We start from the raw sequence: 60,462 nt of genomic DNA, 5'->3' as shown, positions 1-60,462 counted from the left end.
CACATTAAGAAAAAAGTATTTTAATGAAATAAAGACACAGGGTGTTGAAATACTTTATTATACGCTCAATCCAATTGAAGACCCTTGTCACCTGAAACAAAGTTAAAATAAAAAAACAACAATATCCCATACCTTTCCGCCGTTACAGTCATGTCCCACGCTGTAAATCCATCTGATGGGGTTAAATAATTTTACAAGCAGGAGCTCTGCTAATGCAGCTGTGGTCCTGCCTGTAAAAAGTGGGGAATGAATAGAAAGCAGGGTGACATAGCTACCTAGACTTGCGGTGCTGCGCCCCCTGCTGGCATAACCTCATATGAACTCTAGCGTGGGAATTTTTCTGAATATTTGCTCAGGCTACAGTTCATAAGAGTTTATGCCATTCATTCCCCAGTTTTTACAGGCAGGGGCGGCTGCATTAGCAGGCTCCTGCTTGTAAAATTATTTAACCCCTTCAGATGGATTTACAGCGTGGGACAAGACTGGTCGCCGGACAGGTATGGGATAGTGTTGCTTTTTTATATTAACTTTTTTTCAGGTGACAAGGGTCATCATTTGGATAGAGTGTATGATAAACTATTACAACACCATGTGTTTTTATTTCATTAACATACTTTTTTCCTAATGTGTGTATTATTAACCCTTTATTACTATTGGATTAATAATGGATAGGTGTCTTATTGACACCTCTCCATTATTAACCAGGCTTAATGTCACCTTACAGTAGCAAGGTGACATTAACTCTTTATTACCCCATATCCCACCGCTACAGGGGAGTGGGAAGAGAGGGGCTTTTAGCCGGGGGGGGGGCAATAACCATGGACCCTCTCTAGGCTATTAATATCTGCCCTCAGTCACTGGCTTTCCCACTCTGGCGGAGAAAATTGCGTGGGAGCCCACGCCAGTTTTTTCCGTGAATTAACCCTTTAATTTAACACCTAGAGCCCCCAAATTTTACATACAGACACTTCTTACATTAGTAATTAGGGATATGTAAAAAAACAAGGGATATGAAAAGGTTTACTGTATGTAAACCATGTCTCATATCCTGTCGGGTTTGATAAGGAGATAGCAAAAGCCGGCAATTCATTTACTGGCTTTTCTGCTATCTAGCTCTGTATTATATATATATATATATATATATATATATATATATATATATATATATATATGTCTCACTGACATATATACCTATTCTATGTGTAGACATTTATTCTATCTATTCTGACCGGTCAGTGTGATTTTACTGTACACCGCGCTGAATTACTGGCTTTTCAAAGGACACCGGTGCGTAAAAATCGGTGCGAGTGCTGTGCGATTTATTTTTCGCAGCCATTGACTTACATTGGCGAGTCTCGTCCCAGAATCGCAGCAATATGCAGCATGCTGAGATTTTTTTCTCAGTCCGATTTCAGCTGAGAAAAAAATCGCAGATTAGATGTCACCCATTGAATAACATTGGTCCGAGTGCACTCTGATTTTTTATCAGATCGCACTCGTCCGTTTTTCTCGCAAGTGGAAATGAGCCCTTACATCGCAGTCTGTAACATGGGAAGCTGGAAATGATTGATAGCCGCTGTATAACCGGACTGGGCCATTTCTATCCGCCCGGGTGACCTGACCCACAGTGGGGCCTTGTTCTCCACCGTCCATGTAGGGGGCGACCTAGGGCTCAGCAGAAACCGCCGCCCACACATCTGTGACAGCAGTGTGAACACGGCCGCACCGCCTCAAGCCCTGACACATTCACCAATCTGCCTGAGAATTGGGCCACAATCCTGTCAGAATCAGCGGCCATCCCACCAGCGACACACGGGAATACTGCACGCCCTATAGCGGAGGGTCTGCGGGCTAATAATTGTCCACCCGCGGCCCCGCCACCACACACAGCCTTCTATGTGCTCCTATGACCAGGGTGCGGGCAGCTCTCGCCATTACGGACCCCGCAGCTCCTCCAGCACTTCCTGCTGCCCGCAATCACAAGAGCACACTATAACTAATATTACGTAAAGGGACACGTTATTTTACGACAATGACGCCTGCACGCCTACTCCTGCTGTACAGAGCACGTTTCCATAGGAGACAGAAGAGTTCAAGAGGCCGCACCGCCAGTCACGTGATACGCCACCAATTCCACTGTCCTATCAGTACATAGAGGGCTCGTCATCAGTATCGCGCATGCGTAACTCACTCTTTTGCCAGGCTTCAAGATGGCGGGCACCAGTCTTGTGGCAGGAGACGTGGTTGTGGACGCGTTACCGTATTTTGACCAAGGATACGATGCTGCGGGAGTGCGGGAGGCGGTGAGTGGCGGCCGATATTCTGTTACCTGAACGGAATATGTTCGGCTCTCTGCTCTCAAGCTCCAGTAGTAATGCCCACACTGCCCCCTGCAGGCAGCAGCCTATACCCCTGTGTAGTGACCACCATCTAGACACACTGCTGGGGAACATTTCTGAAAACCATATACTGTACAAGAAAAACTGTCTCCGTTGTTCTTAGTAGCCAATCACAGTGCTGCTATCATTTTACTAGAACTGTTTACAAATTGTTAGCTAAGTGCTGATTGGTTGCCAGCAGTTTTTCTATTGGCAGCTATGATATATAAGGCCCAAAGCTTGTTTGTCATGCAGCTGCTGCAGCTCCTCTTTGGTAACTAGGGTTGGGGTGAGTTGATCAGTTGTGACCTGCGGCTGCTGGATGGGAGTGTGGAGAATGGCTCTTGATCGTTCGTCCTGGCGTAACGACGTCTTCATTGTGATGTGACGCATCTGGCCAGCTCGGAAGGGGGTCTCTTGTTCTCTGGTAACATATAGGCCCGGATCTTCAGGACATGGTCGGCCAATAGCTCCTCTAAGACTTTGCATGGTGTCCCCTCACCATCAGTTTGGTTGTCTGTGACCTTTGTAGTTGGAATCAGAATCTAATGTCCTGTGCAGATTACTGGATCAGCGCTTTGACAGGTGATCCGCCGTCCACAGTGTGACCCATTACAGAGGTCCAGATGAGCTGGGTTTTCCTGAAATGAAGGGCAGCTATACATTTGGCATTACAGAGGTTTAAAAGGATTATTCCCAATGGAAACCTTCCCCATCTGAATGACTGCGTGATGGCCGCACACACAGGTCACTGCTCGGCTCATGGTCTATGAGATAGCCATGTGCAGAGCTCAGCTGTCCTGTGATGTCCCATGGACCATAAAGGGAGCGGTGGCGTGTCAGTGCTGACCCTGGAGACAAGGGAGGTTGTCAGGACCTGGGACAGAGCAGACTTTCACTCTGCGTTCAGTGGTCCCTTCAAAAAGAGATTCTGACATATTCGCCGACACGGCCATGGACTATAATAGTGCCAACAGAGCGAACGTACACTCTGCCGTAATTCATTTTTGGGAGTAACGCCCACTTCAGGTGGACACCCACCCAGGCACGGTGTACCACGTCTGCGTGTCTGTCTTGAGTTGGTGTGCACGCCCGAAAATGAAGCATGGCACACATTCACTCTGTCGGCACCATTTTAGTCTATAGCCTTGTTGGCGCTTACGTCCGAAAACTGAATGTGGCCTGAGGCTATGTGCACTCGTGGATTTTGATGCGGCTCCGCAGCGTTTTTGGACTCGTGGAATTGCATCAAATCCGCAGTGTAGTGCACAAGCCGTGTTAGTCAATGAGAAATCTAGAGTTGATGTGCACATGCTGTGGAAAAAAACGCGCTGACTTACAGCGTTTTGTTTACCGCAGCATGTCAATTCTTTTTACGGATCAGCAGCTTTTCTGCACACATTGACTTCCATTGTGTCAGGCAAATCTACAGCAAAACCGCAGGTTTAAAAAGATCTGCGGTTTTGCTGCAGAGTTGGGTGCGAGAAACGCAGATCGGGAGGAGGAAGAATGCGTGGGCGGAGACTGTGTGTGCAGGTCTTGTGTAGACAGGCATCGTCCGAAGGGACTACTAGTCCCATCCAGCTATGCCTGTTACAGTGTCAGCTAGCCGATGATGGGACAGCAGTAGTGCCGCCATCCGGCTACTGTGTAAAGAAAAAAAAAACAAAAAACACAGTATATACTCACCAATCACTTAGTCCCGACGCCCTCGATCACTTGTAACAAAAATAATAAACCAACAGTACACTCCCTGGTCCGATGTAATCCATTTAATAATGAGTGTCCCACGATGATCTCCCGTGGAGGCTGTCACATCGGCAGATGTGACCGCTCTCCAGGGGCTCTGGTGATACAATGATGGAAGGTATCATTCCGCACTGTATCCCTACGCCGCCGTGAGTTCAGCAGAGTTCATACTGTCACTTGGGGCACCGCTGCGTGGGAAAATTCTCACGCAGCAGTGCCATAAAGTGAGAACATGAACTCATTGAACCCTCAGTGATAACACTGCTGAAGCTATTGTCTCCTGTCAGTGTGTCACTGGAGGCCTATAGAGCAGTCACATCCCGTGATGTGACAGTTCTATAGGGGAGATCGTCGTGGGACATTCATTATTAAATGGACTACATCGGACCAGGGAGTATTTGTGTTGGTTTATTATTTTATCTTTTTTTGCAGGAGATCGAGGGTGTCGCATGGATTGGCAGAACAATAAAGATGGGAAAAATATGTAGTGTTTTATTTAACTAAAATACTTTATTCTGGCTGTGTGTTTATTTAACCCTTTAACATCTATAGGATTAGTAATGGATAGGTATCTTATTGACACCTCTCCATTACTAAGCCGGCTTGATGTCGCCTTACAATACAAAGGCGACCTTAACCCCCTATTACCCCATATGCCACCACTACAGGGCAGAGGGAAGAGAGAGGCTAAGTGCCGGAATTGGTGCATCTTACAGATGCGCCATTTCTGAGGTGGCTGGGAGCTGGTGTTTGTAGCCGGTTGGGGGCCAATATCCATGGCCCCTTCCTAGGTTTGGGGGGTGGGGGTCCCCCTATTTTAATAGCCAGTAAAGGCTAATTATACAGCTGCGGGCTGATATTCATAGCCTGGGAAGGTCCATGGGTACTAACCCCCTTCCTATGCTATAAACATCGGCCCCCAGTTGTTGGCTTTCCCTCTCTGGTGCAGAAAATTGCGCTGGAGCCTACACCTTCTTTTTTTTTTTTTTTTTTTAAAATTAAATATACTGCTTTAAGGCCAGGGTCACACTTGCGAGAAACTCGCACGAGTCTTGCACCTCAATACCTGGCACTGCCGCCTGCACTCGGGACTGGAGTGTGCAGCTGCATGTATTTCTATGTAGCTGAACGCTCCAGTCCCGAGTGCTGGCGGCAGTGCTGGGTATTGATACAAGACTCATGCGAGTTTCTCACATCAAGTGTGACCCCGGCCTAACACAGATTTTGTGTGTTTGTCTTTATGTAACTCTTTATGTACCATTTTATTATGTTTATTACTAAACATTGGGCTTGGTATTATCTATCTATTTATCTCTATCATCCATCTATATATCTGTGTGTGTAAACATTCTTCAGTGGAGTATGTAAATGAAGAGGTTGGACAAGAAATGACATTTTATTTATTTTTTGTTGTTGTTAAATAATAGATCTTTATTTAGCTGACAAAAACGCATACAAATCCGCATGAAAAAAACCGCTTGAAAATCCGCATAAAAAACGCGCATTTTTTTACCTGCGTTTTCTGCCATGAGATGCAGAGTCTGCGCAGAAAATCCCACAGGCAAATCTGCAACATGCGCACATCCTAATAGTTAGTGTTCATTGAATATCTATAACCGAATATTATTTTCTCCATGTTTAGGCTGCTGCACTGGTGGAGGAGGAAACCAGACGATATCGTCCAACCAAAAACTACCTGAGCTATTTACCTACTCCAGACTTTGCTGCATTTGAGGTATGGACCTAGATCAGTGCCAGCATCTCTGTAGCGTCGGTATATGGACTTCACTAGTTGCTACTGCTGAGGCAACCAGTGCTGGAGATTTATGAGAAGAAAACCAGTTTGCTTTATCAGCTAGATTACAGTGGGTGAAAAATGAAATAACTTATGTCATTAGTGTCTAGTTTTACTTAGCACCTCTTATGTGTATAGGAAAGGAAGTGGTGGATGCCCCCATATACATTAATTTAAAGGGAATCTGTCACCTCATATTGGTGGGATATGTAAATGCCTTTTTTCCGGTCCGATGGGCGGCTTTTCGTCTTCATTTCTCCATCATATCCGTTCCTGTTGTCCGCAATATGTTCGAGAATTAGAGTACTTGTCCTCCGTAGTTCGCGGGTGCGCAATGCAATCTTTGCTCGCGCAGTATGCTTTGCCCAACTGCGGGCTAAGCCAAATAGCATTACTGCGCATGCGCCCACGCACTATGACCCGGAAGTATTTCACTGTGTTGCGGGACATAGTGCGTGGGCGCATGCACAGTAATGCTTTTTGGCTTTGCCCGCAGTTGGGCAAAGCATACTACGCGAGCGAAGATTGCATTGCGCACCCGCGAACTACGGAGGACAAGTACTCTAATTCTCGAACATATTGCGGACAACAGGAACGGATATGGTGGAGAAATGAAGACGAAACGCCGCCCATCGGACCAGAAAAAAGGCATTTACATATCCAGCCAATTTGAGGTGACAGATTCCCTTTAAAGAGGTTGTCCACTACTTTTTCATCGATGACCTATCCATATGATATGTCATCAATGTCTGATTTTTGGGGGTCCGACACTCCCGCCGATCAGCTGTTTTCCGTGTGGGCGGTCGCTAGCCAAGACTGCTCAATTGTAGAGCTGCTCTGTCTTCTGGTAGTGGCCACAGCAGGGTACTACACAATCAACACCTATTCAAATCAATAGGAGGCGGATGTCTAGTACAATGCCTCCACCATTATCAGAAGAAGGAGCAGCTCTGCAATTGAGCAGTCTCGGCTAGCGGCCGCCCACACGGAAAACAGCTGATCGGCGGGGGTGTCGGACCCCCACAAATCAGACATTGATGACCTATCGTAATGATAGGTCATTGATAGTGATGAGTGAATATACTCGTTACTCGAGATTTCCCGAGCATGCTTGGGGGTCCTCCGAGTATTTTTTAGTGCTCGGAGATTTAGTTTTTCTTGCCGCAGCTGAATCATTTACATCTGTTAGCCAGCATAAGTACATGTGGGGATTCCCTAGCAACCAGGCAACCCCCACATGTACTTATGCTGACTAACGGATTGTAAATCATTCAGCTGCTGCAAGAAAAACTAAATCTCCGAGCACTAAAAAATACTCGGAGGACACCCGCGCATGCTCGAGAAATCTCGAGTAATTAGTATATTCACTCATCACTAGTAGAGATGTCAATTGCGCTTTCCTGAATTCGAACTGTTGATCTCATTGTTCTCCAGGAGAGAAGCCACTAGCCAGTGTGTCAGTCAGAGTCTTCCTCATAGAGCACACAGTAGCGCTTGGCTCAGTAAGCACTCCTGTGTATGGCTGTTGGCCAAAGCATTGTTTACCTAACAGTCATCTAATGTGTGTGGCCAGCCTTAAGGTACCGTCACACTCAGCGACGCTGCAGCGATATAGACAACGAGCTGATCGCTGCAGCGTCGCTGTTTAGGTCGCTGGGGAGCTGTCACACAGACAGCTCTCTCCAGCGACCAACGATCAGGGGAACGACTTCGGCATCGTTGAAACTGTCTTCAACGATGCCGAAGTCCCCCTGCAGCACCCGGGTAATCAGGGTAAACATCGGGTTACTAAGTGCAGGTCCGCGCTTAGTAACCCGATATTTACCCTGGTTACCATTGTAAAAGTTAAAAAAAAACAAAACAGTACATACTCACCTTCTGATGTCTGTCACGTCCCCCGGCGTCCACAGGTTACGCGCTGCTGCTCAGAGCTTCCTGCACTCACTGAATGTGTCAGCGCGGCCGGAAAGCAGAGCACAGCGGTGACGTCACAGCTGTGCTCTGCTTATGCCGGTGCTGGTTTTGTTTTTTTTTTTAAACTTTTACAATGGTAACCAGGGTAAATATCGGGTTACTAAGCGCGGCCCTGCGCTTAGTAACCCGATATTTACCCTGGTTACCATTGTAAAACATCGCTGGTATTGTTGCTTTTGCTGTCAAACACAACGATACACGCCGATCTGACGACCAAATAAAGTTCTGGACTTCTAGCTCCGACCAGCGATATCACAGCGGGATCCAGATAGCTGCTGCGTGTCAAACACAACGATATCGCTATCCAGGACACTGCAACGTCACGGATCGCTGTCGTTCTCGCTGCAAAGTCGCTCAGTGTGAAGGTACCTTTAGGGTAAGTTCACACAGGGCGTTTTTGCTGCTTTTTTTTCTGCAGCAAAACCTGATTCCTAGGCAGAAAAGAAGCTGCTGCAAAAACGCAGTTTTTGGTCCTTTTTTTTTTGTTGCGGTTTTGGTGCGTTTTTTTGGACTAACTTATGTCTCTTTTTAAGTTCAGTCCTCCATGACTCTTCTGCAGAAAAAAACGATGCAAATAATGATACCTGTTTTTTTGCTGCGTTTTTTTCAACACTCATTCAAGCCTGAAAGAAGTGACATGCTCTATGTCCAAAAAAGCAGCAAAGCACAAAATCCTGATGACAAAAAATCCAATGTGTGTGCATGAGATTTCTGAAATCTTATAGGCTTTGTTGCTACTGGAAAATGCAGCTGAAAATTAGCAGGTCAGTTTATATAGAGTGATAAAAGCACAGTGGGCTTGAACAGCCTGTATGTAAACTAACCTGTGGTGTGTGTTTTAAATCCACAGCATGTTAATTTCTCTTGTGGATATGTCTTCAATTTATTCCAGCCAAATTTACATTCCAAATACTAAATGTCGCTTCTTCCCTTCTGAGCCCTGCCGTGTGTCCAAACAGAATCTTCTGACTACACATGGTATTGATGGTCTCAGAAGAAAGTGGTTAACTAACTGTGGGATTCACTTTTTCGTGTTTCCTCTTGCAAAAGTGAAAAATTTGGTAATAAAGCAACATTTTCATGGAAAAAAAAAAATGAAAATTCTCAATATGTCTATTTAATGTTAGCAAATTTTGTGTAGCAGGTGTGGAATCAAAATGCTCACTATACCCCTGGATAAAATCCTTGAGGGGTGTAGTTTCCAAAATAGGGTCACTTATGGGGTTTTATGCTATTTAGGCAAATAAGGGACCCTGCAAATGCGACACAGTGCCCTCAAGCTATTTCAGCCAAATTTGTGTTCCAAAATTCAATTGTGCTCGTTCCGCTCCGAGTCCTGCTGATTATCCAAACAGAGGTTTGTGATTACATGTAGGGTATCGGTGCGCTCAGAAGAAACTGGGTAACAAATTTTACTGTCCACTTTCTTGTGCTTTTCCTTGTAAGGGTATGTGCACACGTTCAGGTTTTTTTGCGTTTTTTTTTTTTGCGATAAAAACGCTATAAAAACTCATTAAAAACGCATACATTATGCATCCTATAATTTAGAATGCATTCTGCATGTTTTGTGCACATGATGAGTTTTTTCCAAAAAAAACGCATTGCGGTAAAAAAAGCAGCATGTTCATTATTTTTGCGGATTTTCTGCGTTTTTCCCGCTATTCTATGCATTTGGAAAAAACGCACACAAAAACGCGGTAAAATCGCGGTTAAAACGCATGCGGATTTCTGGCAGAAATGTCCGGTTTTTGTCAGGAAAATTTCTGCAAGAAATCCTGACGTGTGCACATACCCTCAAAGTGAAAAGATTTGGGGCTAAAGCAACATTTTAGAGAAAAATTACGTTTTGTTTTTTTTTCATTTCACTTTGCATTAATTTCTGTATAGCACCTGAAGAGTTGAAACCTTTTCTGAGAGCAGTTTTGAAGTATTTGAGGGGTGCGTTTTTTAGATGGCATTTTGTTTGGTGAGTTTTCAATATATAGGTCCCTCAAACTCCATTTAAATCTGAATAGGTCCCTTAAAAACATGTTTTGTAAATTTCTTGAAAAAATGAGAATTAGCTGTTAACCCTTCAAAATCCTAACAAAATAAAATTACGTTTGAAAAATGATGCACATATAAAGTAGATGCAGTTGTTCTCAAAAGTTTACATACCCCAGCAGAATTGTTGTTTTCTTGGCCTTTTTCAGAGAATATGAATGATAACACCAAAACTTTCTTCACTCACTGGGTGAAGCCATTTGTCAAACTACTGTGTTTTCTCTTTTTAAATCATAATGACAACCCAAAACTTCCAAATGACCCTGATCAAAAGTTCACATATCCCATTTCTTAATACCTTTTATTGCACCCTCTAACATTAATTACAGCTTGAAGTCTTTTGTGGTAGTTGTGGATGAGGTTCTTTATTTTCTCAGATGGTAAAGCTGCCCACTCTTCTTGGCAAAAAGCCTCCTGTAAATTCCTGGGCTGTCTAGCATGAACTGCGGTCTTGAGATCTTTCCAGAGTGGCTCAATGATACTGAGGTCAGGAGACTGAGATGGCCATTACAGAACCTTCACTTTGTTCTGCTACAGCCAATGACAGGTCGACTTGGCCTTGTGTTTTGGATCTTTGTCATGTTGGCACGTCCAAGTACGTCCCATGCGCAGCTTCTGGGCTGATGAGTGCAAATTTGCCTCCAGCTTTTAACATGCTGCATTTGTTTTTCCTTCAACTTTGACCAAGATCCTGTGCCTTTGTAGCTCACACATCCTCAAAACATCAGCAATCCACCTCCACACCTCCGTGCTTTACAGTAAGAATGGTGTTCCTTTCATCATAGGCCTTGTTGACTTCGCTTCAAATGTAACATTTATAGTTTTGGCCCAAAGGTTCTATTTTAGTTTTATCACTCCAAATTACCTTGTTCCAGAAGTTTTGAGGCTTTTCTCTGTGCTATTTTGCATATTGTAGGAGAGATACTTTGTGGCATTTGCGCAGTACTGGCTTTCTTCTGGTGACTCGACCATGCAGCCCATTTTTCTTCAAGTGCATCCTCTTGAAACAGCCACACCGCTAGTTTTCAGAGAGTCCTGTATTTCAGCTGATGTTGTTTGTGGATTTTTCTTTGCATCAAAAACAATTTTCCTGACAGTTGTGGATGACATTTTTGTTGGTCTACCGGACCGTGGTTTTATTTTTAGAGCCCCTGATTTTCCATTTGTTAATCACCGTTTGAACGCTGCTGACTGGCATTATCAATTCCTTGGATATCTTTTTGTGTCCCTTTCCTGTTTTATACAGTTGACTACCTTTCCCGTAGATCCGTTGACAATCCTTTTGCTTTCCCTATGACTCACAATCCATAAATGTCAGTGGATCCCTGAAACTCACTCAGCCTTTATGCACATACACTGATTACAAGCAAGCAGGTCACAGGTGAGGATGTTACTTTTAGTAACCATTCAAACCCATTTGTGTCAACTTCTGTGCATGTTATCAGGCCAAAATCACCAGGGTATGTGAACTTTTGATTAGGGTCATTTGGATGCTTTGGGTTGTTATTATGATTTAAAAAGAGAAAACACAGTAGTTTGACAATAAATGGCTTCACCCAACCACTAACCATGAGTGGAGAAAAAGTTTTGGTGTTATCATTCATATTCTCTGAAAAAAGGCCAAGAAAGCAAACATTCTGCCAGGGTATGTAAACTTTTGAGCACAACTGTATATGGGAAATGTTATTTATTAATTATTTTTACAGCATGGCTAGCTGGTTTAACCCCTTAATGACCCCAGCTTTTTTCGGTTTTCGTTTTTGGCTCCCCTTCATCCAAAAGCCATAACTTTTTTCTATTTTTCTGTCAATATGGCCATGTGAGGGCTTATTTTTTGCAGGACGAGTTGTACTTTTGAATGACTTCGTTGGTTTTAGCATGTCATGTATTGGAAAACAGGAAACAAAATTCCAACTGCGGTGAAATAGCAAAAAAGTGCAATCCCACACTTGTTTTTTGTTTTGACTTTTTACTAGGTTCACTAAATGCTAAAACTGACCTGCCATTATGATTCTCCAGGTCATTACGAGTTCATATACACCAAACATGTCTAGGTTCTTTTTTGTTTTATCTAAGGCTGGTTTCACACTTGCGTATGGAGCAGCTGCGGAGTGCTGCGGACTTCCTCCGTGAAGCCCCGCCCTCCGCCGCTAGCTCCGCCTACTTCTGCATGCGGCCGGCATGCAGCCTGTGTACCTATCTTTAACATTAGGTACGCAGGTCGTGCGGCTGTATGCGGAGGCTGCCGCATGCGGCGTTTTGACGCTGCAGCTACCAGCGTAGGACGCAGCCTGTAGCATTTTTTTGTCTATCTGCAGCGTCAAAACACCGCATGCGGCACCATCCGCATACTGCGGCAGGACCTGCGTACCTAATGTTAACTATAGGTACACAGGCCGCATGCAGAAGTAGGCGGAGCTAGCGGCGGAGGTGCGGCGGGGCTTCACGGAGGAAGTCCGCAGATCAGGTAAACGCTAGTGTGAAACTAGCCTAAGTCATAAAAATAATTCTAAACTTTGCTAAAAAATGCTCAATTTTCCGATATTTGTAGCGTCTCCATTTTTCGTGATCTGGGGTTGGGTGAGGGCTTATTTTTTGCGTGCCGAGCTGACTTTTTAATGATACCATATTGCTGCAGATGCATTTTTTGATTGCACGTTATTGCATTTTAATGCAATGTCGCTGCGACTAAAAAACGTAATTCTGGCATTTTGAATATTTTCTCTCGGTACGCCGTTAAGCGATCAGGTTAATCTTTTTTTTTTTTATTATTGATCTGGCGATTTTATTGCTGCAATACCAAATATGTGTAGGTTTGATTTTTTTTATTTATTTATTTTTTTATTTCATTTTATATGGGGCGAAGGGGGGGTGATTTAAATATATATATATATATATATATATATATATATATATATATATATATATATATATATATATATATATATATATATATATATATATATATATATATATATAATTTTTTTTTTTTTTTTTTTCTTTCATATATTTTTTTTTATAAAACTTTTTTTTTTCTTTCTTTACTTTTGCCATGCTTCAATCGCCTCTATGGGAGGCTAGAAGCTGGCATAGCCTGATCAGCTCTGATACATAGGAACGATGCTTAGATTGCTCCTATGTAGTAGAATTGCTGCATTGCTATGAGCGCCAACCACAGGGTGGCGCTCACAGCAATCCAGCTTCAACAACCATAGAGGTCTTCAGTCCACCTCTGGTTGTCATGCTGACCCCCGTCACTTGATCAAGTGACGGGGTCAGCGATGTGCGCGTTTCCGGACGTATGGTTTGACAGCTGCATTTAACTAGTTAATAGCGGCGGGTGGATCGTGATTCCACACGCTGCTATTGCGGGCACGTGTTAGCTGTACAAAACAGCTGACATGTCCCGGCGGGGAGCCCGCATCAAAGCGGGGGTTCTGTCCTCGGACGTACTATTCCGTCCGAAGACTGAATGGGGTTAAGGATATAAAAACTGAAAACTGAAAATTTTTCAAAATTTTCGGCAAAATCATATTTTTTTCAAATGCAAAAACTATTAACCTAAATTTATCACTAACGTATAGTAAAATGTGTCACGAAAAAATGTCAGAATCCGTGGGATCTGATGAAGCGTTCGAGAGTTATCACATAATGACCTGGACAAATTTTAGAAATCTGACCAGTGTCACTTTAAGTTCAAAATTGGCCCGGTCACTAAGGGGTGAAAACATGACATACTAACAAAATACAGGAAAGATAAATATCTTGGTACAGTGTTTGGTACCGTGTTAGCCAGTAGATAGAAAAATCTAAATTCTAAATGAATTGAGAGTCCTCAGTGGTTGATACCTTTTAATGGCTAACTGCTAATTTGTTACCATCTTTTCAGTTATCCATTAAAAGGTATCAACCACTGAGGACTCTCAATTCTAAATATTTTTCTAACAAAATACAGAAATTGCAGTGTCAAAAATTTATAAAAAAAAAAAAAAAAAAAAAAAGGAAAATAACCTAATAGGTGTAGAAATGCTGGTGTGAATCTGCAACATCAAAAACTCGCCAAATACCCGTTGTGGGAAATTAAGTTTAATTTTCAGCGGCTAGTTGGTTGGGAGAGGTTACATTTCTGTCAGTTGTTGATTTCCATACTAAAATGATGCAGCGGTGTTGGAGGTAAAGCCCAGCGAGTCTTCATATCTGGTGCACATCATGGTATATTTAATTTGTTTTTTGCAATCCTAGACAGAAATAATGAGGAATGAGTTTGAGAGACTATCTGCTCGCCAGCCACTTGAACTTCTCAGCATGAAGAGGTGAGTCTTGGCTGTTTTCGATCTGGCTCTGCATCTTTCGAGATACATGTAACTTTTTAACTTGCTTACATTTGTTACATTTTTGAGAAGAAAATGGGGAAAAAAGCAATTCTGTATCTTGTGGGACAGTACAATTATGGTGGTACCAAGTATGTATAATTGTAGTAGTCTTAATAACTTAGTTTTACTAGTTTTGCACAATAATGGCGCATTGAGTTAAAAAAAAAATGTATGTCTACATACATACATACATACATACATACATACATACATACATACATACATACATACATACATATCGTGTATATACTGGAGTATAAGCCGATCCCTCCCCCCTAATTTTGCCACAAAAAAACTGGGAAAACGTAATGACTCGAGTATAAGCCTAGGGTGGAAAATGCCGCAGCTACTGGTAAATTTCAAAAATAAAAATAGATACCAATAAAAGTAAAATTAATTGAGATCAGTAGGTTAAATGTTTTTGAATATCCATATTGAATCAGGAGCCCCATATAGTGCTCCATACAGTTCATGATAGGCCCCATAAGATGCTCCATATTAAAATACGCCCCATATAATGCTGCATAAATGTTGATTATGGCCCCATAAGATGCTCCATAGACACATTTGCCCTTATAATGCTCCACAAATGTGGATTATGGGCCCCATAAGATGCTCCATAGAGATATTTGCCCCATATAATGCTGCACATGGCCCCATACAGATATTTGTCCCATATAATGCTGCACATGGCCCCATAAGATGCTCCATACAGATAATTGCCCCATATAATGCTACACATGGCCCCATACAGATATTTGTCCCATATAATGCTGCACATGGCCCCATACAGATATTTGTCCCATATAATGCTGCACATGGCCCCATAAGATGCTCCATACAGATAATTGCCCCATATAATGCTACACATGGCCCCATACAGATATTTGTCCCATATAATGCTGCACATGGCCCCATAAGATGCTCCATACAGATATTTGCCCCATATAATGCTGCACATGGCCCCATACAGATAGTTGTTCCATATAATGCTGCACATGGCCCCATAAGATGCTCCATACAGATAATTGCCCCATATAATGCTGCACATGGCCCCATACAGATATTTGCCCCGTATAATGCTGCACATGGCCCCATAAGATGCTCCATACAGATATTTACCCCATATGCTGTTGTTGCCATTAAAAAAAATTAAAAAAAATCACATACTCACCTCTCAGGTCCCCGACGCTTGCTATATTCACCTGCTTCGCGTTCGACCGCCGCTGTGTCTTCCCATCCTCTGCCTGCACCGACATTCAGGCAGAGGGCGGCGCACACTAATCGCGTCATCGCGCCTTCTGACCTGAGCATCACTGCAGAGGACGCAGAAGACGCGGCGGCGCCGATGGTGGAACGGTGAGCAGGTGAATATCGCACACTGCGTTATACTCACCTGCTCCTGGCGCCGTCGCTGCACGTCTGTTCCCCGGTGCCGGCAGCTTCTTCCTGTAGTGAGCGGTCACATGGTACCGCTCATTACATTAATATGCGGCTCCACCCTTATGGGTGTGGAGTCGGGTCCATATTAATTACTGTAATGAGCTCTGTCTCTTTAGGCAACTGTAAACACCTCGCTTGCAGAAGTCAACAGGTTGCTCCAAAAGCCTTGTGACTTCAGAAATCAGAGTCTCATCTGGTTGCCCTTCAAAAATAACTTCATTGTTCGAAAGAGGTGGAAGTCCGATGGTGCGAGATCGGGTGAATAAGGGGGATGCAGTAGAATTTCTACGCCACAGGAGCATGCTTGCATTTGGGCAACATGTGAGTTGTGAACTGGTGAATTATTTTCTAGAAGGCGGACATCTTTGGTGAGCATGCAACGTCTCTTGGTTTTGATGGCCTCCCGCAATTTCCGCAGCAGTGAAGCATAGTATGCCCCAGTGATCATGGTACCCTTTGCTAGAAAATCCATCAGTATTACTCCGTGCTGGTCCCAAAATACTGTGAGCATGACCTTGCCTGCCGAGGGTTGGGCACGTGGAGGCAGTGCGTCATGATGCTTCCATTGCATCAACTGGAGGATCATAGTGATGGACCCAGCTTTTATCATGTGTGATCAGTCTGCTGAAAAAGTCCTCCTGGTTTCCATCGCACATTGTCTATAGAGCCTGGGATCATTCGACTCGTTCTTGCCTCTGGAATGGTGTGAGCAGCCAGAGAAGATGGTCTTGGATGATTTTTTCCATGGGCCCCACACTAATCTTGACATTTTGGGCTAGGTGGTGAATGGTTACGCAGCGATTTTAACAAAATGGCGACCTCCGCTTGCTGGATGGTGTGTTCATCAATAGCAGAGTGGGGTCTCCCTGGAATTGGAGCTGTTTGCACCGAAGTCCGATCACATTTGAATTGGCGATGCCAGTTCTTGACTACATCATATGATGGGGAATCCTCACCATAAACCTTTTTCATCTTTGGTGTGCAGCCTTTCAAGTAAAGGAACTTGATGACTTCTCTGTCCATTATCAAACCTCACACCACTTCAGCACCTGTAAAATCAACACCGTTATCAGTCCTGAGTTGCTAATTGGCATGTAACCTATACACTTACAGTTGTGGCCAAAAGTATTGACACCCCTGCAATTGTCAGGTAATACTCAGTTTCTTCCTGAAAAAGATTGCAAACACAAATTCTTTATTATCTTCATTTAATTTGTCTTAAATTAAAAAACACAAAAAGAATTGTCCTAAAGCCAAATTGGATATAATTCCACACCAAACATAAAAAAGGGGGTGGACAAAAGTATTGGCACTGTTCGAAAAATCATGTGATGCTTCTCTAATTTGTGTAATTAACAGCACCTGTAACTTACCTGTGGCACCTAACAGGTGTTGGCAATAACTAAATCACACTTGCAGCCAGTTGACATGGATTAAAGTTGACTCAACCTCTGTCCTGTGTCCTTGTGTGTACCACATTGAGCATGGAGAAAAGAAAGAAGACCAAAGAACTGTCTGAGGACTTGAGAAACCAAATTGTGAGGAAGCATGAGCAATCTCAAGGCTACAAGTCCATCTCCAAAGACCTGAATGTTCCTGTGTCTACCATGCGCAGTGTCATCAAGACGTTTAAAGCCCATGGCACTGTGGCTAACCTCCCTAGATGTAGACGGAAAAGAAAAATTGACAAGAGATTTCAACGCAAGATTGTGCGGATGTTGGATAAAGAACCTCGACTAACATCCAAACAAGTTCAAGCTGCCCTGCAGTCCGAGGGTACAACAGTGTCAACCCTTCCTATCCGTCGGCGTCTGAATGAAAAGGGACTGTATGGTAGGAGACCCCACTTCTTACCCCGAGACATAAAAAAGCCAGGCTGGAGTTTGCAAAACTTACCTGAAAAAGCCTAAAACGTTTTGGAAGAATCTTCTCTGGTCAGATGAGACAAAAGTAGAGCTTTTTGGGCAAAGGCATCAACATACAGTTTACAGGAGAAAAAAAGAGGCATTCCAAGAAAAGAACACGGTCCCTACAGTCAAACATGGCGGAGGTTCCCTGATGTTTTGGGGTTGCTTTGCTGCCTCTGGCACTGGACTGCTTGACCGTGTGCATGGCATTATGAAATCTGAAGACTACCAACAAATTTTGCAGCATAATGTAGGGCCCAGTGTGAGAAAGCTGGGTCTCCCTCAGAGGTCATGGGTCTTCCAGCAGGACAATGACCCAAAACACACTTCAAAAAGCACTAGAAAATGGTTTGAGAGAAAGCACTGGAGACTTCTAGGGTGGCCAGCAATGAGTCCAGACCTGAATCCCATAGAACACCTGTGGAGAGATCTAAAAATGGCAGTTTGGAGAAGGCACCCTTCAAATAGGGACCTGGAGCAGTTTGCCAAAGAAGAATGGTCTAAAATTCCAGCAGAGCATTGTAAGAAACTCATTGATGGTTACCGGAAGCGGTTGGTCGCAGTTATTTTGGCTAAAGGTTATGCAACCAAGTATTAGGCTGAGGGTTCCAATACTTTTGTCTGGCCCATTTTTGGAGTTTTGTGTGAAATGATCAATGTTTTGCTTTTTGCTTCATTCTCTTTTGTGTTTTTTCATTTAAGACAAATTAAATGAAGATAATAATACCAAAGAATTTGTGATTGCAATCATTTTCAGGAAGAAACTGAGTATTATCTGACAGAATTGCAGGGGTGTCAATACTTTTGGCCACAACTGTATATCATTACACATGTTCAGTTTCAGCATCCTGTGATAAATAGAAGTGGGTCAGGGGAAATCTTTAATGAACACCCCCGTGTGTGTGTGTGTGTGTGTGTGTGTGTGTGTGTGTGTATTATATTTTGCACTTGTACTATACTTTTTAATGGAAAACAAGTCTCCCATTTGGATGATTTACTTAGTTCGATCGCATCTTAAAGGAAACCTGTCACTAGGTGATATGAGATACAGCCACAACCTTTCAGGCGCGTCATATAGTTTTCCATAATGCTGTATATCTGCCCCTAACCCAACCTGAAAGATAAGAAAATTAGCTTTTATTATACTCGCCTTCTTCTTATAATGCTGTCCTCCTCCTTCTTGCTTTGTGTGGATGACTCTTCCCCACATCATTCACACAGTCTTAGTTATCGCACTCCTCCATTCTCTACCATGACCAGGGCAGAGCAAATGCTGCAGTGCGCAAGTGACAGGAAAGGTCAAAGAGCCCCGGCGCCTGCGCACTGCAGTACTTTACTCTGCCCTAGTAGGGCTCAGAAGTACGCCTGCACAGGAGCGCGATCTGGGGAGATTGTGTAGATGAAGAACAGCCGCACTCTCAGGTGATTGCAAACAGTGATACATTTATTGAGTATCTTACATTCACCACACTGTTGAATAATAAATTAAATGATGATGTGTAAAGAGGTATGACATAACGTTTCAACCTAATCCTGGGTCTTTATCAAACATCGCTGCAAGAAAAATATATAAGACTTAATGTGTTGTACATAGAATACAAAGAAAGTAATTTAAAATAACATAAAATAAAACTTACAACAACTAAATAACAAAATGGGAGCATAGTCCTATATGTCACTTAAGCAGAATGAGAGCACAGTAGATGATATGTAGACGCCTATCAAAACTGAATAAATGATCCTATGAGCTTGCAATCTTTGGGGTAGGTCCTGTCTGAAGTTTTCATAGTACTAGATGTTATAGACAAGTCCCATTGACTATGTGGTGCTACATCCAAATATATAAAACATAGAGGTAAGTGGTAAAGTGACATAGGAATGGAGAGGGAGGACGAGAAAGAATGGTCATTGCTGGAAAATGTATCACATTGGTACTGACCTATGAAGATTCGTAAGGGAAAAGACCCCTCCGGTGATGTGTAAGCCGTAAAGATTATATAGGTGATATGCGTTACTGGGATTTACTACATGTATAAATAGAAGATCTGGAGATACTGACTGTGTGGCTTGTTGCCGTGGGGTTCCGGTGTGGATTCGGTGCGGTGTATTTTCATTGGTGTCAGCGGTGGTTAAATGAGTGCCGAGTTGAGTACAGGGAGGGGCTGGTACATGTTCCTATATCATATTTTCCACATTCATATCCACTGAAAACCTTTCCTAATATTCAGTATCACATCCTTTTAATCACATCCAGCCCCTTGACAATCTTACTGCCCCGATTACTCCCAACATGTACCAGCTCCCTCCCTGTTTCACATAATGGACACACAGGAACGGACACTACTACACAGGACACATCATTACATGCGCCCTAACGTCAGCGAGCGCGCGCCACAATGACACGCATTCCAAGCCGCGTTCTTGTCAGAATAGAAACGTCACATCCAGTGTCGTCATACCGGGAGTACTCAACTCAGCGATCATTTAACCGCCGCTGACACCAATGAAAGTACACCGCACCGTTAGCACAAATCCACACCGGAGCCCCACGGCAATGAGCCACATGGTCAGTATCTCCAGATCTTTTATGTGTACATGTAGTAAATCTCAGTAACGCATGTCACCTATATAATCTTTACAGCTTACACATCACCGGAGGGGTCTTTTCCCTTAGGCTGGGTTCACACTGCGTTGAACCTGTCCGTTAGACAGACTACGTTACACCGCGGCATAAACGCGGTGTACAGGTACGTTCACATTTGCGTTGCGCAGCGTCGGCGGCGCAACGCATGCAAAACGCATGCATAACTCTGCGTTTTGCGACGCATGCGTTGTGATTTTGGACGCCAAAAAAATGCAACTTGCTGTGTCCTCTGCGCCCTGACGCTTGCGTCAAAAAACACAAGACAACGCATGTCCATGCGCCCCCATGTTAAATATAGGGGCGCATGACGCATGCGTCGCCGCAGCTGCGCCCGATGCTGCGTTGCACAACGCAAATGTGAACGTAGCATTACATAGTCCGTAACCCCGCCATTAAGGTCTATGTCGGACGCATCACTAGCACACGCCCACAATGGGCGTGCGCTAGCCATGTGCTGTCATTGAGTGACGCATCCTGAGACGCGGGCTGCAGCGTTTCCGGGTCCGTCAGTGCTAGCGCAGATAGAGCTAGCAGATACTCTATCTGCGCTAGCGATGGTGCCAAGTCGGCACTTGCGTTACAGCAGCCCGTTTAACGTATGTGTTGAATGGGCTGCTGTAACGCAGTGTGAACCCAGCCTTACACTGAACTCCATTATGAATCCTCATAGGTCAGTACTAGTGATGAGCGAATATACTCGTTACTCGGGTTTTCCTGTTGACGCTCGGGTGACCTCCGAGTATTTGTTAGTGCTCAGAGATTTCGTTTTCATCACGGCAGCTGAATGATTTACAGCTATTAGCCAGGCTGAGTACATGTGGGGGTTGCCTGGTTGCTAAGGAATCCCCACATGTACTCAGCCTGGCTAGTAACTGTAAATCATTCAGCTGCGGCGATGAAAACTAAATCTCTGAACACTAACAAATACTCGGAGATCACCCGAGCGTTAACAGGAAAACCCGAGCAACGAGTATACTCGCTCATCACTAGTCAGTATCAGTGTCATACATTTCCCAGGAATTACCATACTTTCTCTTCCTCTCTCTCCATTCCTTTCCTATATCACTTTACCACTTACCTCTGTTTTATATATTTGGATGTAGCACCACATAGTCAGTGGGACTTGTCTATAACATCTAGTACTATGAAAACTTCAGACAGGACCTACCCCAAAGATTACAAGCTCATAGGAACATTTATTCAGTTTTGCTAGGCGTCTATATAACATCATCTACTGCTCTCTCATTCTCAGCTTGCTTAAGTGATATATAGGACTATGCTCCTATTTTGTTGTTTGTAGATTTTATTATTTTAATTTTTATTTAAAATTACTTTCTTTGTATTCTATATACATCACATGAATTCTTGTACATTTTTCTTGTAGGGATGTTTGATAAAGACCCAGGATTGTGTCGAATCATTATGGCATACCGCTTTACGTATCATTTCATTTGTTTTTCAACGTTGTGGTGAATATAAGATGCTCAATAAATTTGTCACTGTTTCATGTGATTGCAGAGTGCAGCTGTTTTCGTTTAATGGAATCCTTGGATTTATCCAGTCCAGCCGGCATCCAGTCCAGCCAGCACCCCCTCCCCCACCTTCCTGAGTGCGCACCTCGGACCACCCCGCTCCGCTGGTGGGTACAATAAAAGGTCTTTGTTTTTTTGTTTTTTTTTTAATTTTTTTTTAGTCTTGAAGGTCTTGTTGGGGGCAGCTATACAGCATTGTAGAATGCTGTATATCAGACATGAAAGGTTGTGGCCGTATCTCATACCCGTAAAACCTGGTTCGCTTTCATTTTATCACATAGGTTGATATGACTGTGACAATACCATATGTTTTGGCGCTTTTGCAAATACATCCACTGTATGAAAAAATTATATAAATTATATATTAATTTATTTCTTGTAAACACTTCATAATGCAACTCTTCGCTCCGTTAATCCCTTAGTGATGGAGACAATTTTCACCTTAATGTTTCAATTTTTGCAGTGTCCCTTCATGTAGTAATAACCCTGGATTGCTTCTACATATCCCATTCCTCCTGAGACTGTTTTGTGATGCATTGTACTTTGTATGTGGTTTATTTAGGTCGCTAATTTAGCATTCTTTATAAAACATCAGAATTTTGTCAAATTTTGGAAAAACTCGCAATTTCCAAACTGTCAGTTTTTACACGCTTTTATTTTTCTCCTTCCCTTCTAACTAACATCTTATTTTTCAGTTGACACATATCCTTAAGAGGGCTTTTTTTTGCGTTACTAATTGTACTTTTGAATGACACCATCCATTTTACCAAGCGATATACTGAAAAGTGGTCAACAACTTCCAAGTGCGGCAAAATAATTTAAAAAAGTGCAGTTTTTGAAATTTTTTGTTAAGAGTTCATTATCCAGTAAAAATGGCCTGGCAATATGATTCTCCAGGTCAGTATGTTTATACCAAGAATGCATACTATTTTTAAGTGTTTAAAAAAAATGCAGAAATTTATGTTGTAATTTTCCTAGGCTTGTTTTTTGGGCCCCGATTAAATGTTTTAATTGATATTATTTCAGGGCTCTAAGATTGTTCTGATCATCACTTAATTCATTTTTCAGCGGACAAAAAGGCAATTCTTGTTTGTTTGTTTTTTTTTGTTTGTTTTCCAATACGACTTTAGATAATTTTAGATTTTGATAGATCAGACTTTAATGGACATGGAGATATTGCAATTTTTTTTTTCACTTATTTTATTTGTTTAGTCTTCTTAGGGGACATGAACCTGCGATTGTCTGATCACCTGTGCTATATATAGCAATACCAAAGTAAGTATTGCTGCATATAGGAAAAATCAGTCTCTAATGAACGTTACCCATAGGCTGGCTTTCATACAAGTGCTGTCCTTACAGGAATTGGGGTCTTTAGCAGACCCCTAGCTGTCATGGCAAGCCATCTGCTCATCACGATCACGTAGTGCGGGTGCCAATGGGTGGTTTAAACAGTATGCCCCCCTGTGACACATGCTATAAATGCTGCTGTCACAGATTGACCGTGGCAATTAACAGGTTAACTGCCGTGGGCAGCACTCGACTCCATGTGCAGCTGTTAAGAGGCAGATGTTGGCTGAATAACAGATGCTCTGTGCCCACATCAAGGTTAGGGAGCCGGCATATGATGTAACTGTATGCCATATGTCAGTAGGGGGTTGAACCAGATGGTCACGCCACTCAGAATTGTAAATGAACAACATTTCCCATATCTCTAGTCAGTGTTAAGGGTCTAAGCAGATTAAAATGTAGCAGTGATTTTTCTTTTGCAAATTTCCTTGAAAAAATAAAAAAATAAAAAAAAATAATAATAATTTATTGACTTAACCCCCTTCGCCTAGAAGCCTGTTTTCACCTTCCTGACAGCTAATTTTTTACAATTCTGACCACTGTCACTTTATGAGGTAATAACTCTGGAACGCTTCCATAGATCCCACTCATTCCTGAGACTGTTTTCTCATCACATATTGTACATTCATGATAGTGGTCACATTTCTTTGATATGACTTGTTTATTTGTGGGGAAAAAAACAAACAAAACGCCTGGCCTCTGTTCTTTTCAAAAGTGCACAAAACTGTGGTAAACAGCACTTTTATGCAATCCTAAAAAGACGCCACCGGATCACAGGTCCTATGGCATTCACAGTGCCTCCATTTGCCTCATTATAAGGAATCTTCCGCTGGGGGTTCTGTCTGAATCACGTATTTCAGAGATTTATGCCCATGTTCGGTAAGTGCTCAACACAGAGCGCAAGATAAATGTGCGCTGAGCCTTACTGCAATCTTTGAGAGGCTAAATGAACAAATCAACAGTAGGTGAAAAATTGGTTTTATTAATTTTTTACGCCGTTCCTCCTGCAGTATAAATGATATGACGACTTAATTCTTCTGGTCGTTGCGATTAAAGCAATACCAGATTTTTTTGTATCAGGTTTTTGTTTGGCTTCTGTCACAGGCTAAAAGACTCTTTTTATTGCAAAAACTAGTTTTTGCATTACCATATTTTGAGAGCTATAACATTTCCATATTTTGGCCTACAGTCATGTTAAGGCTTGTTTTTTGCGGGGACAAGCTGACATTTTTAATGGTACCATTTTCGGGTACATGACACTTTTTTTTTTTTTTTTTTTTTTAAATCACTTTTTTTATATTCCGATTTTTGGGAGACAGAATGAACAAAAACCAGCAATTCAGGATTTTTTTTTTTAATAAACCGTTCCACCTGTGGTTAAAAGGTAAAATTGGTAAGGCAGCTTTATTTTTCAGGTCTGTACGGTTTTTTTTCGGCGCTTTTTCAGAATAATGACTTTTATAAATAAAATAATTTTTGCATTGCCTTATCCTGAGAGCTATTACTTTATTTTTCTGCTAATGGAGCTGTATGACAGCTTGTTTTTTGCGGGACAAGATGACTTTTTCAGAGGTACCATTTTTATTTACATTCGTCTTTTTGATTGCGTTTTATTGCACTTTTTGTTCGGCGATATGATAAAGCATTGTTTTATACCTAGTTTTTAATTTTTTTTACTGTGTTCACTGAAGGGGTTAACTAGTGGGACAGTTTTATAGAGCTGGTCGTTATGAACGCGGTGATATCAAATATGTGTAGTTTTGTTTTTTATTTACAAGTATTTATTATTAAAAAAAAATTTGTTACTTTGAGGATTTACATTTTTATTTTTTTTTTTACTTTTTTTTTTTTTTACATTGGCCCAGAATGGGACATTGCTGTATATCATCAGATCGCTGATCTGATGTTCTGCAATGCTTCTACACTGCAGGGCATCAGACCAGCGACTGACAGGCAGGGAAGAGGCGTCTCAGGTCCTGCTCTCTGCAGGCACTGCAAAGTCACCTTCCCTGAAGTACCTTGCAGCCGGAGGTCTCCATTGAGACCATCATGACAACGTGATTGCTTCGTGTTGTCCTGATGGAAGAATGCAGGGAACCCATTCCCTGCACGATGCTCCTTTATGCTGCTGTCACTGACAGCAGCATCATCAGAGGTGTTAAATGCCTGCGATCGGTGCTAGCTCCGATCGTGGGCATTGCTGCGGGGTGTCAGCTCTCGCAGAGAGCCGACATCCCGAACCCGTACCATCGTACATGTACTGCTGTTTGCGCTCACGCAGAGCAGTACTTGTATGGCATATGTCGGGAAGGGGTTAATCAGTTTTGAAGGGTATGTTCCCACGGTCAGTAAACGCTGTGGGTTGGATGCTGCGTACATCCACAGCGGCCAAATGTTACAGCGTACTGGATGGGATTTCAAGAAATCCCATCTCCACTATGCGTGCACCATTATGTGTTGTGATGCAGTGACCCCTGTTACAGCTAGGGGCACTGCATGTTCTCAGAATACGCACGGAGGCATATGGAGGCCATGGGAATGTATGGCAGGCGCAAGCATACAGTACGATTTATCAAATCCGCTGCGGAAAATTCCGCAATGGAATCCGCAGCGTGTGCACAAGCCCTTAGGCTGAGGGTGCCAATACTTTTGTCTGGCCCATTTTTGGAGTTTTGTGTGAAATGATCAATGTTTTGCTTCATTCTCTTTTGTGTTTTTTTTCATTTAAGACAAATTTAAATGAAGATAATAATACCGAAGAATTTGTGTTTGCAATCATTTTCAGGAAGAAACTGAGTATTATCTGACAGAATTGCAGGGGTGTCAATACTTTTGGCCACAACTGTAACTATGATGGTGAGACAACGTCCGGCATTCTTGTAAATGGCCGGTATGTGTCGCAGAGGAGACCCTCTTCAATGTAAGCCGATACTGTTGCTCTAGGACCTGTAGTACCACAAGTATTGTGTAGCTTTAAAGGGAGGCTTACAGGGTTAGTCGGAGAGCTGGGTGGGTCTGATTAACCACACACACCTCCCACCTATGGGAGTGGGTACAAGTATATAAAGTGACCATGGTGTGGTCACATGTCAGAGAATGTATGGACCTGATTGGTCCGTGTGTATGGTCCTGGAAGGCCTATGTGTTGGAGGTGCTAACTTCCTGAAGAGCACATGGTGAGGCTTTGGACTTGGTGGCCTGTGTGTTGGACGGTTCCAAGAGGGGACGGACGTCGTGAACAGCACACAGGCCGTGTTTGCAGTCAGTGATGGCACTGCGTTTGGGGGAGCTATCGACCGTCTGGGGATCTGGACTGTGGGGAGTGCACTGGTCACAGGTCCCAATTCGGCAGCTTCCCCATGAGAAAGGACTGACAGGAGGTCAGTGTGTGGAGCAGGAGCTCCAGGAAGGTAACTCTAGCAAGGAGGTTATAACGGCAGAGAAGTATCATCTGCTATTGGAATTGACTGATGTGTGCCTGACAAGTCGGTGGTTATGATCCGTTGATGCATATAATGAACTTTATGAACATAACTGCAGCTGAAATAGACTATATGTCGGTCCTGTGATGTTCAAAATGCCCTACCGTGGTTTATGGAGGTATAATAAACCAGGCATGGACTTTTGTTAAAGAAAATACGGTCTTGCTCTGTGTTATCGCTGCCAAGTGAATATTCCCCAACCCGCTAGTGATCGCGGCATCACAGCGTGCACTTGAGCACCCGCAAAATACTCTGTGCATACCTGAGCATCCGATGCAAACTCGAGTAGTGAGCACTTGCACTCAACACTAGTCGTCATATCGTCATCATCTTTTTTTTTTCTTTTAATTTTTGAAAAAACCCGATCCTAACAATGAGCCAAACCCTAACTGCAAGGAATGAAAAAAATAAAAATTATATAATTTTAAAAAAATCTGACTTGGGGGATGACTTACTAATTATTGGTTTTTGATCACTGTGATCGACCCGGTCAGTGATCAGAAGGTACCATTAGGAAAATCTCTGCTGTTTCCACTGGCTGGCCGGTGAATCTTGGGCAAGCATGTGCCCTCCAGTGTTTTTCAGGAAGAGGAGGCGATGGGCTGGGGAATGGAGCAAGATTTACAGGGGATGGCGGAGGTACCAGGAGGGAGGTGGACTTGAGGGTATAATTTCGCTCTCCTCTGACATGTATGTCATGTCAGAAAAGAGATAAATGGTTTTAATAGTGGACATTGAATAATGGCGATCACGTGATCGGGGACTGGAATATCCAGCCCTGATCATGTTCTCTAATACCCCCTGTAGCTGAGACCCTGGGGATTTTCAGACTCTGGGGGGCGCTGTGCCCTTATTCCCAAAATTTTTGAAATCTGACCAATGTCACTTTGTTGAAGCGTTCCATAGTTATTAACAAATCCGTAATCTTTGAGAGAATTTTTTCGTGGCACGTTATATTTCATGATGATGGCAAATTTAGGTCGATATGTTTTGTTTATTTATAAAAAAAAATCAGAAATTTGACAAATGTAAAAAAAAATAAATAAAAAAAATTACAATTTTCAAACTTTGAATGATTATCCCTTTCATCAATATGGTGATACTGATATGGAAATTTGGGTTGGATAAATTTATCCCTCTGTGTGTGCTGCGGCCGCTCCCAATAAGGGTACTGTCACACAGTGGCACTTTGATCGCTCCGACGGCACGATCCGTGACGTTGCAGCGTCGCTTGATTATCGCTCCAGCGTCGTAGACTGCGGTCACACTTTGCAATGCACGGCGCTGGAGCGATAATTTCATGACGTAGTTGCGATGTAGAAGTCATACGGGACATTGGGAATATCATGCATACCTTTGTTACACGCTGCGATCATGCCGCCACAGCGGGACACTAGACGACGAAATAAAGTTTCAAACGATCTGCTACGACGTACGATTCTCAGCGGGGTCCCTGATCGCAGTAGCGTGTCAGACACAGCGATATCGTAACTATATTGCTGGAACGTCACGGATCGTGCCGTTGTAGCGACCAAAGTGCCACTGTGTGACAGTACCCTTAGACTGAGTATTTTGAGCGCTCAAGGAAGAATGAGACTGCACAACATTATTGTGTCAATAACATTCCATCAATACTGATACTTTATTGTACATACATAGTTTTCATGATAGCATATAGAAAGGAGTGGTTAGGGGTGGTTAGTTAATTACCATATTGTCTAGCTCCTCTGTCATTGGTTATCTAAACATATATGGAATATTGTGATTAACGCTCATATGACTGCTGATTAAGCAACTAGAATTGAGCTCTCTGCATGTAGGACAGAGTTGAGACATCTGATCAGCACTTAATACATCTGACACTGTTGGTCTGCCGTTTCAGCAAGATTCAGCTATATTCTAGGCATTATTTCAGGACATCTGGCCCAAGTTCTGCTTTTGAGATGGGAAAACCCCATACAATCTGTCTGGCTTATATCAGTTCATGTCAGCCATTTTAAACCATTGATTATAATGTATATATTAGCTGTGATTATATGAGTATATATGATTATAGAGGAGTATACATGCAAGTGAGATCTACATGATATATATATTTCTATCACAAGCCCCCCTTAGATATCACTTGCCCTAATCCTAGCCTCCTGTCCCAAAGCTCTGCAACTCTTTTGTGCTGTCGGTGAACTGACACAAGCCTAACGCCTGCGCCCCACTCCGTACAGACTTTTCGCAAATGGGCGGTCAGGAGATTGTCCCTAACGGGGGTTCGTTGCAATCAGTCTCTTAGTCAACAGCATGTGTAGTGAGTGATGTGTAGTCTTTATCAGGTAGGTCATCTATTCGGTCAGGCAGGGCATCCACAACATCATTCTGGCTTGGATGTCATCTTCTGGTAGGGGAGCTTTCTTGCAATGCGATGAGTGGCTCCAAGTGGGTCTTCCCTCCAGTTTCACAGAGTTTGGTGTCATCAGCAGCACTTGAACAGAACCATCAAATCTGGGATCGAGTGGTGTTCTCCTTACAAACTTTTTCACCAACACCCAGTCTCCTGGCTTCGAGGAGTACGTACCGGACACTGAATCTGGATCTGGCAATGAAGAAAAAAACTCGAGAATGGATGTTAGCAAGTTTCTTGGTGAGTTCAATTTACATAAGCAGACAAAGTATCATATTGCATAATCAGCTGCTGGGGGAAAGGATACCCCTAACCTGGGACTAGACCCAAACAAAATTTCATATGGTGACAGCTTTTCTGGGCCTCTGGGAGTGTGCCTAACACTGAGTAGTGTGATTGGGAGTGTGTAGGCCTAAGTCTGACCCTACTGCTGACTAGATCTCTCGTGTGAGGTTTGTTGTGAATGCGGGTCCCTGGTCACTCTCTATCACTTCTGGGACCCCATAGCTGCATATCTCGTCTCTGAGAGTAGCTTCTTTGCAGTAGTCTTTGCTGACTGGTTCCTCACTCACTGGGAAAGCTTCTGGCCATCCTGAGAACACGTCCACGACCACAAGGACATATTCGAATCCTCCACTTGGCGCCATTTGGATGTGGTCTTATCTGGATCCTCTGGAAGGGGTACAGTGGTCTGGCAAGACGATGTGTGGGAACTTTCTCCATTCTTCCAGGGTTGCATTTGCCGCAGGTCAGACAGCTGCTAGTGAACTTAGCTGTTAGGTTGGGGATCCCTGGAGCGAACCAGTAAGCACCAATCAGATCATTCATCTGTGTCTTTAATCTGTGTGTGGGCCCATGTGCCCACTGGACCACGATAGGGTACATGCTTCGGGGTAAACAGGGTTTGTAGTCCATTGCGTATACCCTTCCTTCATGTGTTGCTCCCTTCCGCATCCAGCATTCCTTCCTGTCCTTTGGGGCTTCCTCTTGCAGCTTTTTGAGCAGATCACAGGACGTCATTTGGTCAGGTTTCCTGTCTTCAGCCGACCTGTAGTAGCCGTCCGGCTCTACGACCTCTCCCACTTCACCATATTGTCTTCCCTTGACTGCTTCTTTGGCTGCCATATCCGCCATGTTGTTGCCTCATGCCTCTACTGTGTTTAGTTTTCCATGCGCTTTGACTTTTAGTACTGCCACCACTTTTGGAAGTTGAAGTGCGTTCAGCAGGTCCTTAATGGCTGCATGATGCTTCACGGTTGTTCCGCTTGCTGTGATGAAGTCACTTGCAGCCCAGATGGGTCCGAAGTCGTGTGCTATGCCATGTGAGTACCTCGAATCGGTATACATTTTCTCAGTCTTGTCTTCTGCCATCTGGTAGGCCTTCATCGGCGCTATCCGTTCTGCTTCCTGGGCTGACAGACTGGGCAGCAGACTTCTGGACCACAGGATCTCTTGATTGCTGGTCACTGCACGTCCCGTGTGGAATCTTCCTTAATCATCTGCAAATCTGGAGCCATCCACATAGAGGATCAACTCTGGGTTGGTCAGTGGCTCTTCTGCCACCTTGGGTAGTCCTGCTGTTTCCTGTTGCATGATGCTGAAGCAATCATGGTCATCCGTCCGGAGCAAATTCAGATCCCTGCAGAAGGTATCATGCAGATTTTGATCAGTCTTTTTATCTGAGGGTCCATATCTGTATCCCCCCTTGGGAGTGGGAGTAGAGTGGACGGGCTGAGGACTGTGCATCTGGAGATGGTGACATTGTCGGGCAGGAGTAGAGAGCACTGGAGGCGAAGATGCCTGGCAGTGGAGAAATGTTTTGGCTGGGTTTGTTTGAGGATTGCTGAGATGTCGTGCGGAGCCAGGATTTCCAATGGTTTTTCCAATGATGTCAGCCGTCCTGTCCAGGAGGGCGTGTGCTGCAACTGCTCCTCTCATGCGGGAGGAAGAGGCTCCCCTTGCAACTGGATCCAGGCGAGCTGAAAAGTAGTCCAAAAGTCTCTGCTTGCCCCCCTGAAGCTGCGTCAGGACTCCAGTAGAAAGGCCTTCTTTTCTCATCAAGTAGAGACGGAATGGCTTCTCGTAGTCAGATAGGCCTAGTGCTGGCGCTGAGACTACAGAGCCTTTTAACTTCTTGAACGAACTGAAGGCTGCATCTGTCAGGAGGAACGGGGTCACGCTGACGTATTCACACAGAGGCTGCATTAGGACTGAAGCATCAGGGATCCAGGCTCTGCAATACGAAACTAGACCAAGGAAGGCCTGTAGCACCTTTTGAGTTGTTGGAGGAACCATCTTCTCCACTGTGGTCTTCCGGTCATCTGTCAGGTGTTTCGCCTGGTGAGCAATACAGTGTCTCTGGAACGTAACTCGCTTCAGACACCACTGGACTTTGTTCTTTGAGATCTTGCAGTGCTGCTCCGCCAGGTAGAGTAGGAGATACAAGGAATGGGCTTTACACGTGTCAAAGTCAACTGCACAAAGGAGTAGATTGTCCATGTATTGTAGCCGGGTTACTTCTGCTTGTTCTGTGACCCAGTTGATGAGGACTGTGGACATTGCTTTGGTGAACTGTGAAGGGCTGTTCTGGGCCCACTGTGACATCACTGTCCATGTGTGGTGTCCCCCCTGGTGCTTTAAGGCAAACAGGAACTGGTCTTCTGGATGAAGGGGAACACTGGAGAAAGCATTAGCCAGGTCGGTCACTGTGAACACTTTTGCTGTAGCAGGCACATTCGTGAGCAGCATGTGTGCGGATCCGGCACAATTGGAGTTTCAAACACCGTGACGTCATTCACAGCTCTCAGGTCATGTACCATTCTGAACTTGGCTGGCTCTCCTTTTACAGTCTTTTTCTTGACCGGGAAAAGCGGGGTATTGCAAGGCGATGTGCAAGGAACAATGATTCCTATTTCCAGGTAGACCTTCAGTTGCTCAGAGGCAGCTTGACTCTAGGCCTGGCCTGGGCCTTACGAGGGTACGGGGTATCTGGCTTGAGTGACACCCGTACTGGGGCAACTTGTGGTTTTCTCACGTGCTGGGGTCCCTTAGACCATAGACTTTCTGGTACTACGTCCAGTACCTCCTTGAGTAGGCCTCATCGGTTGCTTAAGGTTCTTGTAGGGCCGCCAGCATGACTCTTCTTGGGTCAGGGATGAAGAAAGTGTCACGGCCCCATTTTCCTGGAACACTGTGGTTGCCTTCAGCTTCTGCAATAGGTTCGCTCCCAGCAGGTTGAGTGGAAGGTCCTTGACACCACAAACTGGGACCGGATAGAGTGTCCTGGCTGAGTGCACACGCTCAGTGGCTTTGTAAGCTGAGAATGTCTGACTTGACCATCAATGCCCATGCGAGGCACAGAGGATTCTGATAGGCAGGTGGGATCAGCGAGTTCCACAGGTCATCACACTTCTGGCTGCACCACGTTGGATCTGACAACACCATCCACTTTAAGGATAATTTGAGGTATTGGTCTTGCAGATCAAGTTTTACATGTCACGAGCGTAGTGTCTTGCGGACCTGGCTTGCTTCCCTCTGTCCTATGGATGGGGTACTTCACTGCTTCCTGCACTTCTTCCTTGACCTGTTTCTCTGGACCAACTCTTGGGTTACATGGCTCCAGTCTCTTCGGGGGCGTGGGTGCTTTGCACTGGTTCTGGAAATGGCCAAACTTGCCACAGATGTAACACTTGACACTTCTTCTGTCTCCGTAGGGTGGTTGCGCTTCCAGGTCAGTTGTCACCATGAGGGGCTGTCTTCTGCACCCCTGGTTGGGACTCAATCCCTTTGGCTACTGTGGACAACGGCATGATGGGTACTGTAGCGGCAGCGGGGTCCGGCCTGCTGATTGAAGCTGCGGTGGTAAGATGGGGCCTGCAGGTGTATTCGTGGCAAGGCCCGGGGGTGCCATGAGACCGGTGGCTGCATCCAAACCAAGGTCGTGAGGCATTACAGGGGCTGCGGCTGCATCTGCCATCACTTTTTCCCCCTGTTCTGACATAGCTTCTCCCCTTTGCTAACCTTTTTGAGGTCGGTGTCTCTTCTATGGAGTCTGCAGCGGTTCTTCCGGTGTGTCGCTCGGCACTTTGCAGCGTCTTCACCTCTGGCTCCCCTTCTGGCGTTCTCAGCAGCACGGCACCCGTTTCCTTCTTCGTGCTCTTTGTGGTGCTATAATGGCGGCAGTTTTGGCAACAATCGGCAATAAACAGTCTCCTAGGCGCACAAAAAACATTTTTGCTGGGTTAGTCCACTGCTATTGACCTGTTCTCAGGCCTAGCCACTGTCAGTGGTTTCCTGATTGGCTGTCTCAGTCCATGCACAAAGGCCTGTGCCAACATTTGCCTGTGTATCTGGTCTTGAATGGTGAAGCCCAAGTCTTGGAATACTTGCATTATTCTGCCATGAAACTTCTTTACAGACTCTGTCTTGTCTTGGCTCATGTCATGTAAGATGAGGGCTTGTCCTGCCAATCTGCCCTTGGCCCACTCTCTGAGCTGTTCAATTAGCTGTGGCCCTGACTCCCAAGCGTGTACATCTAATTCTGCTGGAAGTTTGAATTGTTCCTTCATGATGGTCCAGAGTGCGTCACCTGCTTATATTTCCATGTATGGCCCAGATATCATTCCAGGTGGCTGCATATGTTCGCTGGTTCTGCTACATTCTTCAGTAAAATGGCATGGGATGCATCCCTGGGTCTGGAATATTGTCACCTGACTTGAAGTGCAGTGCACATAGTGTAATGGTGGTGCCTGTATCTGCCCCTGAATTCTTGGTGCCTGTGTGTTTCTTTTCCTAGTACTGGACAGCATGTATGATGTTCCCTCTTCATCTTCATCAGAGGAATAGTTGTGACAGCATGTACTGGGGTCATGCACTGGCTGATATTGGACTTAGAAGTTGCCTTTTTATGAGGATGTCTCCCCCCTTGCTGAAGCTATGATGGACTAGGCTTATAGTTCTATGTTGGTGTGAATGTAGGCAGCTCTGACCGGTGCTGAAGTTGTACATTATCAATACATGGTGATATCATTCCTCCCCCCTCTGCACCCAGGGCTGAGCTGTCTGCTGCCTGATATGTCTGGGGGTTGCCTACTGCATTGTGTGTAGTGGGATTTTCACCTTCTTTCCCCGATATCACAACTGGCAATGGCTGGAATGTGCCAGGGACATAGAAAGGGGAACCTTGTGCTATAAGCACCATATTGTTTGAATTGGGCGTTGGCCCAGCCGGCAACGAAGAGGTGGAAGAAGAAGGAGGGATTGATTGAAGAAGGAGGAAAGAGGTGTGGAGAAAAAGAATGAGGAGATAGAGAGAGAGATAGAAAGGTGTGGTAAAGAGAAACGGGGAGAATCAGGGTGTGCAGAAGGAGGTGGAGAGAGGAGGAGAGATGGGTGTGGAGAAGGAAAAGAAGGAGGAGATAGGTGTGGGGGAGTGGAGAAGGAGGAGGAGAGAGTGAGTGAGGAGAAGAGGGAGGAGAAGATGGAAGGTGTGGAGGAGAGCGATAAGGAGGAGAATAGAGGAGTGGAGAGAGAGAGAAAAGTGAGAAGAATGAGGAGAGAAAGAGTGACAGAGAAAAAGGAGGATAGAGGAGAACAACAAGAATAATAGAGAGGAGCTATTATGCCTTCTCCCTGTAGGGAGAGACGGGGCGCGCCACATACTGTGCAAAAATAACTACCTATACCATGGATTCTGCTAAAAGCAGACTGCGCAGATCCAATATCTCCATCTTATACACACAAAAATCACTTCCTGGTTTGCTCACATAACTTTCTGTACCACCTAAACGATGTAAGCTCTGCTGCTACTTCATACCATGTATTAGTATTCAGCAATTTAACATCAGCTAACTTCCCTTATTTTCCTTTCTACGTCATGCCATTCCGCAGCTTGAAGTCTGCCATTCTTATGAATTTCACATACTTTATACCTTCGTGTTCTGCCACTATCTGGGGGCCGTTTTCTCATCAGGAAGCAAAAGGCTCTCCTGTTGCTTGGCCACTTTATTCCCCATGGCAAAAACAAAAAAAAATGAAATGAAAAACACACAAGGAAAAAGAAAACACTAAAAAAAAAACTTCTAAAAATGAGTATATAAAAAAAACTCAGAAAAACCCCAAAACGATAAGAAATACAGTCAAAAACTTAGTTCACAACCAAAAACTCAAAATTTTGATACAAAGGAAAAAAAACTTCTATTAAATAAAAAGTAAAGAGCCAGAAAGGAAAAACTTTGGAAAACTTTAAAATGTAAAAAAGACAGAAGGAAGAAAAACCTTCAAAAAATAAAAAGTTGAAACGGCTTCTCTCTTTTTTTTTTTTTTTTTCCCCGAACTCTCTGCGCTTAAACAGTCAGAGACACACACTTCCCCCTTTCTTATGCTATTGTATCCAATGTCACTAAAATCACGTATGTCGCATCAAAAATAATAGATACAATTTGTTTCACTTCTTCACAAATAGCTAGACATAGCTAGCATTGCAGAAACAGCCAGAAAAAACAGATGTGATTTACAATGCATATATCCCTGCCACAGCAGCTGGAAAAGAGGAAGTACAAAAGGAAAGAGAGAGAAAAAAAAACAACTTTCTTTTATAATTGTCTCTTAAAGCAGCAATACATGAATCGAACCAAACAGACAGATACAGATAGACAATCCGGGAGATGCCCTTTTTTATTCTGTGACACGTGCAGGCCGTTCTGGGAACAGACAACTATCAATCGCACTGGCACGCATATGCCGGGTTCTACCACCCTCCGCGCCGGTCGTCCTAACTGGCCGCTGGCTACGGGAATCTGTGGCAGCCCTCAAAGCTATCACCATCCGAGCCTGGATCATGGAACTGCCTGTCCCGAGACTTCCTGTCTCTCCTATTGCACGGGAATCTGTGATAGCTTATTCAGCGATTTGACCTCCTGCCGTCTGTTACCCAGCCACCACAAAGCAGTCACTGTTCCTTCCTTCTCCCGGATTTTACACAAACACAGAACACATACACGGCACACAGCAGACACCTCCCAGGGTTTGGATTCAGGCTTCGGACTTTTTACACTACCTGGGAATTTTTTGACCACACCTGACCGGCAAGAGGCATAGACCCGGACTGGGCACAGGGGACTTTCAGGTAAGATGATAACATTTTCTTACCTTACTTATGGAGCTGCGCAGTCTCCGTCCCGTGAACCAAGGCCATGGCCAACACCTCCGTCTCTCCGGTCAGCAGTGGGTCCCCGTGTGCGTTTCGTCCCTTTGCCTCGCTGTTGGGCGCCATTTGATATGGAAATTTGGGTTGGATAAATTTATCCCTCTGTGTGTGCTGCGGCCGCTCCCAATAAGACTGAGTATTTTGAGCGCTCAAGGCAGAATGAGACTGCACAACATTATTGTGTCAATAACATTCCATCAATACTGATACTTTATTGTACATACATAGTTTTTATGATGGCATATAGAAAGGAGTGGTTAGGGGTTGTTAGGGGTGGTTAGTTAATTACCATATTGTCTAGCTCCTCTGTCATTGGTTATCTAAACATACAGGTCCTTCTCAAAAAATTAGCATATAGTGTTAAATTTCATTATTTACCATAATGTAATGATTACAATTAAACTTTCATATATTATAGATTCATTATCCACCAACTGAAATTTGTCAGGTCTTTTATTGTTTTAATACTGATGATTTTGGCATACAACTCCTGATAACCCAAAAAACCTGTCTCAATAAATTAGCATATTTCACCCGACCAATCAAATAAAAGTGTTTTTTAATACCAAACAAAAAGCCATCAAATAATAATGTTCAGTTATGCACTCAATACTTGGTCGGGAATCCTTTGGCAGAAATGACTGCTTCAATGCGGCGTGGCATGGAGGCAATCAGCCTGTGACACTGCTGAGATGTTATGGAGGCCCAGGATGCTTCAATAGCGGCCTTAAGCTCATCCAGAGTGTTGGGTCTTGCGTCTCTCAACTTTCTCTTCACAATATCCCACAGATTCTCTATGGGGTTCAGGTCAGGAGAGTTGGCAGGCCAATTGAGCACAGTAATACCATGGTCAGTAAACCATTTACCAGTGGTTTTGGCACTGTGAGCAGGTGCCAGGTCGTGCTGAAAAATGAAATCTTCATCTCCATAAAGCATTTCAGCCGATGGAAGCATGAAGTGCTCCAAAATCTCCTGATAGCTAGCTGCATTGACCCTGCCCTTGATGAAACACAGTGGACCAACACCAGCAGCTGACATGGCACCCCACACCATCACTGACTGTGGGTACTTGACACTGGACTTCAGGCATTTTGGCATTTCCTTCTCCCCAGTCTTCCTCCAGACTCTGGCACCTTGATTTCCGAATGACATGCAAAATTTGCTTTCATCAGAAAAAAGTACTTGGGACCACTTAGCAACAGTCCAGTGCTGCTTCTCTGTAGCCCAGGTCAGGCGCTTCTGCCGCTGTTTATGGTTCAAAAGTGGCTTTACCTGGGGAATGCGGCACCTGTAGCCCATTTCCTGCACACGCCAGACTCAGTCCACTGCTTCCTCGGGTTCCCCAAGGTCTGGAATCGGTCCTTCTCCACAATCTTCCTCAGGGTCCGGTTACCTCTTCTCGTTGTACAGCATTTTCTGCCACATTGTTTCCTTCCAACAGACTTACCATTGAGGTGCCTTGATACAGCACTCTGGGAACAGCCTATTTGTTGAGAAATTTCTTTCTGGGTCTTACCCTCTTGCTTGAGGGTGTCAATGATGGCCTTCTTGACATCTGTCAGGTCGCTAGTCTTACCCATGATGGGGGTTTTGAGTAATGAACCAGGCAGGGAGTTTTTAAAAGCCTCGGGTATCTTTTGCATGTGTTTAGAGTTAATTAGTTGATTCAGAAGATTAGGGTAATAGGTCATTTAGAGAACCTTTTCTTGATATGCTAATTTATTGAGACAGGTTTTTTGGGTTATCAGGAGTTGTATGCCAAAATCATCAGTATTAAAACAATAAAAGACCTGACAAATTTCAGTTGGTGGATAATGAATCTATAATATATGAAAGTTTAATTGTAATCATTGCATTATGGTAAATAATGAAATTTAACACTATATGCTAATTTTTTGAGAAGGACCTGTATATGGAATATTGTGATTAACGCTCATATGACTGCTGATTAAGCAACTAGAATTGAGCTCTCTGCATGTAGGACAGAGTTGAGACATCTGATCAGCACTTAATACATCTGACACTGTTGGTCTGCCGTTTCAGCAAGATTCAGCTATATTCTAGGCATTATTTCAGGACATCTGGCCCAAGTTCCGCTTTTGAGATGGAAAACCCCATACAATCTGTCTGGCTTATATCAGTCCATGTCAGCCATTTTAAACCATTGATTATAATGTATATATTAGCTGTGAGTATATGAGTATATATGATTATAGAGGAGTATACATGCAAGTGAGATCTACATGATATATATATATTTCTATCACAATACCACAGAAAAACATTAATAAATAACATTTCCCACATGTCTTCTTTACATCGGCACCATTTGTAAAATGTTTTATTTTGTTTGCCTTTTTAGGAGGCTTAAAAATGTAGCAGTAATTTTTTCTTTTTTTTTTTTTCCATGGAAATTTACAAACTTTTATTTTTTTTGAGGGACCTATCCAGGTTTGATGTAACTTTGAGGTTCTAGATATTGAAAAACCTCCAAAAGTGATACCATTTTAAAAACCGCGTCCCCTGACCTATTGAAAACCGCTGTCAGGTAGTTTATTTACCCTTCAGGTGATTTTCATGTTTATAACTTCTGAACAGGCCGCTGTAGCCGGCAGACTCTAAGGCTGTTATTTGGCCATGAATTGCCATCACAAACATCAGGACCACACAATCATGATCTCAGGGTGCCGATGGGGTTAAATGGGAAGACTCCACACTCTTAACCATTTATAGGATGGAGTCACTGACAGCAGTATCTAAGGCTTCTTTCAAACTTCAGTTTGGCGTCAGTCTGCTCCGACATAGTGACGGATCCGTCACAATTGTTGAGAAAACTGTTCTGACGGATCCGTTACTTGGGGGTTGTCTGGGAAAAGTATCTACTTTTTTGGAGCATGCGCAATTGAAAAAGCGGATTGGGGCGACGGATCCGCCAAATGACGGTCGCGACGGATCCGTTGCCCATAGGCAGCCACTCTATGGAATGGTGGACGTGACGGATCCATTGCGAACCGCCATTTCGGCGCAGACAAACGTTATAATGTCCGTCAATGTCTAGATGACATCCGCCAAATCTCGACGGATCCGTCATATGGAGGATGGAACGGACGACCATCCGCCACAATCCGTCGCTAATGCAAGTCTATGGGAAAATAGCGGATCTGCCAAAAAAAAAAATGGCGAATCCGCTATTTGTCAAAAACGGCGGATTCAAACTGACGCCAAAAGACTGAAGTGTGAAAGAGGCCTAAGGGGTTAAACGACCAAAGTCTATGCCAACACCGATCGTGGCCGATACAGCAAGTTGTCAGCTATAGTGTACAGCCGACAGCTGCTGCATTGTCACCTGTATGAGGATGCTATTCTCTTATATTGCAGATCAGTAAAAAGACGTATTGGCGGTCATTAAAGGGTTAAAACGGCGATGAGGGAATAAGGCCCCTTCTGCTCTTTTTCGTTTTATTTACATAGATCAGGTGGGAATGCAATCTACCGTATATACTCGAGTATAAGCCGAGATTTTCAGCCCATTTTCTTTAGGCTGAAAGTGCCCCTCTTTGCTTATACTCGAGTTATTGTCCCAGGGTTCGGCAGCTGTCACATCATACTCGCCTGCTTCCGGCGCGGTCCCTGCTTCTCCGATGGTCTCCGGTGCCAACAGCTCTTCCTGTGTTCAGGAGTCACGTGGTACCACTCATTAAAATAATGAATATGGATATGACTCCACTCCCATAGGGGTGGAGCGCATATTCATTACTTTAATGAGTGGTACCAGTGACCGCTCAACACCGGAACAAGCTGCCGGCCCCAGAGACCATAGCATCTGAGATGCTGCCAGGGACCGCGCCGGGAGAGTGAGTATGATGGGGGAGGGTGAGCATTGCAATATTCACCTGTCCCCGTTCCACCGCCGGGCTCCGTCTTCCGCGTCCTCTTGCGGTGACGTTCAGGTCAGAGGGCGCGATGACGTGGTTAGTGCGCGCCCTCTGTCTGAACAGTCAGAGAGCCGGAAGACACAGCGGCGGTGGAACGGGGACAGGTGAATATCGCAAGTGCCGGTGTCCCTGCCTGCTCAGGACAAGAGGTGAGTATGTCATTATTTATTTATTTTTTTAATCGCAGCAGCAGCATATGGGGCTTAATATTCTATGGAGCATCTTATGGAGCCATTATCGACCTTTATGCAGCATTGTATGGGGCACATTTTCTATGGAGCATCTTATGGGGCCATAATCAACCTTTATGCAGCATTATATGGGGCACATTTTCTATGGAGCATCTTATGGGGCCATAATCAACCTTTGTGCAGCATTGTATGGGGCACATTTTCTATGGAGCATCTTATGGGGCCATAATCAACCTTTGTGCGGCATTATATGGGGCATATTTTTGTATGAAGCATCTTATGGAGCACCTGATTCAATATGGATATTCAAAAACACTTAACCTACTGATGTCTCAATTTTACTTTTATTGGTATCTATTTTGTTTTTTTTAAAATTTACCAGTAGCTTCTGCATTTCCCACCCTAGACTTATACTCGAGTCATTAAGTTTTCCCAGTTTTTTGTGGCAAAATATGAGGTCTCGGCTTATACTCCGGTCGGCTTATACTCGAGTATATACGGTAATTTTGTATCATAGAAAAACTAATCAGTCTGTTTAATATCAGTGCACTGATTAGACCATGAAGGCTGAACAATGGGTGCTGGGATCACAAGGCAACTTTTTCATTGCGGCAATGTATTCCTGCTGTCCATGTTAGAAAGTTAATGGAATCCCTTGTAAAATTTCCTTTCTGTATTCTGCTTAGTATCTTACATTATAACATTTTCGTATGTAAATCAATGTTTCTAGACAAGATGTCTTGTAGAGGAATTATACCAAGGTTCCTTTTTTGTATGTTTTTTTGTTAGATATGAATTACCTGCGCCTTCGTCTGGCCAGAGGAATGATATAACAGCATGGCAGGAGTGTGTGAACAATTCCATGGCTCAGCTTGAGCATCAAGCTGTTCGTATCGAGAATCTGGAAATCATGTCCCAGCATGGCTGCAATGCCTGGCGAGTCTATAACGAGTAAGTAGAAGTGGAGAGCTGAAATGGTGACTGAAAGGGTAGAGGTGGAGGGGGGGTTCCAGTTCATATACCGTTACCTACCCCCCCCCTTTTTTTTTTTTATATAAAGAAATCTTGTTCGTATGATTGAATCTGCACAGAAGGATCTTCAGAAACTAAGGTATATGCAACGCTCTCGCCAAATGAAATTGCTGAAATTAGACTGTCCAATTCAGAAGAGATTTCCAGGAAGAGCCAGGTGCAGCTAAGTATAGATAGACGTGCAAATCGCAGTTAAGCCCTGAGCTTCTTAATTCTGCGTCCATCATTGACAGATCTATATTGTAGACAGGAAAAGCTATTAAAATATTAATCACTCTGCGTGGATGGGGAAATCTGAGGGCACAGTTTTTCTGGAGCTTTTAATTATCCACACCTATATGTTTCACCATCTATTTACAGTTCTGCTCAAAAGTTTACATGCCCCGGTAGAATCTTTGCTTTCTTGACCATGAATGATGACGCCAAATCTTTTTCTCCACTCACGGATAGTGGTTGGGTGAAGCCATTTATTGTCAAACTACTGTGTTATTTCTTTTTAAATCATAATGACAATCCAAAACATCCAAATGACCCTGATCAAAAGTTCACATACCCTGGCTATTTTGGCCTGAAAACAAACGCAGAAGTTGGCACAAATGGGTTTGAATGGCTACTAAAGGTAACATCCTCACTTGTGACCTGTTTGCTTGTAATCATTGTGTGTTCATAAAAACTGAGTTAGTTTCTGGGAATCCAGACAGACTCTTGCATCTTTCATCCAGCCACTGATGTTTCTGGATTGTGAGTCATGGGGAAAGCAAAATAATAGTCCATGGATCTACGGGATAAGGTAGTTGAACTGTATAAAACAGGAAAAGGATACAAAAAGATAACCAAGGAATTTATAATGCAAGTCAGAAGTGTTCAAACTGTGATTCAGAAATGGAAAATAAGATGCTCTGTAAAAACAAAACCATGGTCAGGTAGACCAACAAAAATGTCATACACAACTGTCAGGAAAATTGTTCAGTATGCAAAGAAAAACCAACAAATACCATCAGCTGAAATACTGATCTTTCTGAAAACTAGCGGTGTGGCTGTTTCAAGATGCTCAATAAGGAGGCACTTAAAGAAAAATGGGCTGCATGGTCAAGTCGCCAGAAGAAAGCCATTACTGCGCAAATGCAACAAAGTCTCTCGCCTACAATACGCAAAACAGCACAAGACAAGCCTCAAAACTTCTGGAACAAGGTAATTTGAAGTGATGGGACCAAAATTGAACCACAACCATGGACGTTACATTTGGAGAGAGGTCAACAAGGTCTATGATGATCCTTCTGCAAAGCACGTAGGAGAATCCCTTATGTTTTGGGGATGTGTAAGCTACAAGGGCACATGAAACTTGGTCAGAGTTGAAGGAAGGATGAATGCAGTATGTTATCAGCAAATACTGGAGGCAAATTTTCACTCCTCAACCCAGACATTGGCTACAGCAGAACAAAGTGAAGGTTCTGGAGTGGCCATCTCTCTTGACCTCCATGTCATTGATCCACTCTGGGGAGATCTCAAGCGTGCAGTTCATGCTAGACAGCCCAGGAATTTACAGGAACTGGAGGCTTTTTGCCAAGAAGAGTGGGCGGCTTTACCATCTGAGAAAATAAAGAACCTCATCCACAACTACCACAAAAGGCTTCAAGCTATCATTGATGTTAGAGGTGGCAATACATGGTATTGAGAAATGGGGTATATGAACTTTTGATCAGGGTCATTTGGATGTTTTGGGCTGTCATTATGATTTAAAAAGAGAAAACACAGTAGTTTGACAATAAATGGCTACACCCAACCTCTAACCTTTAGTGGAGAAAAAGTGTTGGTGTTATCATTCATATTCTCTGAAAAAAGGCCAAGAAAGCAAAAATTCTGCCAGGGTATGTAAACTTTTGAGCACAACTGTTTTCTGCCTTGCTCTGAAGTAGTATAGCAAAAGACAGTGCTTCACATAAATCTGTGCAGTTGTTCCTGTTCATCAGTATGTCAGTTATTTGTTCATGTCTTCAAACTAAGTGTATTAAGACTTTTTTTTTTTCTTGGTTCTGCTTTTATATTAAGAATACAATTCTCATATGGATCATTAATTCGGAGGTGGATGACGCCTTATGTAGGTTTCTCAACCATCTAGCAGGAGGGTGTTAAGACCAGAATGAAAAAAAAAAAAAAACCTCCAAGCCAATACGTTCTGATTTCATAGGAAAACGTAATCTGTTATTAAATGTAGCCTGTGGTTCTTTAAGACTATCCATCCAGAGAAGTAATGAATGAATGATTTTTAGTAAATGCTTTCTTCTCTCCATCACTAATTTATTTTATGAATTTGTCTGGTTAAGAAAACGTATTCAGGACTTAAATTGGCAGAGGAAAAACTCCCAACTTACATCTGGGGCCAAGCTGAGAGAAATGGAGTCGACGTAAGTTATTTTGTGCATGTTATCAGAGAAGTTTTACAGTGAAAATCATACGAAATTGCATATGGTTACATATTGGGTATGGGCAACACTGTGGCGCAGTGGTTTGCACTGTTGTTTTGCAGCTCTGAGGTCCTGGGTTCAAATCCCACTAAGGACAACATCTACAAGGAGTTTGTATGTTCTCCCTGTGTTTAGGTTTCCTCCAGGTTCTCTGGTTTCCTCCCACATTTCAACCACATACTGATAGGGAATCTAGATTGTGAGCCGCATTGGGGACAGTGCTGAAAGTAAAGCGCTGCAGAATATGATAGTGCTATATAAGTGAGTAAAATAATCCATGGTTTAATGTTACAATTCCATTTGAAAAAAAATCTACTTGTTGCCTTTTCTGAGACTTGCAGATCAGTGACATGATCTAAAAGATACAAAAGTTGACCTGGAAGGCTGTGGAGTCGGTAAGCCAATCCTCCGACTCCAACTCTTCAATTTCCCTGACTCCGACTCCACTCTGACTCTTTCATACATGCTTCACTACTGAATCCTACAAAATAACTCACGGAGTAAACAATCCAGAACAAATATAAAATCAGTGAAATGTTATTACCAAAATATATAGCAATGTACAAACTAAGAACAAGGTACATACAGAGCTCATGCATGAAGGACATTCAACACTGTAGTAGCAAGAAAGGGATTAACTCGCATACCTATACATATATAGATAGATCTGTAGGGTGCAGTTATAGTATCGATTTAAAAAAGTGTATAGTGCAAATTAAGGTGCAGGGGATAAACAGTAGGTTCCTCCCAGTAGTAATATATGTAAGACACTAATGCGTTCAGAACCTAGGAGAAGGACCCATGAAGGAATGCAAGTCTTACCCATGAATCTCTGCCAGTGTGTGTCCTGTTTGCAGCCCCCGAGGCGCGGTTCGCATTGGCTTACTCTGTGGGCTGTGACTGTGTGTATGTGTTCACTGAGTTATTTATCTAAACCTAACAGCTGTGTGTTATAATCAGCGCCGCAATCGGCACATGCGCACTGCCTCGCAGGCCACATACAGCACATCGCCCCCCAGCCCTCCACGTGACAGAGCGGGCAGAGGGAAAACCCTCATGATGTCATTTCCCACCATATCACTTCCGGATGCCAGGAGGAATGTGCCAAGGATCCAGCTACAATGCGCATGCGCTCGCACTGCAAAGGGCAGCAGATAAACAATGGAAGGTAATATCTATTTCATAGAAGTGTCTAAAACTAATCAGTATGTGAATCTACCAAGTCCCTATCAATCTGCTAATAAAGTGACATGTGCATTTATGCCAAATACTAGATGGTGGCCCGATTCTAACGCATCGGGTATTCTAGAATATGCATGTCCACGTAGTATATTGTCCAGCCACGTAGTATATTGCCCAGCCACGTAATATATTGCCCAGCCACGTAGTATATTGCCCAGCCACGTAGTATATTGCACAGCGACGGAGTATACAGCACAGAGCCACGTAGTATACAGACTTAAAATAAAAAATAAACATATACTCACCTTCCGAAGGCCCGTTGGAAGTCCTGGCCCATTGGTTGATGCTATGTGTGGCTATACCCGTGCCAGGAACTTAAGTAGGTAGATGTGATTAGCTTTCAAAACAAAAACCTAATAAAAATCGAGGATGGCAAGATTCCTTACATCTCTACATATAATCACCAAAGGGAGACAATGAGAACAATTTTGAGCAGACACTGGCCCATCCTAAAAACACAACCCACACTAGCTAAATATATCGGACGTCATCCCAGGTCCTTCGCGCACAGCATCCCTGGGAACGGAAGGCGCCGCGTGCACCGCTGAGAGGCGGGAGGACTCCGGGGGCCATCGGAAGGTGAGTATATCACTATTTTTTTATAACAGTGATATGGTACCCAGTCCGTGGAGGAGTCTCCTCTCCTCCACCCTGGGTACCATCCACACATGATCCGCTTACTTCCCTCATGGTGGGCATAGCCCCATGCGGGAAGTAAGCGGATCAATGCATTCCTGTGTGTGCGGAATCCCCGCAATTTCGCAAATTAATGAACATGCTGCGTTTTTTTCCCGGAATGCGTTTCCACTCATGAAAAAACGCAGCATGTGCATACAAAATGCGGATTGCATTCTTTTAATAGGATGCTTAATGTGAGCGTTTTAAACACATTTAATAGCGAAAATAAACGCGAAAAATCTGGAACGTGTGCACACAGCCTAAATCCAATTTGCATAATACTTTGGAACACCATGTACAGTGTTGAATGTCCTTCATGCATGAGCGCTGTATGTGCCTTGTTCTTATAGTTTTTACAATAATATATATTAAATTTTATTACCAAAATATAAACTTATTTTATATTTGTTCTGGACTGTTTACTCCGTGAGTTATTTGTAGGATTCATATCTTGGGAGTGTCCTTGGTGGTAGTCAATTTGTCCTTTGATGGGGCATATGGCCTCTTATTTTCATTGATATGTATCAGTGGAACCTGTTCTTATGCATCACTACTGAGCCTGTACACAAAGTGCAGCATAGATTCATCTCTACTAAAAGCTGAGATCCTTGGATCAGGAACAGAACAGACATTTTATAGGACATTTCATAACTTTCAGAAATTCTTATGAAAAATTATTGAGCACATTCTGTATTGTACTAATATACCTAATTTATTACATATTTTAAGAGTCAGTCGGTTCATTTTATATTGACTTAGGCTATGTGCCCACGTTGCAGAAATGCTGCGGAAACGTCCGCAGCATTTCCGCAACTCCTTGCCGCGGGTAAAACGCCTGTGGATTTCGCATGCATTTTCCCGCTAAACACTAGCGTTTTGCAAGTGTTTTTAGCTTGCAGAATTCTTGCGCTTTTCCAAGCAATTTGAAGCATCGCTTGGAAACTGACAGGTTGGTCACACTTGTCAAGCATAGTGCTTGACAAGTGTGACCAACTTTTTACTATTGATGCTGCTTGTGCAGCATCAGTAGTAAAAGAATGTTAAAAATAAATATGGTTATTCTCACCTTCCGGCAGCCCCCGATCTCCTCAGCTGCACTCCCGGTACGTTCCATTTCCAGGGATGCTTTGTGTGAAGGACCTTTGTGACGTCACGGTCGCGTGACCGCGATGTCATCTCAAGTGATTTGCGCAATGAATCCCTGGGAATGGAAGCCGCCGCGTGCACCGCTGAGAGGCAGGGAGGACTCTGGGGGCCATCAGAAGGTAAGTATATCCCTATTTTTTATTATTTACATTTTTATTTTTTTTTACAGGAATATGGTACCCAAGGCCTGGAAGAGAGTCTCCTCTCCTTCAGACTGGGTACCATCCACACATGAAGCGCTCACTTTACGCATGGTGGGCATAGCCTCGTGCGTAAAGTGAGCGTTTCAATGCAATCCTATGGCGGCGGAATCATTGCGATTCCGCAGAAATAATGAACATGCTGCGGATTCTACCGCTATGCGGTTCCGCAGCGGGAAAATCCACAGCATGGGCACAGCAACTGCGGAATCCCATAGGATTGCATGGGAATACGTTTAAGCATTTTTAAAGCATTTCCGCTGCGGCTAAAACGTGGCAGAAACGCATAAAACGCAACGTGGGCACAGGGCCTTTGACTCCACCAAAATGGACACAGACTCTGACTACACAGCCCTTGACCATACAAATTAGTTTGCAGACTTTTCGTTTCAGCCTGGACCGTCATTCCATGTGATTTCAGATTGAACACTGTCACGATTCCCCTGTACTTCCTGTGCAGGGTGGCGGTCATGTGACCTCATGCGTGTCGTTTGCATACTCCCAGTCACATACCGTATTGTTTCATCCTGTTTCTCTGAATTCCCTTCTAGGGAGAGAAGCTTCTTGAGTCTAATCTACACATGATTGCAAGTATGCAAATCGGGAGACCGCCACCGCGCACAGTTAATGCAGGGGGATATCTGCAGTCACATGGAATTACTGCAGAACTTCATTTTAGCCCGAAATCTATTTAAGTTGATACCATGAGCTATTCATCCTGACCTCCATTCACATGCATGAGTGGGAAAGGGGAATCGGCCACTGCCAGATACCATGGTGGCAGCTTATCTTTTGTAAAAACCAAGGATTGGCCATATTCAAATCCAACATAACTGCTCCTTATTTCTCTTGACGTTTGCCATCTGGGGAAAGTGTAAAAGAAACAAGACCTATGATGGGGTCACTAGGTGCAGGTTATTATAGGTTACTAACCTGATGCAGGTATGCGGAGTGCACAACAACTTAAAATGCTGCAGCTGCCGGTGGATCATTCCTCTAGTCAGTAGTCCACTGGAGAAAATGTAATCTTCTCTGCTACTACCGCCTGAGTTTTTCTGGTACTAGGGGATCGGTGTGACTTTGGGATCGGTGATACCATGAGCCAAGTGAACAGTCCCTCTCTTAGAATGCAATTAAATCATCATTAATTGAAAGCCTCACTGATCCCGATTGTGCTTGAGAACTCTGATGCCAGGAGGTAGTGCCAGAGGAGCAGATCATGTTCTTTCCAGTGGATCTGGGAAGAGTTAGGTTACCCCCATGCTTGTTAGAAATGGTCTACGGTTTTAGCTGAGGTTCCTCTAATGTTGTAAGGGCACCTTAAGGCTTCTTTTGGGCCTACTTGAGGACAATTATGTGGTTTGTCGGCTACTATATTTATAGACCATCTGTCACTAGGTTTTTGGTACTCTCCGCTGAGCGCCGTATGATGTGGAGGTAGAGACCCTGATTCTAGCAATGTAGTATTACTGGGCTGCTTGCTGCAGTTTTTTTTATAAAATTACTGTTTTCTCTGATGCACAGCTACTGAGCTCTGTACAACCCCACCCACACCACTGACTGGTAGTTTCTGAGTTTTTCAGCACATTTTTTGTGCTGAAAACGCCCCCCCTCGGCTTATACACGAGTCAATAGTTCCAGACGGCCGGCAGGGGAGGGAGGAGCAGCGGGTCACAGGAGGCAGGAGCCAGCAGCTGTAAATGTGCCCGCTGCTAAAGAGAAATTAATATTTATTTATCTTATAGCGCGCACAGTGACACCTGCAGCCGCCGGCTTCCAGAAGATATCCTACTCGCCTTCCTGCGGGCCCTCTCTGCATCTCGTTGGTTCCGGCACCAGCAGCATTTCCGGCCCCGCTCATTAAAGTAATGAATATGGACGCCTCTCCACTCCCATAGGTGTGGAGTGAATATTCATTACCTTAATGAGTGGGGCCATGTTGCTCAGCAGGAAGAGCTTCTGGTGCCGGAACCAGATGCATCGAGGGCAAGCAGGAAGGTGAGTAGGATGTTTGTTTTTTTTTAATAGGAAACATGCATACAAGGATAGGGAATAAGGAGCCATGCATACCAGGACCGGGATGGGGGAGCCATGCATACAAGGATAGGGGTCCATGCATACTAGGACAGGGATGAGGGGACATTGCACCCGGCTTATACTCTAGTCAGTAAACTTACCCAGTTTTTCCTGGTAAAATTAGGTGCCTCGGCTTATACTCAGGTCGTCTTATACTCGAGTATACGGTAATAAGCCGCTTCTTGTGATGGCGCTGCAGATGGATCTTTGTAACTCACCTTTCATCCATGTAAACCAAAGTAACTTAAAAAAAATTATAGGTGAGCTGTAGCATTGCATATTGAAAATGGTTAGATTTCTGCAGTCCTGCCTGTGATTCTATGTACAGACCATGTCCCTCTAGGGTCAGACACCGCACATAGCAGGGGCACATATATATCAGCTAGGGCAGCACGGTGGCGCAGTGATTAGCACAGCATCCTTGCAGCGCTGGAGTCCTGGGTTCAAACCCCACCAAGGACAACATCTGTAAGGAGTTTGTATGTTCTCTCCGTGTTCGTGTGGGTTTCCTCCTGGTACTCCGGTTTCCTCCCACATTCCAAAGACATACTGATAGGAATTTAGATTGTGAGCTTCAACGGGGACAGCGATGATAATGTGTGCAAAACTGTAAAGAGCTGCGGAATATGTTAGCGCTATATAAAAAAATAAAGATTATTATCGGCACAGGAAAATGTTTAACACATCCAATCTTGGAAATCATTTTTATTCCAAAATCTATGAATTAAAATCCACTTTCTGGGATAACCCTATTAATTACAAAAAAAAGTCCCCCAAAAGGTGGACATCCATTTTTAGTTCTTCTTTTTTACACATGCATATTGTAGTGGAACCCTGAAAATGCAGCAGCGGCAATTCAAAGAGGTGCTATAATGCGTGATGTACAATTTGGCAAAGAGAAATTAAAGTTAATGTGCAACAGCTATAACTCCCTGTACAGGTAATATGAGCCCCGGCCTGCTGCCTCAACGCACATTTCGCCTCCTGGCGAAGACCGGCGAAACACTCATTGAGGCGGCAGGCGAGGGCTCATCTTACCTGTACTATACCTGCACATCATTCATTATAGCACCTCTTTGAATTGCCGCTGCTGCATTTTCAGGGTTCCATTTTATTTAAGTATGACCTTTTATGGGACTTTATGGTACGCTGATGCAATTGTGGTTCCTAAAAGGATTGTTCATGGTGCCTGATATAATTTCTCATACTAGCTCTTAGTGTGCAATCCCACTTGGGTAAATTATTCTTTTAGCTATAATACTCCTGGTTTAATATTCCCCAGTTTTTCTTGCTTCAATAAGTGTTACTCTGAATTGGTACTATTTTTGTATTTTGAATTAATAAACTTGAATATTTTGTATGAATATACTCTTTGACCTTTTTCTGTGATTTTTACATTCAGAAGGGTTTTTGTGTTAGTTGAATAATCTAGAGTTTTCTCAACGAATCTTTGACACCTGTTTTGGGAAAATTAATGCTTAAACATATAGAATTGTATAGAAGCTTACAAACAAATCGCCCTCATTTTTATAGATGGGTTTAACATGAAAGCTTAATTGAAGCATCAGGCCCTATTCTGATCATGCATTCCCTTTTGATAGAGACGGTTTTGAAAACCTGGTTTACAAGCATTGTGTGGGATTATGTTCTCCGATGGTGCACATCCAGGTTACAGTGTTTCACTTTTTTTTTCATTCAGGTGGGTATCTCTAGTGAGTAAGAACTATGAGATTGAACGTGCGATTGTGCAGCTGGAGAATGAAATCAATCAACTGAAGCAAAGAGATGGCGAGAACAAAGAAAATATTGAGAATTACTAAGTGTTTGGGTGACTGATACAACCTTTCCACTTCACCTATTCATTACGGTTCTTGCTCCACGAGGAAGCTGTAATTCCACCAGACTAATTACTTTAATTCCGTGTGATTTTGTCCACGCTACATCTTGCAAGTTGGAAGTGAACTGAATTTTTGTGGTTAGGATTTCTAGTGATGTCAACTATAGAAACCTCTGAAAAGAGAAACCTCTGAAAATGTGCATCATTTGTCGTTGCTGTTAAGGTGTGTTGCACCGTGAATTCCTTTTATTTTTATGTAATTTGAATAAAATTATTTTGCTTTGTGTAATATGGCTACAATTTTCCAAGCTTTCCAGTGAAAATGCTTCTGAGTTGGAAACAAATTACACTGTACATTTTCGCTGATACTATGCTCTTGGGTGGGACAAATGCGCACAGATGGGGCAGAACCAGAGGAGCAAGATGGGGGTGATGGTAGCGCTCACTTGTAAGGGTTGTTTAAGGACACAAAACATAAGCCAGATGTGCCATAGCTGCAGCCCCGAGGGCTCTCTCTCACATCCTGATATTTCCGGACCAGAAAAATCCATACTGGAGATGTGTGTCAGTGTGTGTAATACTTAAGGCAACCTTGTGCTGCATCAGTACCACATGGATCGGCGCCTGGGAATCAGCAGTACAGCTCGTGCTGTTCCCCGGCTCAGGGTGCTGAAGACTGCTCTTATCATTCTTCCCTTGCTTGCACAGTGATCAGCGCTAGCAGAGGAGAAGGTTGAGAGTTAATGAGTATTAATCAGCCGCCGCCTGCAATATAAATAAAAAATGATGTGGGTTCCCCTGTATTTTTGATAACCAGCTAGGCAAAACTGACAGCTGCGGGCTGCAACCTTCAACGTCAGCAAGGCTGGTTATCAAGAATAGAGGGGTCCCCATGCGTGGTTTTTTGTTGTTTTTTTTATTTAAGTTAATTTTTTAAAAAACCTATGGGTTCCCCCCATTTTTTGACAACTAGCCTTGCAAAAGCTGATAACTGGGAGCTAGTATTCTCAGGCTGGTAAGGGGCCATTGATACTAGCCTAAAAATAGCAGCCCACCGGACCACAGAAAAGGAGCATCTATTAGATGCGCTAATTCTGTCACTTTGCCGGCTCCTCCCACTTGCCCAGTTTCAAGTGGGGTTGATGTCACCTTTGCTTTGTCTGGTGACATCAAGCCCACGGCTTAGTAATGGAGAAATCTCTATAGTACTCCCATCAGCTGCCTGCTCCCATTCTTATCAGTTGAATGTTGAGCTCTCAACATTCTCACCTGCAAGTGCTGATCACAGCGAGAGCAGGAGAGAATGATGAGGGCTGCCTTCAGCGCCGGGGAGTAGCGCTAACAGTACCGCTGCTTCCCAGGCGTCGGTACATGTCACACTGATGTCATCCGTGTATAATCAGTGTGCACGTGTTGCGGTCAGTGTTGCTGTTACAAAACAGACATGTTAGCATATTTTGCCCATGGAAACACACTGTCATGTGCACAGACTCATTCAATTGAATGGGTCTATGTGTGTAAGTGTCTCCAGTACATGTGAAAACTGTCACCACATACCGAACATACTGATTTGTGAAAGAGTCCTGAAGGAGAGTATCGTCCAGATAAGTTTGGCAAAGCTGAGATTATGATAATGTACAGGATGAGATCCAGTGAGTATAAGGTTTTGTCATTCACCAATGTGTTTCGGTGCTGGACTGGCGCCTTTTTCAAAGGTAGAAAATCAAGTGTGCACAATGCAGTAACAACAGTAGGGTTTAAAAAGGCTGAAGAGTAATGAAGATCGCCTCTAAGGTTGGGTACACACTTGCGTTATGCAATGTGAGAAACTCGCGCCTCAATACCCGGCATTGCCGTCGGCACTCGGGACCGGAGCGTTCTGCTGCATGTTTTTCTATGCAGCTGCACGCTCCAGTCCCAAGTGCCAGTGCTGGGTATTGATGCTAGAGACTCGTTCAAGTTTCTCACATTGCACACACAAGTGTGACACCGGCCTCAGAGGGAGGAGAATGGAGACAGGAAGTGGTTAGAAATAGAAGATGCGATGGTCAATAAAGTATTGACAAAAAAAAATGAAATGAAGTGAGGAGATGAAGCAAAATGTGTTGAAAGAGCAAAAAGTTGTGACTGGGAGAGTAAAAGGTGAAATAAAGTAGGTGAGTTTTAGAAAGAATCAGATGTGAACTCAAATGGGGGTGGAACTGGGAGAAGAAAGCCTAGTGCGTGAAGCCACGAGAGGAAAAGAACTCCGTATCAAGAAAGGGAAGGATAAAAACTATTTTGCCTAGGGAAAAAAATGTGATGAAAGTACTAATAATCACTTTTTTTCTGCTTAAGATATAAGTTGCTAAAATAGAAATGAGTAAAAGAGAATAGAATTGGAATTGGGGAGGATAAAGTTTTGATGGATGTTGAAGGTGATAAAATTATTAAAAATAATAATGCCCTGTATTATAGCACAGTAATAACAAATTTGTTTTTTTTTCAGACTGGGATGAGGGAGAGTGTAAGTGAGGATGTGGAGAGGAAAAATACAATGAAAGTGCGGAACAAAACATGCCTTGTGAGGGGGTATAGTGAGTTATAAAGTATAGGAAAATCAGTTTAAAATGGGTAAAGAACTAATGAAAAGGTGGTGTTACAATACTTGTAAGTAGTTTAGGGAACCATCACAAGTTTAACATAAGAATTAGTGATGAGTGAACATGGTTGGATAAGGTGTTATCCCAGCATGCTTGGGTGCGGAGTGTCTTTGGCGTGCTCGAAAAATATGTTCACGTCCCTGCAGCTGCATGTCTCACGGCTGTTAGGCCTCTTTCACACTTCCGTTTTTTACAATCAGTCACAATTCGTCAAAATGTTGAAAAGACGGATCCTGTGCACTGGATCCGTTTTTTTTTTTGTTTGTTTTTTTTAAGGATCCGTAGCGTTTTCCAAGTGATCTGTAGCATCGCTTGGAAAACTGACAGGTTGGTCACACTTGTCAAACATAGTGTGACCAACTTTTTACTATTTTTACTTTTTACTATTGATGCTGCCTATGCAGCATCAATCGTAAAAGATCTAATGTTAATAATAGTAAATAAAAAATCTTGATATTCTCACCTTCCGGTGTCCCTCGCAGCCTTCCCGATGTTCCCATTTGTCATCACAGGTCATTCTTGCAATGCATTACTGGGAACAGGAGCATCACGAGCATCGGGAAGGCTGCGAGGGACGCCGGAAGGTGAGAATATCAAGATTTATTATTTTTAAACATATCTTTTTACTATTGATGCTGCATAGGCAGCATCAATAGTAAAGAAAGAGCGAGAGAATTTCCCTGATGGGATATTCTTCCGTGCATGCTCAGCTTCAAAAGACTGAACCAGTCGCTGGATTCCTGCTTTTGACACACAGCGACGGATCCTGCGTCCATAGGCTTCAATTATAGCTAATGACGGATTGTGCAGGATCAGTTGCTGTGCGATTTTCCGACGTGCACAAAAAAGTATCTATGTGCGTTGTCTCTGCCCGACAGACAGCAATTTTCCGACGGATCCAGCGCACAACGGATGAAACGAATGGCCATTCCGTTGCTAATACAAGTCAATGAGAAAAAACGGATCCAGCAAAAACATTTGCTGGATCCTTTTTTTTTTTTTCACAAAACGACGCATTGTGACGGAAAGAGAAAGACGGAAGTGTGAAAGAGGCCTAAGGCTACTTTCACACTAGCGTTAACTGCAATCTGTCACAATGCGTCGTTTTGCAGAAAAAACGCATCCTGCAAAAGTGCTTGCAGGATGCGTTTTTTCTCCATTGACTAACATTAGCGACGCATTGCGACGGATTGCCACACGTCGCAACCGTGTTGTAGCGGTCCGCCGGGAGCAAAAAACGTTACATGTGACGTTTTTTGCTCCCGACGGTCCGCTTTTTCCGACCGCGCATGCGCGGCCGGAACTCCGCCCCCACCTCCCCGCACCTCACAATGGGGCAGCGGATGCGCTGGAAAAATGCATCCGCTGCCCCCGTTGTGCGGCGGAGACAACGCTAGCGGTGACCTCGGCCCGACGCTAGTGTGAAAGTAGCCTAAGGCTTCTTTCACACTTACGTCGTTTGGCCTCCGTTGCAATGTGTCGTTTTGGGAACAAAAACGCACCCTGCAAATGTGCCCGCAGGATGTGGTTTTTTCCCATAGACTTGTATTGCCGATGGATCGCAACGTATGGCCATACGTCGCGTCTGTCGTGCACTGGATGCGTCATGTTTTGGCGGACCGTCACGAAAAAACATTCAAGGGAACGTTTTTTCGTACGTCGGGTCCTGCATTTCCTACCACGCATGCGCAGCCGGAACTCTGCCCCCTCCTCCCCGGGACTTTAGAATGGGCAGCGGATGCGTTGAAAAACTGCATTCGCTGCCTACGTTGTGCCAAATTTTCACAACGTCCGTCGGTACGTCGTGCCAACGCTTCGTGACGGCCCCGCACCGACGGAACACTTGTTGTTTTGACGATGCAGAGAAAAAAAGAATTTCCAACCAGCTGCGTTCGACGCAGGTCGCCGCATCGTCAAAACGACGCATGCAGAGGCATCCGCACAACCTGCGTACCTAATGTTAGGTACGCAGGCCGCATGCGGACGTAGGCGGAGCTGAGCGGCAGAGGTGTGGCCGGGGCGTCACGGAGGAAGTCCGCAGCTCAGCAAAACGCTAGTGTGAAACTAGCCTAATACAGCTCTGGCAAAAATCAAGAGGCCACTGCAAAATGTTCAGTTTGCCTGATTTTTCTCTTTATAGGTATATTTTTTTAGTAAAATGTAAATTGTTCTTTTAGTCTCTAAACCTCTGACAACAAAAAAGAAAAAACCCAGTGCTTTCAGACTTCAAATAATGCAAAAAAAAAAAACATTCATAATAATTTAAAAACAGATGCAGTAGGGAGATGGGAGAAAGTTCCACAAAGTCAACTATACCTGCAGCCCTCCACCAGTCAGGCCTTTATGGCATAGTGACCCGACGGAAGCCTCTCCTCAGTGAAAGACATATGAAAGCCCGCATAGAGTTTGCTAAAAAACACATGGAGGACTCGCAGGTTAAAACCCTGCTATGGCGCCGGCATTCCAGAGCGGAGCGTGCAACCGCACAGCAATACATGGAGCTGCATGCTCTGCTCTGGAGTGCCGGCGCCATAGCAGGGTTTTAACCTGAGAGACTCGGACGTATTTCTCGCAAGTGAGAAGGAGCCCTAAGAAGGGGGAATTCAATTGAGGAAATAGGTGATTAATGAGGAAAGGAATTAAGGGAATACAGATTAAAGGGAACCTGACAGCAGGATTGTGCACAGTAACCTACACACAGTGTCAGGTCGGCGCCGTTATACTGAATAAAATTATACTTGGTTGATGAAATCCATCTTGTGGCTGTTATTTAATCTTTATTTTTAATTTTGTGCTAATGATATGCTCATGTCCTAAGGCAGGGTTCATGTATGTGGTGCTCTGATTAGGTATTCATAGTGCAGACTGCTGACCGGTCACTAATCCCTCACTGACCTGTTCCCTAGTTTGCATAATGAATACCATCATGTACTGAAGAAAAAAAAAAAAGCTTCTGCAGTCAGGTGCCGGCCGTGGCACCTGACTGCAGCATAATCGCATGGTTACTTTGCACTTCTTCCCTTTTGCAGATTTACTTAAGTGAGGTAAAAAAAAAATAAAAATTTGAAAATGGCACCCACCGTGCCAGTGCAGTAGCAGCTATCGGTTTCTATAGAGCTTCGATAGCTGCTGTTGCGCAGGTGCCAGGGGCACCATCTTGCTGGAGAAGAAAAAAAAAAGTCCTCCACCAGAATGGCGCCGCCTGCGCAATAGCAGCTCTAGGAGATCGTCGACAGCTGCTATTGCGCAGGCATCGGTGGTGCCATCTTGGTGGAGGACATTTTTTTTTCTTCTCCAGCAAGTTGGCACCGCCGGCGCCTGCGCAACAGCAGCTATCGGAACTCTATACAAACCGATAGCTGCTACTGCTGCTGAGAAAATATTCTGAAAATTCCCACGCTGGAGTTCACATGAGGTTATGCCAGCAGGGGGCGCAGCACCGCAAGTCTAGGTAGCTACGTTCCCCTGCTTGCCATTCATTCCCCACTTTTTACAGGCAGGGGTGGCTGCATTAGCAGGCTCCTGGCTGTAAAATTATTTAACCCCTTCAGATGGATTTACAGCGTGGGACAAGACGGAAGGACAGAAGGTATGGGATATTGTTGATTTTTTATTTTAACTTTGTTTCAGGTGACAAGGGTCTTCAATTGGATTAAGAGTATAATAAACTATTACAACATCCTGTGTCTTTATTTCATTAACCCCTTCAAGTCGCGGCCCTTTTTCGTTTTTGCGTTTTCGTTTTTCACTTCCCTCCTTCCCAGAGCCATAACTTTTTTTATTTTTCTGTCAATATGGTCATGTGAGGGCTTATTTTTTTGCGGGACGAGTTGTACTTTTGAGCAACACCATTGGTTTTACCATGTCTTTTACTAGAGAACGGGAAAAAAATTCCAAGTGCGGTGAAATTGCAAAAAAAGTGCAATCCCACACTTGTTTTTTGTTTGGCTTTTTTGCTAGGTTCACTAAATGCTAAAACTAACCTGCCATTGTGATTCTCTAGGTCATTACAAGTTCATAGACACCTAACATGTCTAGGTTATTTTTTATCCAAGTGGTGAAAAAAAATTCAAAACTTTGCTTAAAAAAAAAAAAAAAAAAAAAAAAGTGCCATTTTCCGATACCCGAAGCGTCTCCATTTTTCATGACCTGGGGTCGGTTGGGGGCTTATTTTTTGCGTGCCGAGCTGACGTTTTTAATGATACCATTTCAGTGCAGATACGTTCTTTTGATCGCCCGTTATTGCATTTTAATGCAATGTCACGGCGACCAAAAAACGTAATTCTGGCGTTTCGGATTTTTTTCTCGCTACGCTGTTTAGCGATCAGGTTAATGCTTTTTTTTATTGATAGATCGGGCGATTCTGAACGCGGCGATACCAAATACGTGTAGGTTTGCTTTTTTTTATTTAGGATGGGGCGAAAGGGGGGTGATTTAAACTTTTATATTTTTTATATTTTTTTCATATGTTTAAAAACATTTTTTTTTTTACTTTTGCCATGCTTCAGTAGCCTCCATGGGAGGCTAGAAGCTGGCATAGCATGAGCTGCTATGTAGCTGAAATCCAGGTGTGCTGTGAGCGCCGACCACAGGGGGGTGCTCATAGCAGGCCGGCATCAGTAACCATAGAGGTCTCAAGGACCTCTATGGTTACCATCCTGATGCATCGCCGACCCCCGATCATGTGACAGGGGTCGGCGATGTGCTCATTTCCGGCCTCCTGGCCGGAAGCGGTAGTTAAATGCTGCTGTCTGCGTTTGACAGCGGCATTTAACAGTTTAATAGCGGCGGGTGAATAGCGATTTCACCCGCCGCTATTGCGCGCACATGTCAGCTGTACAAAACAGCTGACATGTCGCGACTTTGATGTGGGCTCACCGCCGGAGCCCACATCAAAGGGGGTGACACGGCATGCGCAGTAATAGTACGGCGCATGTCGTGAAAGGGTTAAAATACTTTTTCCTAATGTGTGTTTTATTAACCATTTACTAGTATTGGATTAATAATGGATAGGTGTCTTATTGACGCCTCTCCATTATTAACCTGGCTTAATGTCACCTTACAATAGCAAGGTGACATTAACCCTTTATTACCCCATATCCCACCGCTACACGGGAGTGGGAAGAGAGTGGCCAAGTGTCAGAATAGGCGTTTCTTACAGGTGCGCCTTTTCTGGGGTGGCTGGGGGCAGGTTTTTAGCTGGGGGGGGAGGGGAATAACCATGGACCCTCTCTAGGCTATTAATATCTGCCCTCAGTCACTGGCTTTACCACTCTGGCGGAGAAAATTGCGCCGGTGCCCACGCCAATTTTTTCCGTGATTTAACCCTTTATTTTAACAGAGCCACCAAATTTTACACCAAGACACTTCTTACATTAGTAGTCAGGAATATGTAATAAAAGGGTATGAAATGGTTTACTGTATGTAATCATGTCTCATATCCTGTCGGGTTTGGGAAGGAGATGGCGAAAGCCGGCAATTGAATTAGCGGCTTTTCTGCTATCTAGCACTGCATTAAATATAAATAAATATATATATATATATAGGTGTCTCACTGACATATACATATGTATATATACCTATTCTATGTGTATATATCTACTCCATTCTAACCTGTCAGTGTGATTTTACTGTACACCGCGCTGAATTACCGGCTTTTCAAAGGACACCGGTGCGTAAAAATCGGACAGCAATACGGATGTCATACGGATGTTGCGATAAAAAATCGCATGATTTACCTCAGTTTTTTCGGTCTGTAAATCGGACCGTTTTTTTTCTCTCAAGTGGAAAGGAGCCCTAAAAGTCACCCTCGGGTGGTTTGGAATGAGAGGGTCCAGGATTCATTTTGTAGGTTGTGTCAGTGTTTATGTAGAACTTTTATTAGGGACAAAAGAGCAGAATTATATATAGTAATAGAATTACTCCTGAAGTCATTTGTTTCCTTTATTAGATTTTTGACTTTTGGTACCAAGCTGTTGTTGGGTAAGAGTACTTGTTTGAAAAGAATGTTTATTAAGTTTCTAGGGTTTTTTTGGGGTTTCAAAATTTTTCCAGCTTGTTTTAATTCCTTTCCATTACTACAGCTGTGCTTAATGTGCTGATATTGAGAGTAAGGCCGGCCTCACACTAGCGAGTTTTACGGACGTATGAGCGCATAAAGTACGTCCGTAAAATTCGCATTACACACGGCCCAATGATTCCCTATGTCCCAGCTCCTATCTGCAGTATATTACGCATCCGTAGTATACGGTCTTGTACGGCGGTAGAAAATCGCAGCATGCTGCGTTTGTCACCGTATTGCGCTAAAAAATCGCCAATGAAAAGTCTATGGGGGCGAGAAAAATACGGATTCCACATGGACCAGCAGTGTGACTTGCGAGAAATACGCAGCGGTGTTAGTGAAAAGTCGGTAATTCAATTGCCGGCTTTTCATTTCTCCTTCACAAACCCGACATGAAATGAGACATGATTACATACAGTAAACCATCTCATATCCCCTTTTTTTTGCATATTCCACACTACTGTTAGTAGTGTGTATGTGCAAAATGTGGGCGCTGTAGCTGCTAAAATAAAGGGTTAAATGGCGGAAAAAATTGGCGTGGGCTCCCGCGCAATTTTCTCCGCCAGAGTGGTAAAGCCAGTGACTGAGGGCAGATATTAATAGCCTAGAGAGGGTCCATGGTTATTGGCCCCCCCTGGCTACAAACATCTGCCCCCAGCCACCCCAGAAAAGGCACATCTGGAAGATG

At 43.8% G+C, this 60,462-nt stretch overlaps 1 protein-coding gene across 3 annotated transcripts; it reads left to right on the top strand.

Annotated features, from left to right (window-relative positions):
• The first annotated feature begins 2,115 nt into the window (after positions 1-2,115).
• Positions 2,116-51,360, top strand: BCAS2 (BCAS2 pre-mRNA processing factor). Of its 3 annotated transcripts, none has more exons than XM_077294967.1 (7): positions 2,116-2,303; positions 5,770-5,862; positions 14,182-14,252; positions 41,185-41,346; positions 41,456-41,506; positions 43,752-43,832; positions 50,934-51,360. In XM_077294967.1, the coding sequence occupies exons 1-7, from the start codon at positions 2,211-2,213 to the stop codon at positions 51,052-51,054; spliced, it is 672 nt and encodes a 223-aa protein (XP_077151082.1). In that variant the 5' UTR covers positions 2,116-2,210; the 3' UTR covers positions 51,055-51,360. The 3 variants fall into 3 exon arrangements, with proteins under 3 accessions (XP_077151082.1, XP_077151081.1, XP_077151083.1); XM_077294966.1 differs by having other exon boundaries at positions 41,456-41,584; XM_077294968.1 differs by lacking the exon at positions 41,456-41,506 and having other exon boundaries at positions 2,153-2,303.
• The last annotated feature ends 9,102 nt before the right edge of the window (positions 51,361-60,462 follow it).

Source organism: Ranitomeya variabilis, chromosome 3 (assembly GCF_051348905.1).
Source record: "Ranitomeya variabilis isolate aRanVar5 chromosome 3, aRanVar5.hap1, whole genome shotgun sequence".
NCBI classification, from domain to species: domain Eukaryota; kingdom Metazoa; phylum Chordata; class Amphibia; order Anura; family Dendrobatidae; genus Ranitomeya; species Ranitomeya variabilis.
The sequence above is the reverse complement of the archived record's forward strand: the minus strand, read 5'-3'. Positions and strand labels throughout refer to the sequence as shown.

Coding starts and splice junctions, on each gene's coding strand:
- BCAS2 (XM_077294966.1), top strand. CDS start 2,211: ATGGCGGGCACCAGTCTTGTGGCAGGAGACGTGGTTGTGGACGCGTTA. Junction 14,253..41,184: donor GAACTTCTCAGCATGAAGAG/GTGAGTCTTGGC, acceptor TTTTTTTGTTAG/ATATGAATTACCTGCGCCTT. Junction 43,833..50,933: donor CTGAGAGAAATGGAGTCGAC/GTAAGTTATTTT, acceptor TTTTTCATTCAG/GTGGGTATCTCTAGTGAGTA.